Source organism: Fundulus heteroclitus, chromosome 10 (genome assembly GCF_011125445.2).
Source record: "Fundulus heteroclitus isolate FHET01 chromosome 10, MU-UCD_Fhet_4.1, whole genome shotgun sequence".
NCBI classification, from domain to species: Eukaryota; Metazoa; Chordata; class Actinopteri; order Cyprinodontiformes; family Fundulidae; genus Fundulus; species Fundulus heteroclitus.
Window position 1 is genome coordinate 14,484,360 of NC_046370.1, and position 72,089 is coordinate 14,556,448.

General features: G+C 39.4%; 2 long non-coding RNA genes across 2 annotated transcripts; both read right to left on the reverse strand.

The window, feature by feature from the left end:
- Positions 1-28,545: 28,545 nt before the first annotated feature.
- On the reverse strand, positions 28,546-29,289 carry LOC118564305. Its single transcript, XR_004931748.1, has 2 exons — positions 28,708-29,289; positions 28,546-28,633 (listed from the first exon to the last, which is right to left on the reverse strand). It is a non-coding gene; the product is annotated as an uncharacterized LOC118564305 (long non-coding RNA).
- Positions 29,290-33,455: 4,166 nt separating this feature from the next.
- LOC118564306 lies at positions 33,456-33,969 on the reverse strand. The gene is made up of 2 exons (XR_004931749.1): positions 33,618-33,969; positions 33,456-33,543 (listed from the first exon to the last, which is right to left on the reverse strand). It is a non-coding gene; the product is annotated as an uncharacterized LOC118564306 (long non-coding RNA).
- Between the last annotated feature and the right edge of the window lie 38,120 nt (positions 33,970-72,089).

Genomic DNA, 72,089 nt, shown 5'->3' on the forward strand with positions numbered 1-72,089 from the left:
CAGTGAGCTGACAGGAAGAGGGGGGGGGGCAGGCGGCAAAGCGCTGCGGGTCGGAGTCGATCCCGGGCGGACCGCGTTGAGGACTAAAGGCATCCTAATATGGTTCGCGCTAACGGTTAGCGGCTAACCGCTCGTTAGCGGCTAACCGCTTGCCAAATCCGGTCGGGAGAAGGGCGAAAACATGGTTTCCACCAACAAAAGCCTTCAGAGGCGTTCTCTGATGTTCTTTTAATGAAACAATATCAGATAGATTGGACAACACAGAAGAAATAGCAGCATCAATGTTAACGCTTGCTTCCTCGATGCGAGCTGCCATTGCTGTCTAAATAAAAACAGTCTCACGGTCGCTTCTCCGCTACATCACATTCAGGAAACACCCGCCCTGCGTCCTGATTGGCCAGACCATAAATTTGGTTGGGGAAATCACTTTCAATGAGCGATGTCCCAGATGTATGTGAGTGGAGCTAGGCGGAGCGAGACATGCATCTGGCTGTTGTCAGGTTAGAGAGGCACAGCATCCACGTTGCTTGAAGTCTATTGTGACAATTCCACGGTCAGTGATGACTTGCGGTGCAATTTCATCTGCTGATGTTGGCGCACTGTATTTTGTGAAGTCCACAGTCAACACAGCCATCCTGCAGGAGATTCTAGAGCACTTCATGCTTCTCTCTGCTGACAAGCTGCTGATTTAATTTTCCAGCAGGACCTTCCCACACTGCCAATGGTACCAAAGCTTGTTCAGTGATCATGGTGTTGCTGTTCTTGATTGGCCAGCAAATACTCTTGACCTGAACCCCATAGAAAATCTCTGTGGTTCTCAAGAGGACGATGAGAGAAATCAGACCCAACAATGCAGATGACCTGCAGGTCTCTATTAAAGCAACCTGGGCTTCCATCACTCCTTAGCGCTGCCACAGTTTGATTGCCTCTATGCTGCATTGATGCAGTAATGGAACCCAGCCAAATATTGAATCCATGTAAATTAACATTCAGAACCTTGAGATTTATGTTTAAAATATCCTTTCTATTATTCTTATGTAATATTCTAATTATGTGAGGTAGCCTACACAATGTTGGGTATTGATTATCTCGAAGAGCGCATCATGGAAATTGCAAGAAAGAAAGGTTTGAAATATTTCACTTGGTGTAATTAATCCATATAGTACATGAGTTTCTTGAAATGTGACAAAAAATATTTTTTGAGATGGACCTGTAGTTTTAAAAAAGTGGTTAAACTTTTTTTTTCGCTTTCATTATTCAGTTTGTTGTTGTTTTTTGTGCATATTTTAAATATCTGCCACTTTATTTTTCTCTAAACAATGTGCAACTTATTTCCTTGAAATATCTAATTTGACATCCATACCAGTCTTCCTTTTCCTTATTTATGCTGTATAAATTGGGCTGGAGCTGTTCTTTTCACAACTCTTCTCTACTAACCAAGATTCTCTCAGGCGCACATAATTTATCTCTAATTATATTGTGACAAGGAAAACATGTGTTTAAAAGTAAACAGAATCCCAGCTTTGACAAATGAGTGCACTTCAGAGTTTTCAAAAGTGAGATGTGGAGCGAACTTTACCACTGATTCTGAATCAGAACAGACCCAGTGCTGTCTAATTAGCTCATTATGTCATTAATGCTAAAATATGCAACATTAAAACGTGAACCTTCATTGCGACAGAAAAACTCACCAAGAGTAGAAATATGTCATATTAAAGACTATACATTTTGTCCCTTTTTATGGAACATTGCGGATCAAACCCGTTGTTTATAGGTTATATAGCACAGATGGCATGGATTGGTGCAGGCCAGAAAGTTGAATAGCTATCTTGTTTCTCCTTTTATAAATTAATCTAAATTCCTGGTAACTAGTGTGATTTAATGCTTAAGCATAAGATATGTAAATCTTCCTCATCGGGTGATTTCTCAAGGCTTCAACAAGTTATGTGCCCCAAGAACCTTTTGGGGTCTGGTAATTTGCAGCTTAACTTATTCATAACAGGCAGCAGAAATACACAATCTAAAGCAATAAAAACAGAGTAATGCCTAATGTAAATATCATTCAGTACTAATAGCAAACAGGTAAAACAGCGGCAGCTGTTCAAATGCACGTACATGTACACACACATGCACATGTACGGTCTGGCCCAGCTATGTAAACAAGACACTGGAAAACAACGCAGAGAGCAGCGGTGTGACGTCATACCATAGTCCACTTGAAATATTACCTTTAGTTATTCATTTGATAATGATTTAGTTCTTTCTATCTAAAATATTAAAATTTAGCTTATTGCTCTTTTAATGAAACCCTGAGGTTTGGGGAACAATATTAATATTAAGAGTAATATTAACGCTTTTAAATATGTAACTGTCCAGTGAAGATCTGTAATCTGTGGACATTATTATTATTATTATTATTTAGCATGAACAGGCCTCCAAATTATAATGCTGAGTTTTTTTTTGATGAATTCTCTAAGCTGCTATGTGTTGTCTGCATCAATTTTTAATTTGCATTCCTGTTTTTGGGTGATTTTAACATTGATATTGATAATGTTGATGACAGATATATTCTAGAGCTCTTGGGTAAGGTCTTATACCTGAAATTAAATCACTTTTGAAAATAAAAAGGTTTGTAATGCTGAGTTTCATCCAAAAAATCTGGTTTAGCTTTGTGAAAGTGCAACATCACAGAACACATTCATTGCTTTATTCCCAAAGGATGAACAGATCAATCTAAGTGAATGGTTTGCCAGCATAGTGCAATGCAGTTATACATTCATGAGTTCAATAATGGTTGTTCGAATATGACAAGTTGCTTAAGTATAATGGCTCTGGAGAGCAAGTATATACGGGTTTTAATGAGGAAATATTTAGAACTTTGTTTGCTGTATCTACAAACAAAGGGGATGAGACAATATAAAACCAAGTGAGTCAAATGTGGAAAGAAGAGCAGCTGCATCACAACATCCAACTTTAGGAGGAAAATTGTCCATTTTTGTTTGTACCTATTCTCTTTGTCTGCAAGCTGAGCTTATTTGACAGCTTTGATGGTGAGGCAAAAACTGGCAAATGGAAAACATTAACTTGAAGATAAGGAACAAAGATTAAGAAAATGAAAGAAACAAACACAAATGGGTGTGAGTGCAGCTGGCATGGAAAAACTGACTGTTAATATGCTATAAAATGGCAGATCGAACTGCGGCTCTACCTCCAAGGCAATAATCACCATGCAGACAAAGACACGGCTCCTTCTCACAGCATAAACTGTGTCGAAGAGAACTTATCATCTCAGTTGAGATTCCCTCTCATTTGGACATGTGTTGGACCCGGTGGTCAACATTTCACTGGACAAAGCCGGAAACCACTTTTACCTGTTGCCGTTGGATTCACAATGGAGGTCCTGCGCATCAACCTCTAATTGGGTTGATGCACATAACCGAGCAGAAACGAAGTCCCCCCCACCCCCTTTCTGTTGGTAGACAAGGTGAGATCTTTCCGGCTTTGGCCAAGCAGGTCACAAAGAAGACTCCTGCGACGCATCCCCCCACAGATCTCCACCCCTGAAGAAGGCGACACGTGAATCTACAGTCCAGAAGATCCACAAGGGAAGTAATCATTTAAATTCTTATATAGAAATTGATACTTGCCTGGACAGAAGTTACTTAGAAGTAGGTTTTATTGTCAATGTTTTTTTGGATTGTCTTTTGAATGTTTACATGCTGTGATAAGCTGCTGTGTTTTCTTTAATTTGGTTGCTGAAAGACCACTGCACCGGCAGTTGGTTATTATTGTGGATTTTATCAGTATGAGCCACACTATCGGCTCCAGGGTTATTATTATTATTAAGCTCCAATTTCTTTTCCTTCTCTCCCTTCTCTCTATTTTCGCTGCTTCTTTGAATTTCACAAAGATTTTGTTTGAAGCTCATTCGTTGGGTCAGCTAGTAGCCATTTTCTCGAGTTAGCCACCCCTCTGTAGTACCAGGTGTTTGTGGCACTTAACGGCAGCTAATGGTTACCTCAGTGCATTGAAGCTGACTGTAGCTAAACAGGGCCAGGCCTGTGTTTTGAAGAACATTACTCCAAGTATTAGCCAGATCCATCTCAATGCTGTTTCACAACTTGTGCTGCTATTTTAATTGTGGATATTCAATGCTTAATTAAGTGAAGCTTATTTAAGTTAATACATTACCTAACTTAACTTATAAGACTACTATATTCAAGTTTCATCACTTTGCTGTTTTGCTTTGTTGCTTATTTTCTTCTTTTATGCTGTGTTGTTTTGATTATATAGAGTGTTCAAGTAGTATTAGTATTAAACAGAATAATTGCTGTAACAAGGAGTTATTGGTTTAATAAGTTTTAAATGGTTTAATCGTCTGCGATAGATTGTTGACCTGTCCATGGTGTACCCCATCTCTCGCCTATTGACAGCTGGAGATAAGCACCAGCACCACTCGTGAACCCATACGGGATAGACGTGGTAGAAAATGGATGGATGGATGGATGGATGGATGGATGGATGGTTCAATCGTGGTCGTCTGTGTTTGTTTTAATCAGTGATTAAATCATCTGTAAGAGTTTACGAATCATCCCACAAATATACACAAGAGACAGTTTTCCTTTGCTTGTTTTTAATGATTTGTTCCAATCGCAATTATAAATTAAGGTTATTAACATTTACTGGTAGCTGATCCTACTTGGCTTCACAACTGGTTAAACATCCATCTTTCATGGTAAATAAGGTTACTAATTGTTAATTAATAAACCCAATTGTTGGTTATAATCATTAAAGGTTGGTAGCCTTTAATCATAACCATTTGGAAAAATGTTTTGTTGTTGCTTGCCTTTGACTAGAATTGCATATTATTAATCATAATATCCAATCATTATTATTATTATTAAATATATTAATAATCGAATAGGTTAAATTGCACAACACTGTATTAAAACTGAAGGAGCTCTTTAAGTGAAGAAACAAATCTATAACAAATAAAACTGCCTATTGTCTTTCAGCTGATGGAAACTCCTTATGACAATGAAAATGAAATGTGCAAAATAAAACTTATGATCAAGCAGTAGGGCCAAGAAATTACACGAATCTCAACATTTTAATTATGTACAATAATTATCATGAGGCATTCCATTTTCACCTCAATATCATCAAGAGAGAACCCAAAGTCAACAGGAAATCACTTAAACTATGAATGAAAACCAGGAAATAAGGTTCGAAACAATGCTAGAAATAATAACAAAACGACTTAACAGTACCTCTTATCTAAAAACATTTCAGATAGTAGTGTAGATCTGTTGACGTGTCTTGTATTTATAAAAGCATTTTGAGAATGGAGTTAAAAGAACCACTTACAGGTTGTCAGAAGTGTCTCTAACACATCACTTGTGAGCTGCCTGTAGCTCACAGAGGGGGAACAACAAAATAAGAGGTCAATATAATAAAGCTAATATGATTTATCACTTGGTGATACTGGTCCAAATTTCGATCCAATGATAATCATTGAATTCCCCTCCCACCCATACGGTCAAACAATTATTTTTGAGCTAGCTGTCAATCCCACATTTATCTGTACTGGTTGGATGTCTGGAGCAGAGGGCGGAGCAGCCTGAACAAGAATGTAGCTGATAGGAAATGTTGCTGCTGGAAAGTTTAGTCATGCTGAATGACTAAACATAGATAGAATGGGTATTACAATGCTGTCCTTCATTGCTCTGTGAGATTAGGATTTTCATTATAGGGAGAGAACAACATTACTGTGTGGTGCTAAATGTCTGTTGGATCTAGGATTCCTTGGTAATAAAGATTAATAGCCGAGATTTCAGCACTTTCCCGTAGTTGGAAAGATGGCGTAAAGCCATTCAGTGGCAAAACAGTTGGAACATGGATATTGTGATCTGTTGTCCAAGCTGGGGGAGAAGGTCTCAAACAGATTCTGTGACCTTGAAAAATGGGAACCCTATGGGACATTTCTAGGTAATCCCTTCCTGGATGTGGACATCAGTGAGTTGTCAGAACCTTTCTGCACTGATACTGCAGTAATGGAGGTCATGAACCTCGATGAACTCCCAACAGCATTCACATTTGCTGGGGTTTAGTAGAGCCAGACAGTTATAAAAGTCCTCACAAGGTTGCTCTGTAAACATCTGCTTTGATTGGGTTGGAGTATACGTGTGAATCTGCCTTTTCTGGTATGAATGTCATGAAATCAAAGTACAGAAATAGACTGAGATATGAGCATTTAAACGACTCCAGGATGAACCTTAGGAATCAAGAATCAAGATGCTTTGTCGTCATTATGTGTTACTATAATTACATTTTTGGTAAGACAGACACTGGCTCAGAAGGCACATAGTTACACTTAACATGCAAACACAATAAGACATTATGATCCTTTTTTAAAAGTTGATTGCAATGGCCAACCACATCACTCTCTGGGGGGACTTTGGGACTACATGGATTAAGCCATAGACCTGCATGCAGGAGTGTATCCCCTGTCTTCTCCCTAACAGAAACTATTCAACACATTTAACTGCAAACAAGTTACAATGTGTAAAAGTGTGGAAACATTTTAATATGAATTAGGAAAAGGTAAAATCATCCAGGAATACAGCATGCATATGTGTATAAATGTTCTTTGATTATATTACATTTTAAGTTGTGGTAAATTAAAAATTATCCAGGAATGGAACATATGCAGTATTTGTAAGTACATTTTGCTTTTTAAGTGAATTTGTATACATGAATGTTCCCTTTTAATGTTTAACATTGTAAATTTTTTATTTAAAGGTGATTACTCTCCATCATTTATATTGTGGTAACATTCTTCAATTTGCTATATCTAGAAAAAGCATAATACCTTGTTCTAAAGGAGAATTAGTTTTGTGATTAGTTGAGGCAGCACTTGCTCCACACATGCATGTTCACACATTATGCAGTGTATCAAACATAACCTAAATTGATTTAAGTTGCAAAGGAGACATGAATGGGTTTATGAGAACAGAACCTAGATGTTAAAAGGAGCTATAAGTAAGATATTTACTGTAAAATCAACCTAAATCATTCTCATTTGTCACTTGAGATGGAAGCAACATTCCCTATAAACAATGGGTCCTCTCCCTCAACAAAGCCTTAGTCACATTGTTCTCCTTTCAAACCTAGAGGTATGGACCCAAAATACTTCAGTTCCGGACCGTGTAGCTCGTGTTTACTTCCTGGTTTTTCAGCCAATCATATGAGATTTCCCAGGGTTTACTAAACACAGCGCAGCATTTGGTATTTTATCTTGGCAAAAAAGCAGCAGCCTGGTAACATGTCAGCCAGTAAGAGAAGTGGACCAGAAATAGAACATCATATTCCTGTCCTGTGTAAGTAAAAATTTACAACAGCTACACACGGTTAAAAAAAACGGCACATCCGATTGTTGTGATTGGCAAGCTGTTGTACTGATTTGAGCCAGAAGTGTTAGTATTGGTTATAGCTCCTTTAAACTCAGATTTTGCTATATCAGCTAAAGGGATGGACCTAAACATTTACCAGTTAATTATCTGACTGAAATGGGTTTTATTATGTTGAAGTAATTAGCAGTTGATAAAAATGATAAGAAGGTCATAAAATAAACTCTTTCAATAAATCATGAAACTCCAAAGATTCTCACAGATAAATGTATTTTTTTTTTATTTTCATTTTTATGTTCTTTTAGATCTCACTCTTCTGTTTTTAATTTTTTATGTTTATAAACGTTACATTTGACCCAGCATTTCTGTTTAACTGACACCTTCCATAAAGGGGCTGAGTTACTGATGGCAATAAATGTGTCTGTGTTTTTTTTTTTTTTTCTGTAGATAATATACTTTACACTGTTTTTTTGGGTTGAACCCTATTGGTCTTGTTTGCAAAGCAATTGAAGGAGCTTTTGCTGCAACTAGCTATATGTACTTTTCATCCCTATCCTTCCACTGCAGGTAATTATGGTGCAGCAGCACCACGGTCAGTAAAAGGCTTGCAGACCACTCCGGGGAAAGCTGCATGATCCATTAGTGGAGCCCAGGGCTCGACGGCCCATTCCTCATCCCCATTTGTCTTTCCCCTTAAACCCGTCTGCTGCCCCAGCCCACTCAGCTTCACACATCTCCTCCTTCCTCTGTGCCATCAAAGAAACAGATTTAAGCAAAGGCAGAAATACACATTTCTTGCAAATTCATCTTTGGGGCTGTTTTACATTCCCAAATTGCACTGCACCCTGATTGCAGAAAGTGAGCTTACCACCTCAGACATTCACCTGAGGAAAGATTTAAGAGAAGAGTTGTGTGCTGCACCGGCTTCAATAACATAAAATGTATTATTTCTGGAATGCCGCCGCCAACTAATGTTACTGCCTACTCAATTGTATATTTTATTGACTATTTTTTGTTTTTTTCATCTTTACTTGTATTGTCTTTCAGTTATCATAATATGAACATGGAGGAATATACTTTCAGGTACTGATTAAGGGCCTGGGGTCTCATTTATAAAGCTCGTGTACACACAAATTGGGACCTGAAAAGTGCGTACACAACTTTCCATGCAAAAGTTGGGATTTGTAAAAAAAAAATAAAAAAATGTGCAAAATGTGCGGTCCTCCCGGCAACTCTGACCCAGACGTACGCTCATTTTGGAGACAGGGGAAACTGGCGACGAAGATGGTAAAGTGGTGAATTTTAGCCACACTGATTGATTATTCCTTTCAGACGTTAAATTTCACTCCATATTAGACTTTATTCATAGATCAACTTTATCATCAGCATTCACAACTGCAGTGTTATTCACGCTTATGCTGGTGACATATTACTAAACACAAGAACCTTTTGTAAAATCCAATAAGCCATCTTATATAAAAGGCAGCATAACATTCTTTCGTGGTTTTCAACCATCACATTCATCTCCCCGATGGTCACCATGATGACGTGTTACACAGATTAACAGATTATTGTGACAAGGTGTGAGGCAAATACTTGAATTATTGTGAACAGTCAAATACACTTGTGCGTAATGCTGTGCGGTGGATGCATTGGCGCTGCTTCAAGACCTTGTAGATGAGAGAATTAGAAGGAAATGCGGTTTCAGGGATAAACTATTTCCTGGCAAAGGAGGATGATTACCCAAAATGCCGCTTTAGACTCTGAGGATTGCATTTTGTTATAACTTTTACAGGGCTACAACTCCCTCCCTTCTGAAAGGCAGCTCTCCAGCCCCCAGAGCGCGTACCGCTCACACCCATGCAGTGCAGAGTTGGTCGGCTTCCTAAAATGCTTTTGTGTGTTTTTATTTTATAAAATCATTGCAGGGGAAACGCGATTCCTCCTGGTCTCGCTCCCTTCTCTACATGTTGATCTTAACGCACAGTCTCAGAGGACTATGTCTGTCTTCTGACATTTATAACAGCAATCAGGTTTAATTTTTTTTTAACGGGTTCTTTGAATGTGGACAACATATGTGATTTTACCTCTGATTTACACATTTAATAAACGTCTCTCTGTGAAATTTTGCCAAAGTTACTTTGCTTTTTATCTGTGGTTGCTTCGTCACCATGATGAAAAGCGGACCCATTTTTGATACGCATTAACATTCATGAGGTCCTTTGCATTGACCATTGCTGGTCGATTCTGTGTGTGTAGAGGACAGAACCTGAGGCAGAACCTAAAACGCAAAAGTTGGGGTACAGCTGTGATCAATAAATGGAAATTGCATGCTGGTTTGCATGCATATGGTTTTATACATCCAAATATTTTTGGGTGTGCGCCCTTTTCTTTTCCTTGGCACGCGTACACTTTTAGTATGGATTCCACGCATCCATCCATCCATTTTCTAACACATCTATCCCATGTGGAGATGAGAGGTGCTAGTGTTGATGTATCCAAATACATGATGAACAGATCTATACGACTATCTGAGATTTTTTTAGATAAGAGGTACTGTTATTTAGCTTTGTTGTCATTATTTTCAGCATTGTTTCGAACCTTATTTCCTGATTTTCATTTATAGTTTAAGTGATTTCCTGTCTCCAGCTGTCAATTGCTGACAGGCGGGGTACACGCTGGACAGGTCGGCAGTCTATCGCAGAGCAATACAGAGACAAACAGGACAAAAAGGACAGACAACCATTCTTGCACACACTCACATCTAAGGAGAATTCAGAGAGGCCAATTAACCTAACAGTCATGTTTTTTTGGACTGTGGGAGGAGTAACCGGAGAGAACCCACACATGCACAGGGAGAACATGCAAACTCCATTCAGAAAGACCCAGGGCAAGGGCAGGACTTGAACCCAGAGTTTTCTTGTTGCTTGGCCACAGCAATACCCACTGTAACATTGTGCAGCCGGATTCAACGCAAAGTTTTATAAATGAGACCCCTGGTCCTTGTCTTCAACAACCCTGCCTGTAAGTTTACTATTTTTGTTAAATAAAACACTATTCACTCCAGTATGCGACTCCCAAGCTCTGCGTTTCGATCTTGCTATAACCTGTACAAACCTGACATCCCTCTTGCAAAAAATTATGGATGCGCATCCATAATCTGTTGTTCTCAGGTGGCGGTTAATATTCAGTTTTGTTTGTTTATAAGCATGCCAAAATACTTAAGTCCAGTCTTTGATTTGATTTAATTTCAAAAAGATTGCTTCCCACTTTATTATTCTGTACATAACAGTCATTTTCCCCACTAATATTATTATTATATTGTCATGAGGTATTGGTACAATGACAGACAATGGAGATAGAGTCTGTGTGCATGTGAACTTATTTGAGCTGTCAGAAATAACAACAGAATAATAATATTAGTGGGGAAAATGACGTCTTCCCTGTTCAGAATAATAAGTTCAAGTTCAAAATAAGTTCACATGCACACAGACTCTCTCTCCATTGTCTGTCATTGTACCAATGCCTCCTTTCTGGCCGCGGACATTTTAGCGTGCAAGTTTGCTCCCGACTTTCAAATGTGAGCTAAATGTAGATGCAAAAACTACACTCGCAATCAGTTTCAGGTTTGACAAATTGTGTATATGCTAATTTGTTATGTTTGATGTTTGCTAAGTCGTGTTTTTTTACAATCTAAATAAAAAGACTTAAGTGAAAAATTTCAAAACAAAAATCATACTAACAGACTGACCCCATTGCTTCAAGACCAATCATGAAAACTAACTGGAGCAAGGATAAAACTTTTGAAACATTCAGTCTATCTTTCTGAAAGCAATAGGACTAACAAAATCATGTAATAATATTCTCCCTGGCTAAGTTGTTAATTCATTACCAGAGCAAATATACACCAGGGAGAATGAAACCCTGCAAGGCTGCAGGTTCTTATCTCATCAGGGAGTGTAATCAGGTGTGAATTTTGCTCTGATTTACAGTCTTTCTTGAAGGTAAATAGCAACAGGATCCCTTTGCATTCCTCTTGGATCTCATTTGCCTTCTCTGCTGTCCCTGCTGTCAGGGAACAGTTAAGCTGCTGAATCAGTTGGCTATGAATCCTTTTAGAATTTGTAATTGTTTTCATTGGAAAATAAGTTTTCAACATGTCCTCTGTATAAATGTTCTACCTATAACACCACTGACTGATGGAAAAGGACTGTTGCTGGATATGTAGATGATATATATTGCTCAACAAAATCAAAGAAACATTTTTTATTTAGAGTACAATATCATCAGTTATCCCTCTGGAATATAAATCTGGTCAGTTCAGTAGTAGAGAGGGTTGTTATTCAGTGCTGTATTTGGAGTCAGGGACAGGGCGGTCCATGATACACATGCAGGTGTCTCAAATTCCACGGAAATTGGGATGTATCAAGGTAATGAGTGTGGTGGCACACATACAAGTCAAGTTTATTTGTGTAGCACATTTCAGCAGCAAGGCGGTTCAAAGTCCTGTACATTATAAAAACATCATAAACTCTTTAAAACAGTCACTGGTTGTGACACCAGTAACAAACATATTGTATCAAGTGAAAACATTAATATACATCAAATATGTTGGTTAGTGGTCCTGTTATTATGGGCCGAAAGCAACTCTAAACAGCTGGGGTTTTGGTCTTGATTTAAAGGAATTCAGTGTTTTGGCTGATTAGCAGTTTTCTGGAAGTTTGTTCCAGAGTATAGGAACTAAATGCTGCTTCTCCAATGTATGGTTCTGGGTATGCAGAGTATACCAGTCTAATGAACGTGTAATGAACAATGGTAGTGGAACCCAATATTCCAACTGGACAATGAGTTACGTTTTAAAAAGGTTTATTGAAGAATAATGAATGCTGGCAGACGATGCTGACTGGCAGGAATGGGTAGGAGAACAGCATGTAAAGGTAGTGACGTGAACCAAGCCAGGACAGGAAAAGCAGGCAGGATCAGACAGACCAGGAACTCGCGGGCGGTAACAGACCAGAACCAGTGATAAAGGTAGGAGCTGACCAGAACAGGCAATGCAGACTGAGGAACCACCAGAACAGGCAGAGCAAGCTGCTTGAACTCAGAGGGAAACAAGGTAGACTTGTGCAACACACAGACACTGGCAGCATACATCAATGAGGGCTAAACACAAACAGAGCAACAACTGACTGAGCACACAGGAATTGGTGGAGGGACAATGGCTGTGCACATGAGGCAAGATGAGACGTTCTGGCAGGAAGTAGATGAATGAGGTGGGTATAAGTAGGCCGGGGAACAGGTGTGCAGAGTTGGCAGTAATTAGTGCAGCAGGTGAAGCTGATCAGGTGAAAAGTGGTGGCTGGTAGGAGACTGAGCTGATTGGATGATGACTGGTGGCAGAGGGGAGTGGAACCTAATTAGTCCAGAAAAATCCATACAAAACCCCCAAAAACAAACCTAAATCGTGACAGGAAGGTTGACACAGCAATAACAGATTTTCATTGTATTTTGGTGCTAAGCCATTCAGTGACTTATAAACTACCTGAAGTATTTAACGTCTATTCTCTGAGCTACATGGAGCCAGTGTAAGGACCTCAGAACTGGGGTAATGTACTCTATCTTCCTGGCTTTCGTGAGAACATGAGCACCAGCATTATGGATCAGCCTCAATTGTCTGAGTGATTTTTTGAGCAGACCTGTGAAGACATCGTTGGAGTAATCAACACGACAAAAGATAAAACCAGGGATGAGTCTCTCTAGATTTCATTGGGACATCAGTCCTTTAATCCTGGACTTGTTTTTCAAGTAGTAGAAGGCTGACTTTGTAACTGTCTTTATGTGTCCTTGAAGGTTCAGATCTGAGTCCATCACTACACCAAGATTTCGGGCCTGATCACTAGTTTGTAGTTGTAATAACTGAAACTGCGTGCTGACTCTAGTTCGTTCCTCCTTAGGTCCAAAGACAATCACTTCAGTTTTGTTTATGTTCAGCTGGCAAGGGTTTTGGCACTGTTTTGGCATAGATTTGTTCTAAGCATCCATTCAGTGCATGGATGGGTTCAGAGTCACCTGGTGATGTCGTAATGTACGTAATGATGATCTGTGTATGATCTGCGTAGTTATGGTAACTAATATTGTTTCTTGTTATAACCACAGCTAGTGGGAGCGTATAGATATTGAATAGAAGGAGTCCCAGGACTGAACCTTGGGGTACACCACATGTGAGTTTTGTTCACTCTGATAAGAAGTTACCTATGGACACAAAGAAGTCCCTGTTCTTTAGGTATAATTTTAACCAACTGAGTACTGTACCTGAGATTAGTCTGTAACTCCGCAGATGTGATTTGTCCAGATTGCTCTTTTTTAATCACTGGTTTAATAACTGTGGTTTTTAAAGCCTGGGGGAAAACACCTGATGAGAGGGATGAAATTACAATTTGGATCATGTCAGATGCAATGACAGGCTGGACCTTTTTAAGGAAGGTTGTAGGTAGGATATCAAGACAGCAGGAGGATGAAATAAACTGATTTATAATTTATTTTGAGCTTTTACAGTTAAGTAGTTGAAATGTAGTAATTTTCTCGGCATTTATGTTTGGACATAACATTGGTACTGAATTTGGTGTGGATGCGCAGATTAACCCTTTAATATTTTGAATTTCCTGTGCAAAGAAGTTGGCAAATTCATTGCAGGCCCTGACAGTGTGGAGCTCCGGTGGTACAATACCAGGAGGGTTTATGAGTCTTTCAACTATGGTAAATAAAACGCGAGCATTGCTGATGTTTTTGTTTATGATTTCCGAAAATAACTATTCCCTTGCATGTTTTAGTGATGAGTGATAGCGTTGCAGCCTCTCTATGTAGATTTTCTAATAAACGTGAAGTCGAGTTTTACTTCATTTACGTTCAGCCCTACGACAAAGTTTTCTTTCACATCTCACTAATGGGTGTATTTCTCCATGGAGACAATTTTCACTTTAATGGAAGCAATGAAATATATAATGTCTGAAATCTTAGAAGGGAAATTATCTACTAACTCAACTATCGTGTTATAGCATTGAAATGAGGTGGAGGAGTAGATTTGATTAAAGGCTTCAGCTGTGTTGTCTTTAAAATAATGTTTTGTTACAATATCTGTTTTGCTAAGTGAGTTGGATGAGATTCTACTTTCAAAGATAACAGAGAAATGATCCGACAGGGCGACATCTATTACAGAGACATTGGAAATATTTACACCCTTGCTGACAAGTCCAGAGTGTGTTGCTTATTTGGTATGTTGAGTCAAACCAAAGTTGTCAAGTATATCACACAGCTTTTATGCGTCTCTGTCTTTTGGCTTGTCAACATGGATGTTGAACACTCCAACAATTATTAAACAGTCATAATCAATGCATATAACACATAAAAGCTCATTAAAATCATCAAATTTTTTTCATATTTTGGGGTTTTGTAAATAGTTAATGTCAGAGTTTGTTTATGGCCTTTCATCTCAATTCCCATATATTCAAAGAAGTCGAATTTTCCAAGGAAAACTCTCTTACTGAATCATGAAATATTGTAGCAACCCCTCCGCCCTTCTTATGTGTTAGAGGGCGCTGATTCAATTAGTACAGGTGATTCGTTATTGTCATACAACCATGTTTCAGTTAGGAACATAACATCAATATTTTGTTCAGTGATGAAGTCATGAACCAGAGGTCCATTCGCTGATAATGACTTTACATTTAGCAGAGCCAGTCTTAGTTATTTGGTGGTAGACAGTTTTTCAGTTTGAGGTTGCTTTAGACAGGGGATTATTCTAAGTATTGAATATAGGCTATTGGATTTAATTTAATGCAGAGTGGAACAGTGGGTAGCACTGTTGCCTTGCAGCAAGGTTCTGGGTTCAAATCAGAACATTGTCTGATTTGAACATATATCTCAGGACACCACCTGCCATATCTTTAGGAGCATGGCCCAAACATTGACAGGCACATGGATACCATACAAAATACAGTGTACCATTTATAAGTTGCTTAAATGACATTTCAGCAAATTGGACTAGCTTGTCTGCAATAGACCGGCAACCTGTCCGGGGTGTACCCCGCCTTTCGCCCATTGACAGCTGGAGATAGGCACCAGCACCCCTCGCCACCCCACAAGGGATAGACGTGTTAGAAAATAGATGGATGGACTAGCTTGTCACATCAGTTTTTTAGTTTCACTTTGTCACTGGCCTCAAATGAGGGTTAGTAATGTTAATTTTCATCAAATGATATGGCTCCTTTTTTCCTAACACATTAGTCATTCCAAATCAGCATGATTTCTTTCCATTTGAGATCTGAAGCGTCTGTTTTTGAAGCGTTCCTTTAATTCTTCATGCTATTTGTTCACAAATTTAGAAAAAAAAGGCAAAGAAAAATGTCATATGACTAATTTCACCAATGTCAAACAATATACATAAACCAGAATGAGCTGGACTTCAACTCTTTTTCCTTTTGAGATTTATAGAATAGTTTAGAATACACCTGAGCTCATGCGAGACTGCATTTTTGTGAATTTATGTGAGGCTGACTGGAATTTATGTGAGGCCGTGTGTTTTCCTAGATATGTGACCATGGAAGGTTTAATCTTTTCCTGCAGGTCTCACAATTTCTCCGTTTCTTGTTTCACTTGCCAACCTCTGCTGTAGAAATCACTTCAGCTGACCTTAATCTAAAAGCATGACATGAGGATTAATATCTTGCCTTATGGGAAATATGCACAGCATTTTGTCAGCCAGATGAAACAACATGTGAGAAGCTTTTTAATCATCAGGGGTGACAGAGGACAGAGAATACTTTCCTCAGTTCCCCAGAGCACAAAAAGGTCCGACTTGCATTTACATGTGTTATACATGTTGCATTTCTCATCAACGTAATTATTTCTTATGGCACCACCATTCATAGTTGATAAAACTTCTTAAATTGATAGCTAACATAGTACCATAAACTACACACATAAATTAAACCCAAAAATATTTTTTTTATTGATCTTTAGCAATGATGTCACAATAGATTAACACTAAATAATTAAATACCATAGCTGATACTTGATAGTTAATATATATTTTTTGTTATTAATTCCCTGTTTGTGATTGGACAACAAAGTATCTCTGCACTTGACTTTTTTAAGACAGACCTGAAGGAGGAGACATACTTTTAATATGTCCATGTCCACCAGTGGTTGGGCTCTTGCCAAAAAACAAAGCACACAGACCTGGAGCTGTAGTAACAGTTAAAAGCAGATATTTGTCCATATGAAAATACACACTTTAATTTTTTTTCACAGATTGATATTAAGACAAATTAGACTTTTTTGTTTGAGGTTTGTTAGGAGTACCAAAAGTTCTGTTTGGTTGATTATTTCTTTGTTGCAACAATGCTTCTCAGCAATAGATTCTGTAAATCCAGAAAGCCAGTTCACTTCTAAAATGGTGCCATATTTGTCAAGAAAACAGCAGAGGTGGGTATGTGGATTGCATAGGACTTTTGGTCCTTGACTGTTGTCATTAATTTTATTAGATGACTAACATTTAAAGAAACTAGACTTATTGGCCATTTCACAACTTGGTAGCAATGTCACTATAGTATAATACAAAATAAACTATTATGTATAATTAATAATTGCTAATCTCAGTTGTTTTTTGTCAATAAACAAGGTGGGACTTAGAGTGTGGTAGAAACATACGCAACCACAGCATTCTTAGCCTGGCCAGCCAGATTGACTGACACGGGGCATAAGTCAGTCTGGCTTGCCAGGCTGTAATATTTTGGCAGATCCACCTCATGCTGGTCACCAGCTTTGTCACGCTGCTATGGGATGGCAACTTATTTTTTGATAATGTATCACAAGTAAGTCAATTGGACGTGTGTTGGTCACTCTGGCATGAACAGTAAAACCAGGGTAGAGCCAGAAGTATTTAATGGGGTTGATGGTAATATTGCAGTCAGGCCAATCCATCCTCCTCACTCCCAAACTCTTGGTCCTTCACATTAACTACACGGGATTGCATCTAGTGATGCCAACCCTTATTTTCAAGTAAATAAAATTACCATCACACTCACCACCATAAGCTGTTTGGACCTGGACATTTCGACAATTTTTTTGAACGTCTTCTTTGTGCAGACTATTTTCAGTACAGTGGAATGGGAAATTGATGCAAAAATGTATTTAAGGTTTAAATGCCAAACTTAAAGAAGCTGGGGTGTTTGGCTCCCCCAAGTATCTAATCAGGCTCCCAGTCCACCAAACACTTATAATGGCGTTGTTTGGTCCAAACACATTATTTACAATACATATTGATGCACAGTGTTCTCTCCTCCACGCATCTCACAAAAATAAACAAACAACCAGTACAATGGTGTGGTAGACCGACGTATTAAAGTAAGTGTGTGAAAACAATACTTTTTATATAAACAAACAAGGAGGATTAGGTTGGTGTGAGATATTTCTCAGTGATGGCTCTGCAGAGTTGTGAGTGTACACTCAGATCGAGATCATGTCCATATCGGAACAATTGAAATCTTTATGTGGGATGTATGGTACAGCGTGATGTTTCAAGAGACCATTGCAGACATTCTTTTTGATTTGAGATGTGCTGCAGTGGTAGAGGGTTGACCTATTCCGGTAGGTGCGTGTTGATTGGAGTTGCATCCCCTTAGCAATTGAGTTTGTTATCTGCCGTGCTTAGAAGATGAGTGAAAGATTAGGGCCATGAATGGGGTTAGGGTTAGGAGCTGTGGCACCTAGAGAGCCCCCTAGTATCTCTAATCGGGCTCAGTCCATTAAACACTGATAATAGTGGTTAGTGTGATGTGTTTGGAGGCTTAGGTTCTAAGACGGAAGACTGGCACACTCTGAGGAAGGATCTGGAGTAGCCTCTGAACATAGGAGCTTTAAACCGGTTATGAAGCATTAATCTTTCAAGTGGCAGATCAGAGAGATTTTTCTCACAGATGATGTCCACATAGCTATTTATTAATTCTGATAATTTTTTTCCGGTCTCCTACCCGCATCTGTCGTTTTTTGCGTTCGCAAAATCCATGGAATCAAAATGATCTCGCTAGGCGGACTTTCCCACTGACGTCATAGCGGGAGTCACAAACCTGGAAGCCGGACCCCGCTATACTGTCTGAGTACTAAATGGATAACGTTGTTTTGCTTTCACGGCTTTTTTACAAGATGCCTCGTCGTTGTGTCGCTATGTACTGTTCCCATGAAGATGGAGGATTGCATGAGTGGCCAAAATACACACTTAGAGCCCGCTTGTGGCTCGTCATTTTAAAGACGACTGCCTCGGTGCTCCGGGGGAGGGGGACTTTGGCTCTTCACAATCGCTGCTCTTCCTCTTTAGATTTTAACGGTAGCTTGCATCCATTATTGTTGCACTACTGCCATCTATTGGATCCTAATATCTATTCCTCAAATTCTCTGATCCCAGTATTTTTTTAAACTTAAAAATCTTCTTTTTCCCCTAAATACTATTTAGCTTATAAACCTTATTCTCAAATTTAAATTCCTATTAAAACCTAATTCCGTTTTTAATAATCTTTGATTTACATATCTTCTACAATTAATAAAAACATGTTCTATTGTTTCTACATCATGACACCAACTACAAAAACCAGTAAGATGTTTCCCCATTTTAGAAAGAGTTCCATTTAAAAAAAAAAACTGACTGGTTCTTATTCTATGTATAATTATTTCCTCCCTCCTGTTTATTCCTCTAATCCTTACTACATAAACTGTATTTTGTATCCTATATAAGTGTCTTCCATTTATTTAATTATCCCACCTACCTTTCCATATCTTCTTGCTTTCTCTCCAAACTATACTTTTGCCTTAAGATTTGGATAACTTTACTGGCAAATCAATAAATTCTTTTTTAATAGCCTCCTTAGCCAACCTATCTGCTCTTTCATTACCCAAAAAACCTACATGAGCAGGAGTCCAAAATAATACATTTTTATTTTGTTCATATATTCTATGATGAACAGCCATAACCTCATATAATATATTTTGATGATTATTTGTACATCCATTTTGAATACTCAATGCAGATAATCACTACAAATTATTTTATTTATATTAGTATCCTCCACCCATTCTCAAGCTAATAATATAGCACATAATTCTACTGCATATATACTGAGATAATTAGATGTTCTTTTTGAAATAATTTTTGTCAGGAATCACCACTGCTATACTAGTTGCTTCACTCTTTGTCTTTTCATTTTCATGTATCTATGTCTACATGTGTGTTGTCTCTTACTTTCCTGTATCTTTTTATTTGTGTGTAAATGCACCCCAGCAATCAAAAAAAAATGTTATGAGAAATTTTACTCACTGCTGCTTTTTGTTTCAGACTATGTAGACGACTGTTTGGAGTTGCTGCTAGCAGAGCTGGAGAAAATAAAAACTAAGCAGGTTGATGCAGCATAAGAACCCCCATCACTGACAAGTTAATTTGTGAAACCAACAAAAGATGATGCCATCAATCTCTCATTCAGTCGATTTTCAAAAAGACCATGAAATCATTTTATTAGTAATTGCTTATATTACATAATAACCACAACAATTTTGTTTACACGCATGTTTTAGATTTTATTCTTTCAGCTTGGGTATTTTTTTAACTGCCAACAGGTGACCTCTAAAGGTAAAGTCATCATGTCCTGGGGGTGGGAATTGGGCCCTTATACAGCTGACAGCACAGGAGGGTATCACAGCCCTGGTATCTATGCCTAAATAGTCCCAACACCATCTCACAAATTGTCTATAGGCTAAATGCCTATGCTGTTGCTTGTATTGGGACCAAGCAACCTGCAATGCTCAAGCATTTAGACACACCGCTTTCATGCCAGAATGGTCTGTGTCAGGGATTTCTCCATCCATATCCTCTCTGGCTTCTTCCATTTTAGCAACAACCAAGCCGATTTTCTGGCAACAGATGCACTCTCTCGCAGAATCCATTATTGGCAGTGAGAACAGGAACACCTAAGAAATAAGATAGATTAATTGTATATTTGTATATGAATTACACACCATAACTTAACTGATTTGCTAAGTTCACTATTAATGCATTTATGGTAAGTTGGAAATGGATTTACATTAAGGAAATCTTTAGGCCTCAATATAACTGTGTATATTTTTGATATATTATTATTATTTACTTTTGTTATGCTAGTATGTAGGTAGGCTAAATATTATTATATGTACCGATACTGTTTATAAATTGTTGTCAAGTGATTCTTTATTATAAGTAGCACGTCATCATTGGGCCTAACTAGGCCATGGCATAAATTCATTTTTAACTGTGAATACATGCTCATTCATTGTAGTGATACATTTTGTCCTCATCTCTTTATTTAAGATAAGATAAGATAGACGGCTCAGTAAAAGTGACAAAAGTTGGAAAAAGACCGATTATCTTGGCGTTTAAAATAACACAAAACAGCGCAAGAAGACCTCGTTTATTTTTATTTTATAATTTTGTAAACAGCTGCCGATTAAACTGAAGGTTACAACCTTGACACGATTATATGCGTTGTTTTACCGAAAAAGCAATTATACGAGCCGTGAAAACGGCAGCAATGCGCGCTCCCGACAAAGGGAGGGGGGAAAACAGATTTTCTCAGGGGAACTGAATTTCGCACAACACCGGCATTTTATCCATTAAATATCTATGGTGCCTAAAATAAAATGATGTCAACATACAAATAAATATTTGAACTGCGTAGTTAAAAGAAAAAACGTGTCCTACCATTCATCTAATCTTCCGACGTCCAATCTCCACTCCTTGTCCGACTCGGAAGGCTGTTTTTCGTCCGCTGCCTTCTCTTCATCTGAAACGTCTGGGTCGAACATGTGAGGCTCGAGAAACAAATATTCTTCCTCCGACACATCAGAATCGTCACCTGGTAGGAATCGCTCGGTTGAAGTCGAAATTTTACTTTCAGACTTCTTGTCGTCGAAGTGCAGTAATCCGCCATGTTGAGATGAACGCTCACGACATGACGTCACCACTTCCGGGTTGGAGGGCGCATGAAAAGTGATCAGAATCTTTAACGATTTTCTCTTAAATGTGAATTTTTAAAAAAAAAAATTCGGTGGTATATTTATTTTTTCATATTTTGCTATATATATACACGGAAGGTTAAGTCAAACTGACGGACGCTTCATAACCGGTTTAAATAAGGTTTTGGTGGCCGGTTTAATGTCTACTGGCTATGTGCAGATTATATGGAATCATGAGAATTGTGATTTTATCAGACCGGCATATGTATCTTTAGGGTGAAAGCTTGTTTTAAATAAGAAAAAATACTTGAATATCCTATTTGTGTGCCTTTATATGTGGTGGTATCCAAAAATGAATGACATTGGGTTTTAAATGAATTTTAATTTGATGGAGGAATTATGTGTGTTTTGAATTTGAAAATAAAAATTCCTAAATTCCGTCCACGTATCTGAAATAATAAAGCATTTATTGTGGCATTTATTCAGGACTACATCTAAGGTCAAAGTTAGTGGTGAAGGAGGAGAGGAACCAAGAGAGAGAGAGGAATCGGAGGCAACAGAGGAGAGAATTGCATCGGGTCTGGAAGAAGAAAACGAGCGGGAATTAGAAAATGAATGTCTCTCTCTCTCTCTCTCTCTCTCTCTCTCTCTCTCTCTCTCTCTCTCTCTCTCAATAAAACAACATATGCCAAGTCATGAATAAGAAGAGCCACGAATCACTGCCACATGTACTTCTTCTAAACTTAGACACACCCCTAATGGGTGTTAAGGGTTATGAAGTGAAAGGTGAAAATTAAATAGTTCAAAGCGGTTATTGCAGCAGCTCTGAGACTGTCCCAGTCTCAAATAATGTTAAAGGCTTAATTCTTTTATATTGAAGAAAATAAATATAAGTTACTTTTGTTACTAATTTTGTAGTCACTTGCATCAACAGATCATTGTTAAAATGTAAACATCTGGTTACATAAAGGTAGTAACTTTGGCCATCAGGGACTTAATTTATTTGGACTTGGATGGTTCACATCAATTTCCTTTAAATGTGAAAGCCTCACATTAGGGATAGGGGGGTCATGGAAGTAACACCAACAAGCAATGCATAAGTCAATTCCTGATCCCCAAAACAGAAAGCAAACAAAAAAGACCAAAGTTATAAGAATATTCTGATCTTAATGTCTTCTTTAAATCTTGTTATAGATGGTGTGTAAAGATAGGAGGACACCTGAGAAATTTTGTAAGCTTTTCATAGATATATAGGATTCACATCCAAACTCTGGCTTGGCCAAAACATTAATATTAGCTGGTTAAAATAAAATCTAAACCTAATTTTGCAGAGGGTCTGGATAATTTTGGGCTAAACTGTGGGTAAACAATTTAGAGCTGTTAATGAAAACAGTTAAAACCATATAATATTTCCAGTGAACCTCACAGTAATGTACTAAATATAAAATACAAATATCTATTATTATAACATGTTTTGTGGGTGTCAATATGTCATTTCAAAAAGTTTTTTTCTCTTACAAACCAATATATTATTTCTTGCAATTTCTAAAATTCCTGTACAGAATATCTGAAACAATTTTTCCCATATAGATTTTCTCTTCTATTTTACACCTAAACTCTATATTTGGACCAAGGAACAAGTATTTTCTCCCTTACCATTTAAGGAAATGTCAGTCACCATTAGCATACTCATTTACAGAGTTCTTCAGCTGTCCCTGGCTTCTGCCTCGCCAACCCTCGCTCTCTGTGCACCCTGCCACCCCTTTCAAGACGGCCTATCATAATGATTATGAAAAATGACTCCTAAAAAAACTTGATGTGACACATTATCTCCGTATTAAGGAGTTTGAGCGAATAATAAGTTTGGCTTATTAATAAAGGTATGAAAGGGTGAGAGACTGGCAAGTGAAGCCAAATATCACTGTCAATCTCACAATGAGTCACTTTTGACTTCAAAGAAGATTTCACTCATGCCTTACTTCAGTATTTATAGAGACACCCATAGAGTCCCATAGGGATCATCATGTGGGGCAGGCAGAGATTTTTGCTCAGGAATTTAGTCAATGTGCTTTGAAACCTCAAGACCTGCTGCACATAATGAACCCATTTACTCTCAGTTTGGATCAATGTGTAGGAGCGGGTGCTACGGCTAGTGCCTGACACAGGACTTACATTCTCTAACATTTTTGACACCTATATGTGGGTTAAGCTGCATATGAATACTCGAAGACCACAAACCTAAATACAACTCTGTATGTGTACACACTTGCTAGCTCATTTAAGTTAAATGAGGTGCAGTACTTTGATAAAGACCGACCGCTTCACCAGAGATATACCATTCTCTAAAAGAGGGCTTTGATGAAAATAAATATTTAATCTCCTTGTATAGTTGAGAAGAAAATTGTGTCTTGAGAAACTGAATTTGAATTGCTCCAACTGAAGCTGTATTCATGTAATTAAATGTTGGTTTGTAAATGAATTTCACAAAATATAAACTGAATTTAACGGTTTAAATGGTTGTCCTTGAAAAATCCACAGAGTAATTAAAATCAGCATGTTAACTTGCTGGATGTCATTCACCACATCAAATAAGCAGTGGATAAACTCTTGGGTTTACATTAAATCTTTTACATGTATAGGAAGCATCATGTAAACAAATGATGGACTAACTGTAACAGTTATAGAAGCTAGCTGTAATTGTTTGATAAAGAGGGGAAATTTGACCAGCGTGCTGCCAGTTTGGCTTCCACAAACAATATAAGAGTTTTTAAGCAATAGATTCCAAAGCAGAAGTTTTATGACAGAAGCACTGTTGTATCATTTATCAAATGTGTAGAAAATTTGTCACAGTTTTCTTTGTTATTGTCTTGTTTCATTTCCATGGTTTTAAAGTATACAGTGGACATTGATGGTCTTGATGTGACGCTGTTGCTGCACAATTTGGCAAAGAAAATATGAAGACTAGTCAAGTGACGCCTGGAACTAAACAGTTTGTTTCTTTATAACTTACCATGGTCAGTCAACATTACTCTATTTAAAAACGTCTTTAATAAGGTAACTATTTGTCTGACATTAAAGGGTAGCCTAGTACTGTATGTTTTTGGACCATGAGTTAACGTGTCTATGTGTGCATTTGTCCACATAAAAGGTGCACCGGATTATAAGCCGCACTAAATATTCTTCCCAAGTGTGTAATATACCAAGTGTGTAATATCACTGCGCCCCTTCACGTACACAGCAGTTGAACCGGTGGGGCCAGCATCTCCCCCATGCCTCTTCTCCATCCTGCTCTCGTCCCTGGCTCGGATGGGTCCGCCTCCATCTGGCCCACTCCAACTACGGCCTCGCTGCTCCCGGTCCCGGGGTTTGCTTCAGCTTCCATCTGCCACATCCCCATCATTGCTTGTTCTCGTTGCGGTGCCGGAGGACGGCGCTTCCCTGATGATGCCTCCGCTGGTTCCTCCCAACCACATCTCGCTGGCCGGACGCTGAAGAAGGATTTTTAGTGCAATGACTTGGGATTTGTGCAAACGGCTATGTGCAGCAGAAAACCAACATTATCTATCACTGAACACACTCTTCCCATGGTGAAACATGGTGGTCATGCTATGGATATACTGAACTTCAGTCAAGACGTGAAGCTTGTCCAACTTGTTGGAAAGATAGATGGATGTAATTACAGGACTTCAATAATAGGAAATCTGTTATTCTGCATTCAGACCAGACTTGTCTGACGCACGTTGGGAGGACTTACTCTTTTTTTCCCTCAAATGCAGAAAAATATTTACCATGGTAAAAGTTTTGATAATTTGCCCAAAATCCCATCTTCCCTGCTAATCTTCCTCCAGGCAAGGTCCTTTTTATCCATCGGTGTGAATGCATATAGTCATAATAAATGGAGGTTGTCCGCATTGGCAATCAGCCATTACTATAAAAGAATGATGTCGATTTACCACAATATTGGTCAGTCTCCTACATTTTAAACATGCCTAAATTACTTTTTTTATTGTTTGTAGAATTCTTTATTTGGATTTACCGTAACAGCACTTTGTTGTAGCAGAGATGTACTTCATGGATCCAACTGAATTGGACGTTGTTGTTAAATACTCAGGCAGCCAAAGGGGGCAAATTAGCTTTCAAAAGTCTTTCAGAGGAGGGAATGAGGACATAGGGGAAATGTTTTAGATCTCAGTGGAGCAGACTCATGGGAAAAACCACAGAAGGATAGCACCAAAGTCAGAAAATCAGAGCACGGAGGAGACAATGCAGCTCACTCAATGAGAGTCTGGGGCAAAGATAAGAGAAGAATTAGCAGTTAATTTGTGGAGAAATTAATCCGTTTTCAGCATGAATCACTGCCGAACTCTCTGGCATTGTTCAAGGCAGTGAGGACTCCTATCTCATGTCCCCAGATATTTGCAGGTCACTGCAGAGGAGAGGATTTCAATTTGGTCACTGATGTTGGATCAGGAGCAGAAAGGCACAAAAGAATTCTTTGTTCCAGCAAGGAGCTCATTGGAAATGGCGTATATTATCTTGGGAGAGTTTCGCAGCAGTCAACGTATGCCACCTCAGCATGTGTCTTATGAGCTGCTTGTCATGGAGGAAGGCTGAAGGCCACATCGCAGTCAAACTGAACAAACCGTAATTGGAGCTGCCTCTATTTGATACTGAGCATTTAATCTCAGATCATTAATGCGGTGCCATTTAAAAAGCCTCGGCTTCCCCGGAATATTGAGAAGGTGACATTTAAAAAGCCTCTGGTTCTCCGTCAGCACCAAATATTTTGCCAGTTGCTCAAATTAACTCACTGATGATTTGCCTTTGGAAACAAGCTGTACAACAAAACAATGCAGCAAATTTCTGGAATTATTCACTTGGCAAGGTTAAGCAAAGGCACAATTGACTGCTCTTGTGCGTCTTTTGCTAATGACTTTAAAATAATAGAGCAGTATCCAAGGAGGTGAATGTAAATGTCCTTGTGGAATGGCACCACAATCTGATTGGCATTCTCAGTACACTGAGCTCAGACCTCTCACCCACATTAAACAGTGTATTCAGTCACAGCAAAGACATTATGGAATCAATCTCCAACCACCTGAGAAAGAATGAATATGAAAATGGCCATTTCATTGGGGGGATATGCTCTTAGATGAACGGCTGACCTCTTTATCTCAAAGTCAAAACTCAGTGCAGCTTCTGTTCTTACATGCACACCCAAAAAGCTACAGTCTAATTTTAAAAAGCCTTATCAAAATGACATGAACTTTTAAAGTTTGACTATTGTGAACTTGGTTGGTTCCTGTCACAATTTCTCTGAGTTTGCCATCTTGTTTTTAATTAAGGAGGTGAGTTCTGCAACTGCACTTGTCATCATGCAAAGACCAGATTATAAATTGATGCGGCTTATGGTTTGGGGGTGTGGCAATAAGAACAAGCATCCATTTAAGCACATTTGTGTCGAGGCTCTACACTGGGGTTCTCGAACACCAGTTTCCAAGAACCACTGTCCTTGCACATTTGTATCAAATAAATGGCTCATCACTATGCCTCTGCAGAATTTGAGGAGACGATTCAGCTATGGGATTTAGGTTTGCTGGAAAAAGTATGCAGTTACAAATTGCAGTACAGTTTTTATCCAAACTGGAGTTAGAAACCCCTGCTCTACACAATGAGTACCAAATGAACAATTACAATCACTTAAGAAAAACAGTGTTGCAACTATTTAAGTTGAACAATGTTCAACATATATGTCTAAAATGTCTAAAATTTGCAACTTGTCTTGTGTTGGCTTGAACATTTGCCAGAACAGATTTTTTCTTTTTTTTGCACAAGTTAATCACCATAACAATTTGTGTTTAATGGTTGCAAAATAAAAATAAAATAAAAATCATCCACAGCTTTCCCTAAATTGCAGCCCCTCTGACCAGTGTCATGTAGAATTATGAAAAGTGGTAGAACTTTCCATAACAGCCGGAAAACTCTCCTGGAGGTGAACCTGAAATACAACAGGAAGTCAGCTATTTTAGATCAAATACACCATTTAGAATTTTTGTTTTTCATTATTGATTTCAAAAATGGCTTTGCAGCTGAGCAGACAGAGGAGTAGTCATGCACGTAAGAACTTGCATCTTGTTCCCATTATGGTCAATTCCTTTAATGGGGTGCAACTATATCAAAGTTTGAAATATGTCAAAAGTTGAAGTAATGTCAATCAATGTTGGTTTCGTATATATCAACAACAAAAAAAGGAAAAAAAATAAATAAATAAAAAAAATAATTTATTTATATATATATATATATATATATATATATATATATATATATATATATATATATATATATATATATATATATACACACATATATATAGCCCATGCTTACTTCACCACTACTGGTAAAGCAGCAATTATTGGTTTTAATGAATATCATTTCCAACAGTAAGTATTTTAAAGTGAGGTCATTCTAATACAAAAACTGGGGGATTTGATTTTCCGTCAAATGCAGCATCTTGCATGCTTAACACAATCAGAAAAAAGTAAAAACTAAAGACCACAATGTCTTAAATGTTCCTTAATTTTTTTAGTCATCTACAGTTCTGTCCCATGTCCCACCCCCCAATAAAGGGTTCCTCAATCCATCTCCATAGCAGAATCTGTACATCCTTCAGCAGGAGCTCATTTTAGTTGTTCCATATGGGATCTCCTTTTCGTGGAGTACGATTTTCTTACAAACAAATATGACAGAACGGGGACCATGCACTAAAAATATATCTTTGCTTATGGGCCGGACTCCATTTTCACTGGAGCAACACCCACAATAAGGAAGATGTCATGCTTTGACATAATTTCCAATCCACGTGCAAAAGCACAAGCAGGGCACAGATGAAAATGGAAAATACTTAATTTATAAACAAATATTGCACTAAAGTGGGGCAGGATTTAGGATTGAGGATGCTCAGTGTCATCTGGAGAGGAGAAGAGTGATTAGTGGAAGCGTAATGCTGCAGGGTAATTCTCTGATTAATCAAAGCAACAAAGTGGCTTACTGTCATGTTAGAATAGAACGACTCAGAATCAGGGCAACCGCGGAGACAAAACAGTTTAGTTGAATCTGGTTTATTGATCTGGTTATTGTTTAGAGTGCAGGGTCTCAGGTGTTGGTGGTGTCCGGTTTGATAGTCTTCTGGTCTGCTTGGAGAGGTGAGAGAAAACTGTGAGAAACAGCCTGTGGCTGCTGAGGATGTGGAGGTTGCTAAACTCACTGAGTCGGAGGCTTGCCAAGGACCAGGAGGGGTGATGTCCTGGGTCCGGGTGAAAATCCTGAGATGCTCTCTTGTGCAGATGGCTTGAGGGTGGACAGGCAGGTGAGCTCTAGGAGGAGGGCTTGCACTGGCAGACGATCAGGGAACGTTCAGTTGCCCTAGGGTTCCAGGCTTGAGGTATCTGTGGCGTAGGCGAAAGGTTCACGCTGGAAGCGAGAAAGAACTGACGCCCTCCTCCTGGCCTCTGCTCCTTAAGAAGGGCTCCAATTAGTTGTGATGAGAAGCACCTGCCCGTCACACCCTGCAGAGAAGAGAGAGAGAGAAAACCCGGCCCTGCACCCAGGCCTGGAGTGTGACAGCACCCCCCCTTTAACGGACGCCCCCTGGCGGCCGTCCAGTGGAGGAGGCCTCGAAGGCTGAGATGAGGTCTGGGTCTAAAATTAATGAACGAGGCACCCAGGATCGTTCCTCAGGACCGTACCCTGCCCAATCCACCAGATACTGGAAGCCACGACCACGGCGTCTGGAAGCCACTATCCGACGAACCGTGAAGGCGGGGTGACCATCCACAATCCGGGTGGGTGGAGGGGGTCTGGCAGGCGGGCACAACGGGCTAGCGGTGACGGGTTTAATTTGAGACACATGAAATGTGGGGTGTACACGAAGGTGAGGTGGAAGTTTGAGCCGAACAGCTGTAGGACTGACAATGCGAAGGATCTTAAAGGGACCAAGAAACCTAGGGCCCAGTTTCTTGGACACTGCCTTTAGTGGAAAGTCTTTAGAAGATAACCACACTTCTTGTCCCGGGGAGTAGGTGGGTGCCGGGAGTCGTTTGCGGTCCGCAAACCTCTTGTTGCGAACGGAGGTGCGCTCAAGGGCGGCCTTGGTCCGATCCCAGACTTTGCGGCACTGCTGAAGGTACGACCTGACGGATGGAATGATAGAGTCGGGGAAGGAGGAGGGAAGGAGTGAGGGCTGATAGCCCAGGGATGCCTCAAAAGGGGACAAACCAGTAGCTGCAGAAATGTGCGAGTTATGTGCATACTCCACCCATGCAAGGAGCTGGCTCCAGGAGGTGGGGCTGTGGGAGCAGACACAGCGGAGGGTATTCTCCAACTCCTGATTGAGCCTTTCGCACTGGCCATTAGACTGGGGATGGAATCCGGATGTAAGTGAGACCTTAGCCCCCAGGCATTGACAGAAGTTACGCCAGACTTGGGAAGTAAATTGCGGGCCGCGGTCGGAGACAATTTCTACTGGCAGGCCATGGATTCTGAACACATGGTTGAACAACAGTCTGGCGGTCTGGTGAGCGGATGGAAGTTTGGTCAGAGGTATCAGATGGCATGCCTTAGAGAACCTATCAATGATGGTGAGGATGACTGTCTTGTGATTGGATGGAGGTAGACCGGTGACAAAATCCAAGGCTATGTGTGACCAGGGACGGCTAGGTGTGGGTAGAGGCTGCAGAAGGCCCGTAGGCGGTCTGCTGGAACCTTTGTTGCGGGCACAAACAGGACATGCAGAAACAAACTCATAAACGTCCTTGTTTAGGGATGGCCACCAAAAATATCGTCTAATTAGGGCGATTGTGCGAGAGGAGCCAGGGTGACCAGAGAACCTGGAGGAATGCCCCCAGCGAATTACCTGGGAACGGACAGCTGATGGAACATAGAGTCGATGGGGAGGACCGCCTCCAGGGTCAGGTTCGTTCTCCAGCGCCCGTTGAATCTGCCTCTCCAATTCCCAGGTGACAGCCCCAATGATGCAGGGTTTTGGGATGATGGTCTCTGGGTCAGTGGAGTCAGGAGTGGCCGGGAACTGTCGGGACAGTGCGTCTGGTTTAACGTTCTTTGAGCCTGGGCGGTAGGTAATGGTAAAATTAAAACGTGAAAAAAACAGTGCCCAACGGCTCTGACGAGAGTTAAGGCGTTTAGCAGACTGGATGTAGGAAAGGTTTTTATGATCTGTCCAGATAATAATTGGCAACTCCGTCCCCTCCAGCCAGTGGCGCCACTCCTCTAGAGCCAGTTTTATGGCCAGCAGCTCACGATCTCCCACGTCGTAGTTTCTCTCGGCTGGAGAGAAACGCCTAGAAAAGAAAGCGCAGGGATGGAGTTTGCCATCAGAGGCAGACATCTGGGAGAGGATGGCTCCAACTCCTGTATCAGAAGCATCAACCTCCATAGTGAACTGGGCCGACGGATCTGGGTATGTCAGGATGGGGGCTTGTGTGAACCTCTCCTTGAGGAAACGAAAAGCCTGATCGGCTGCAGGGGTCCAAGTGAAGGTTGTCTTGGTGGAAGTGAGGGCCGAAAGGGGTGAGGCAATGACACTAAAGTCCTTGATAAACACTCTATAAAAATTGGCGAAACCAAGGAAACGTTGGAGGTCTCTTCGGGTCTTGGGTGTGGGCCAGTCCTCCACAGCCTTGACTTTGGCTGGATCGGTCTTCACCTGTCCACCCTCAAAGATGAAGCCAAGGAAACTTATGGACTCACGGTGGAACTCACATTTCTCTGCCTTAACAAATAAACGGTTCTCTAGGAGCCGCTGGAGGACCTGGCGTACGTGCTGCTGATGTTGTTTGGGGTCTTTGGAGAAAATGAGGATGTCGTCTAAATAAACAAACACAAAATGATTAATGAAGTCTCTGAGTACATCGTTTATGAGGGCTTGGAAGACGGCTGGGGCATTTGTTAAACCGAAAGGCATGACCAGGTACTCGAAGTGGCCGATCGGTGTCTTGAAAGCCGTTTTCCATTCATCCCCCTCCCTTATACGGACCAAATGGTAAGCGTTACGGAGGTCCAACTTGGTGAAGATGGTGGCCCCGCGTACAGTTTCAAAGGCTGAAGCCAGAAGGGGTAAGGAGTATTTGTTTTTAATGGTTATCTGATTAAGGCCTCTGTAATCTATGCAAGGACGAAGTGTTTTATCCTTTTTTTGAACAAAGAAAAAACCTGCCCCAACCGGAGAGGACGATGGGCGAATAATGCCCGCTTTCAATGACTCAGCTATATATTTCTCCATGGCTCCCTGTTCCGACTGAGACAGTTTATAAAGACGGGCTGACGGCAGGGGGGCCCCTGGAAGGAGATCTATGGAACAGTCATAGGGACGATGAGGTGGAAGGCTTAGAGCTAAGTCTTTGCTAAAAACACGTCGGAGATGAAGATACTCGGGTGGAACTAAGGACAGATCGGGAGGAACCTCAGGGGAGACAGGACCAATCGAAGAACGGGGAAGGGCTGACTGGAGACACAATGCCAGACAACTGGAGCTCCATGTTTCTATTCGTGACTCCCTCCAATTAATGTGAGGGTTGTGGGCCACCAACCATGAGTAACCCAAAACAACAGGAGAGTGTTTAGTGGGAAAAACAAAAAAAGAAAGGTTCTCGTGATGATTACCGGAAGAGATAAATTTAAGTGGAAGTGTCTGATGGGTAATGGTGGCTAGGGGACTGCCATCCAAAGCAACAACTGAGACTGGGGATGGTAACAAACGAACAGGTATGTGGAGTCTATTAACTAAGACTGGATCAATAAGGCTTTGCTCAGAGCCTGAATCAATAAGAGCTGAGACCGGATGTTGAGAGTCTTGAAGACAGATAACGGATTGTAAAAGTAATCGGGGAGCGGGGGTCTCAGAACATGCGCCCGCCAGTATCCCCTGGACTACTGGCGGGCCGGATCTTTTGGGCGAATGGGGCAGTCAAAACGAAAATGCCCGGAGGCGCCACAGTAGAGGCACTGTTTAGCCCTCATACGCCTATCTCTTTCTTCCGGGGATAGGTGAGCTCTACCTAGTTGCATGGGTTCTTCCAATGGTTGGCTCTCTGAGAGGGCTGGACGGAAACTGGGAGGCGTGACTAAGGCGGGAGAGGTGAGGCGTCGCGCCGGAAGAGGGTCCTGCCCCCGTCTCTCACGGGCTCTTTCACGGAGCCGGTCATCCACCCGAACAGCTAGAGCGATAAGCTCCTCTAGGTCTCGGGGTTTGTCACGAGTGGCTAGTTCATCTTTTAATTTTTCGGTGAGTCCGTTAAGGAATGCCGCTTTAAGAGCCAGGACGTCCCAACCTGCCTGAGTAGCCAGGGTTCGAAACTCGACCGTGAAGTCAGCTACCGAGCGACCTCCCTGTTTCAGGGACCACAGTCTCTTAGCAGCTTCCTCCTCGCTTAACGAGGAGGAGAAAGTTCTTTTAAACTGTGCTAAGAAGTCGGCATAACTAAGACTGAGAATACTTGTTTCGTCGATAAATGACTCCGCCCAACTCAGGGCTCTATCTCTGAGGAGACCGACAATATAAGAAATCTTTCCAGCGTCATCTGGAAAGGACTGAGGGGAGCGACAGAAAACTAAGGAGCACTGCAATAAGAAACCCCTGGATTTATTCAGCTCACCAAAGAAGGGTTCTGGAGTAGGAGCGGACACCCCGACACCAGGGATCGGAGCCGGCGCGATATCAGCGGGAGGTTGGACAACTGGGGGAGAAGAAGAGGTAGGTTGATTCCTGCTTAACTGTCCTCTTAGGTCCTGAATCTCGTGAGTTAGTGAGCTCACGGCTTGAACAAGCTGCGTCTGCTGTTGGCTCATGGTTTGTAATAGAGCCTCATGCTGTCCTAGCAATAACCCCTGATGGGAAACTGCGCTCCGCAGTTGCGCCCCTGAGTCAGACTGGTCAGTTCTTTCTGTCATGTTAGAATAGAACGACTCAGAATCAGGGCAACCGCGGAGACAAAACAGTTTAGTTGAATCTGGTTTATTGATCTGGTTATTGTTTAGAGTGCAGGGTCTCAGGTGTTGGTGGTGTCCGGTTTGATAGTCTTCTGGTCTGCTTGGAGAGGTGAGAGAAAACTGTGAGAAACAGCCTGTGGCTGCTGAGGATGTGGAGGTTGCTAAACTCACTGAGTCGGAGGCTTGCCAAGGACCAGGAGGGGTGATGTCCTGGGTCCGGGTGAAAATCCTGAGATGCTCTCTTGTGCAGATGGCTTGAGGGTGGACAGGCAGGTGAGCTCTAGGAGGAGGGCTTGCACTGGCAGACGATCAGGGAACGTTCAGTTGCCCTAGGGTTCCAGGCTTGAGGTATCTGTGGCGTAGGCGAAAGGTTCACGCTGGAAGCGAGAAAGAACTGACGCCCTCCTCCTGGCCTCTGCTCCTTAAGAAGGGCTCCAATTAGTTGTGATGAGAAGCACCTGCCCGTCACACCCTGCAGAGAAGAGAGAGAGAGAAAACCCGGCCCTGCACCCAGGCCTGGAGTGTGACACTTACTGTTCGAGGGAAGGAAACAAGCTCTGAGGTGTGGTATTCAGTGTCTAGTTTCCATTGGATTTGATCTGTGTTTCAAAAGGCAAGTATTAAGGCGGATCCGGGCAGGTGAGTCTCCAGAACGTTGGAGAGCGGGCAAGTGGAGGAAAGCCGGGGACAATGGAGCTGTGGTGGAAGAACGTGGATGAGGAAGTCTCTGGAGGCTCAAATTTAGAGTGGAGTTAGCAGAGGTATGCTGTGTGCTGCTGCTCAGCTACATCCTCCAGCAGAGAACCTCAGCAGAAGGGAGACGCCTGCACCAGCACATACACAAAGACACTCTCAACACACCAGTGTCCGTATTCCCAAAACATCCCAAGACTAAAATTAGGTCTTAGTGACATTATTTTAGAAAACTTCTTATAATTTCTCGAATTCTAAGCTTTTTCCTAGAATTTTACCTTGGTAAGATAAAAGTAATTCCCAAATTATTGAAAAGCTGGTTCACATGGCAAGATTTTAAAACAGTTGGCTGATTTTCAAAGCCCGAGAGACACCAAACACACCTAAAAAAAAAAAAAAAGTACAACAAGAAATTGTAGATCAAACATCTTTGCTCATACAGTGTCCGGTCAGACGGCAAGCACAACACACTACGCACAAACAGATTTCACTCAGGAACATTCATATGTGAGACAGGAAAACTTGCAAGGCTTTTCAAGGTTAAACAATGACTTCAGGGTAAATAAACTTGGATGATGAGGAAGAACAATGGTGATAGTTAGTGGACTATTTTTAACAGAGAAAAAACCAAAGGTACAAAAACAAAAGGTGTTGGTTAAAAGAGAGGAGACTGCACGAACAGGGTTGGGATGGAGGGATCTCTAAATTTGCTACACTATGATATAGAGGTGAGTTATGTTTGTTTGTTTTTTTATCTTGGGGTTCCCTCACCTCTCTTTCTGATTGGCTAAACATCACAGTCAACGGGCTACATACTTGTATGTCCTCGGGGAACGCCACACACGCTGGGATATCGGGCCTAGACCATCCAACATGTTGGCAATGTCACACATTAAACTGCGTGGTGGCAAGAAGTCTTTACATCGAACTGTTTTATATGTGACACCGAGCTTGATGCACTGAGCTTCGATTTCCAGGCGGAACTTTGAAATCCTGTCTTCCGATTGGCAAAGTCAACTGTAACGGCCACTAGAATCAGATTTTCCCCTCAGAAAGTTGGATATATTTTCTTAAGGCCGATTGTCAGATCCAATATGGCAATTCCTCGCACCAACAACAGTAAGCTGTGATAAAACATGTTTATTTTACAAGACACAACGGTTAGCATGCATCTAAAATTAATGTTACATGTAGCGGCTGCAACTCTGAACTGAACAAATTAAAAGTGTTGTTTGCATGTGGAAACTACAGCTTCAAATTATGTTTTATAAAAGGTACTACAAACAAAACAACAGCTTTCCTGGCCATTGCCATATTGGAATCCTGACCTTTGGTTTTTATTTTGGAAAACTAAAATTTCCGACTGGAACGCTATTAACTCGGGTTTACCCCATTCCCAGCTCCTATTTTTGATTATACGAGGCAAATGGAATGCAAGATTAAGCAGGGAAGATGGTGGAAAGCGAGTGGGCTGTTTGGCTGATCCACCACACAACAGTGGCAGAAATGAGCACATAATCTTCTTTAACAAGCATACAATTATTAATATGGACATAAGACAAACTATCATTCCCTTAGGGAAGTCTCTTTTAAAGGTTGATTTGCATGGTAATAATGATCGTTTTAGTCGAGCTGTGATTTATGAACTGTTGTTACTATTTTATATTTATTATTTTATTATAATTTTTATAAAAGATTTCTTTTATCTGTGATTGAATATGTGGTGCTGTGCAGCTGATCCTTGTAGCTGCGGCAAATTTCTCTTAAGGGAGACTAATAAAGACATTTTGACTTTGAGAAATGAATTAGTTTCAGCAGCTGGAGGGGTCAAAGATGCCCCTATAGTCAAATAATTTTATTGTGGACAAATAATAGGAAAAATAATATTAATCAAGAATTAAAAGTGGGAAAATGTATAAACAATATAGTAAAGAGGAATTTCAGTAATATATACAGACTCTAAAAAGCTCTCAATAATGAAAAAAATATTCATAAATACACACTCTACCCAAGATAAAGTACAATGATAAACACTCTAAATACATAGAGGGAATATGTAAAAGGTGAGAAAGTATTTGCTGTACGATGTCAGTATCCATAGCCTAGATGGTCATCAAGAAGTTTGCTTGTGTGATGCCATGTAGCTTTTGATTGCTGGCCATGGCGCATCAAATAGATGATGTAGTAAAATGACCAATATAGAGAGTAAGCATAAAAATAAGCAAATCAAATCAAACACAAATGTCAAACAACATTTTTTATTTAATTATGCTAAATTTCATCATCATACCACACATTTCTTAATCTAGCCTAATCGGTTACTTTCTCTCCATTGATTACTAGAAGCACAACTGTGTGCCTTTTTTTTGCTTGTTTTCTTTTTTTCGTTCCTTGTATTAACCAGTCACAACTCTTAGAAGACAGCGTCACACATAGCAACAACACCTCCTCACTAAGATGAAAATCTGCTGTCTCTTTAGTCAGAGTTACTCTCTCTATTTGAATCACTCTTAAGCTAAGAACCCTTGAAAGGAATTTTTAGGCTAAATTAGGAGTTCTCTGAGAGGACTCTGAGAATCTTTGTAAATACAGGCACAGGATGACAACAGATGTGAATAGCACCTCCTGCTAATGCAAACATGTTGCCCGCTATTTATGAAATAGGAAAGCCCCCCCCCCCCCCCCAAACCCTGTATGGCCAATCAGTAAGTGATTTTGTGTCTTCAGTCACAGATTTAAACACATTTTGTGCTCTGTGAGCAGCAGGTGTACATAGAACCACCTCAATAGTGTAACATGTCAAGTGTTATTTAGGAAAACTTGCAACGATGTGATAAACTAAGGTAGAAACAACATAACTCTGAAACACAGGGGAGTAATATTTAAACAGCAGAGAAAAAAAACTTATACACCCCAAAAAATATGTTTTTAATGCATTTATCATTTTAAATCTGTGTAAGTACAAGTATGATTAATAAGGAAGAGCAACTGAATAAAATAACATTTTAGATGCAGCTCTATTTTTTGAACAGGTTAGAGGGCACCACATATGGTCCTCGAGGGCTACCTGGTGCCCGCGGGCACCATGTTGGTGACCCCTGGTATAGAGTAAGTTAATCAGATTCAACTTTTTTTACGTTACTTTTTTTAAATGAGAAATATGAAGGTCATTGTTCAATTTGTGACCTGTCCAGGCTATTACCAGCCTCTTGCCCTGTGACCGCTGTAGACAGGCACCAACGCCCCTGTCCTGCAAGGACAAGTAGGTTTGATGGATGGATAGATCTTAAACATTGAGCTCTTGTGGGACTGTTGGTTCTTTACATAGTTTTACAATTATCCCTGTTAAAGGTATTCTCTTTTTTATGTTTAAAGTTTTGTACAAGAGTGGTGATGTTACTAATAATTATTTGGAGCCAGACGTTTATTTGAAATTTTATCTTATGGGAAAGGTTTACTTTTGATGGTAAAGCTTTGCCATATTTTTGCTTGTTTCCTTGCACCGTAGATATATATACTACCATAAAGCTCTTTGCATTCAGACTTGGGTTTCCGCCCTGGTTATTCAAGCAATCCATCAGTTTCCACTATTCTGGTTACCTGCCATTTTTATGTATTAAAGAAAAACACCTTCCTGAAATGATTTCCTACCTTGGTATTGCTTTCTCCTGCTTTTGGGAATATCTCATTTAAATTTTCACCTTGCGACTGAGTTGCTTAGAGGTGGCCGCTGGTTGATGATTGATGGGACAAGGTTTTAGGAGTCAGAATATTAATAAAGCCTTGAAATTTGCATCACCTGGCCTTTCCAAATGATGGCTATGAATAAGCCATGCCCCTAACAAGCTGATTAAGGTTTGAAGCCATGGAAAAAAATGAATTGGACAGATTAGTTCATCTTCTGCTCTCCGGACAGAAATGATGGCCAACGACGCAAAGCTTTCCATGTTGATAGTAAACATGGAAAGAGAGTCCCATAACTTTGAATAAAATTGCCTCAGTTTCATGGTATCAATATATGAAGGAAATAGTTAAACACATTAATAACATGAACTAATTGTTAAAAAAAATAATTCTACTGCTGCTACATAATGAGAACCTACAAGGTTAAAAGAGATTATTTTATAGAATTATATATAAAAAACTTTATATATAATGGGAACCTAGAGCAACATAGGTATAAGAAGTTGATATAAACTTGGAAATTAGTTCCAAGTTAATATATTAAAAAATCAAGGTTAAAAACCTATTTGCTTAGAGTTGCCTTAAAATGTTAATGTTGAAGTTTGTAGTCCAACTTGTCTTATAATGTAACTGACCTCCTGCTACTATTCCAATGCAATGTGCTTGCCTCTAATGTTTTCCCTCTGCTTTTGTTTCCTGTTTTTTCTTTTTTCTTTTAGTTTTGTATATGTAAAGCACTTTGAATCATCTTATTACTGAAAAGTGCTTTATAAATAAACTTGCTTTGCCTTGCCCTTTGGACTTGTTTTCCGATAGGGTTTGGTTGCCCCGGGACCCAAGGTTTTCCAGACACTTTAATGCAGACTCTATTCTTCACCAAAACCAAATTGCTAACCTCTCCTGCAAGCTAAATTCTCGCAGTATTTGTGCGTTCACAAACACATGAAAATCTATCTTGTACCACTCCTGCTTCAACTGTTTGTGACCTAGTGAAAACAGTTTGGGCCAACCATGTTGCAGTATTATGGTTGAGGGTGGGACATACTGCAATCCACATGGAAACTTAAGAGGATGGGTGTTTAGCTGCTGCTAATACATCTGCTTTGTCAGAATCCATGATTTCTTTTTTCAGCAAGAAGTGCCTTGTCCAGTGTAACTTGAGGTTTCTCATGATGGCTGTAGCTTAAAGTTTTCATTTGATACTGTGATTGGCTAAAACCAACATTCGGTAGCTGGGCACTAGGTGTCGCTTTGCCTAATCATTTTAGAAAATTCTGCAAAACGTCCCTCCTTTTCCTGAATGGATTCAATGGGAGCAGACCCAGATTCATAATGTGCAGAATGTAAAGTGCTATACATTACCAATTTGGCTTTCCAGGTTATAAAAAATGCACCAAGAAAAAAATAAAAAAAAACATGCAGATTCACGAATAAGATCCCTGCCCATTTCTGACCAAATCTGAGATTTGCATTGGATTATTGTTATCGCAGGACCTCGGAGTTCAGCAAAATATAGTAGGTAATTTGTGTGGGAATTTTTAATTTTCAAATTACTAACATGGCTGATTTGCATTGGATTAACAACACAGATAATCCCTGCAATTGTTACAAATCATATTTGGTCCCTTGGTAAAACTAATCACATCAGAATAGGATTTATGTATATAAATACTAGTGTTGGGACTAATGGCATTAGAAAATAATTGTGTTAGAAAAGGTGGCATTTTTTTCTGTAATGGAGTAATCTAATTAATTACTTTTCTCATATCCTTATGTTACTTTCAATATAATGTGATGCGTTACTTCTACACAATCAATTAAATGGGAAATAGCCTGTATTTTATACCATTTTAACAAGTCCAAGGACCGCAAAGCACTTTACACTGCATGTAGTCATTCACCCATTCATTCACACCTTCACACACTGATGGTGGTAAACTACACAGTGGCTGCAGCTGACCTTGGGCCAACTGACAGAAGCGGGGCCGCCGTACAATCCCTCTGACCACCGGCTTCTTTAAAAACAGCAACTTTTCTGAAAAGCACGCTCTCTGCTGTAAGAGAGTTTTTTTCTTGTGCAGTTAAAAAGCAGAGGGTGGTAAAGAGGGTTAGATAGAGGCATACCTAATGCTGATTGGCTGAGGAGAATTAAGTTTTTGTGGGTGTTCACCTTGCACTGACAAAACAGTAGACCCTAACCTAACAGCAAGAGAAACACACCACAACGCAGGAGAGCAATGCAAATACAAAGACAGCATGTGGAAGCTGAATGTTTAGGCGCTATTTTATGTGTAGTCAAGTCAAAAATGTGCAGGATCGACGGATAAATAAGTGAATGGAGTCTTAGAAGTTAGTATGGAGTGTTGTTTGGATTTTAAATAAATGGTCAAAAGTAAACCCTAGCTTATACTTTTTTTTGTTAAGATATATTTCCAACTGGGTGCCTTACTTTACTTCTTTAGAGGTATGCCGTTATTGTTTACAGACATAATTACTAAAATTATGACCTGTTGTCTGGAATGATGTGACACCTATTTAATTTTTACGACAATATTTATTTTAGCTTGTTATATTGCTTGAAAAACATGTTATTGCTATACCCTTTTTAAAGGCATGTTAATGTGCAGTAATTTTCAAGTTGTAAAGCATTGAATTAGTGTTATTTAATATTTTGCTATTATTATTATTATTATTATTATTATTATTATTATTATTACTATATTATTATTAATAATATAATAATAATATAATAATAATCATAATATAATTGATAGGTGTCTTGACTCTTGACTCACTTGTCCGACCACACACACTACAATGGTAAAGATTAATGTACAATGTTTTCAGATATTAAGTCCATTTAAATATTTATTATGCGTTTTATATTTCATGAGTGAACTGAGCAGTATTAATAGGTCCAATAACAGTAAAGTCATCCAAATTTTTTTACATTTTAGATTGTAAAAAGTAGATACATAGTTACTATGCCTAGTTACTTTGGTGCAGTAACTGAGTTAGTAACTAAGTTACTAACTCAGTTACCTTTTGGGAGAAGTAGCTGGTAACTACAACCAGTTACTTTTCTAAGTAACTTGACCAACACTGATAAATACACAAAAATACAAGACCCCTGCTCTTCTACTGAATAGAACAAATTCAGTGAAGGAGATGCAGGAGACTCCCCCCACTGGATCCTTAAGGTATTGGTGGTGGAAAAATTACAAGCATACAAAGTGTAATATATACAAAGTGTAATGTAATATATATATATATATATATATATATATATATATATATATAAGCTGCTTTATGGCTTTATGATTGAAAAGAGTGTCTGAAATAGATGATTTTTTGTACGGTAACCTTCTTTCAGCCAGCTCTCTGGCAGTGTGCAGGAGATACAGCCAGAAAATAAACCAATTTCTCTGTCTCTATATAGAAGAACTTTGAACTGTAGTTACAGTAAGACTGAAAATGTTAGAATTTCTAATTAAACGTTTTAAAAGTCTAGTAGACCCTGATACTAGTGAGCAAACCCATATTCAATCTGTATAGATTTTGAGTATACACATGGCCATAACTTGGTAGGAGTTTGAGTTTATTGCTTGCTTTATCCTGGATAAATGTTGATAGCAAGACATAAAGACTGGTGACAAAAGTAAAGAAAATTGAATTTGGTTGATGAGCTTAATTACAGACGCAACTGCAACTTCCAAACACTTTAATGAAGCCATGAAAAAATGGGCCATTAAAATGAAGTCTTTGTTTCTCCCATCAATCCTTGTTTAACATCATTGCCGAATGAGTGGAGCTCTCCACTTTGGGTTCCCCTCATTACGACACTGAAGAAGAACAAACGACACAGAACCCATGAATTAATTAACCAGCACCTGCTGCCAAAGACACAGAACGTCATCAGGATTCAGTATAATTTATCGTTATGCATGAAGGAGAAAATACAGGGGAGAAACATTCATACACACAAGCCACATGGCTATTTAAAAAAGTCACTGAGCTGTTAGAAGAAAAAAAAAAAACCTTTTGATAAGGTTTAATTAGCATGCATTTACACCGTTTTTCATGTTGGAAAGGTGATGAATTGTATTATTAAAGGGTTCACAATGCAAATCAATGGGGCAGAAAGAGAGGAGGTAATTAAACAATGCCATGGCTGCCTTCATAATCATCCAACTTTCATAGGAGGCAGGACAACCCCACTGTGCCCAAACTCTTGCTGAGTGTTTTAATGGATGAATCGGAACCCAAACGCTGCTCCGTGAAACAGAAACTATAGTGTTTTTTACTATTTATACTAATTCAAAGAAAAAAATACAGATCAAGGTCATTTTAATAATTTTAATACAAAACGTCGCTCTTGGTGCAAGTAGCTTTTCTACACTTAACTACAAGGACGTTTTTTTATTGATATTGAAAATTCTTAGCAGTTCCTCTAGATTCCCTCTGCAGCAAGTAGAAAGGTCAGTTATTTCTGTAAAACAAAATAGTGTTCTCATTTTATGCAGTACCCCACTTTCTATTCTCAATCCTGCATGATGAGGGAATATTGCAGTTCTTTAGTGCCCTGCTGGGTTCATGTTTCCTGCCTTATTCTAGATCTCCCTTTCAAATCAGGCTTGCATATCCCCGTTCTCCTCGGATTTTGGACATGTTAGAGCTAAGAAAAGCTGCAAATGCTGATGTGACAGACCTCATTTGCAGTCCTCTGTCCCTGTACTCTGACTCCCTTAGGTTTTCTGCTAGTTGAGCAGACTAAGATAAAGCTTCCTTTTTTTGTTTCTCTTTCAGCCCTTTGCCTCAGCTCCTCCTGGGATTGCTGGTTGCAGAGGTGCAGATGTGTGGTAATTGAGTTTATGCTAGGCCGTTTGAGGTGGAGCTGCCACTACGCCCCTTAGTCAAACCTATTCCCCTAATTTTCTGTCTCCATGGAGATATGGCCTCAGGAATTGTGAAAAACTGGGGACCATATGGTTAAGTTTCACCCTTATTTGAAATTATGTATGACACCGGCTTTGCTCTCAGTGGGATGTTTTCGCTTACATTCACATTCAGTTATAATAGCCCACTGTGGCAACAAGATTAACCACAAGCTTAAGTGCAGACATTCCCACTTCTACTAGCTCTATAGATTACACTGTACCATGAAGAATAATTCCTATATCTTATATCATAGGGATTAGGGCTGGACGATATAGAAAAAAAAGCTTATCAATAAAATAGAAAATCATATTGGTCGATATCGCTAATCATCAAAAAATTCAAAACATATATTTAAGTGCAGCCCTGGCCATTTTTTGCTGTTGTTTAATGACCTATTTATAGATAAAGAACACACAAACACTGAATTTTTTACCACGCTACAGGTTCTTAAAAAGAAAATGTGCTCTCTGAACTCTTTGAAGGGGGCAGAGCTGGCTGATGGATCATTTCTGGGTCTGCGTTTGTGATTGGTATGAAGGATGTAGTGACTGTGGTATTAACCTACATGATAGGCTAGAGTGCAAAAAGAAGGAAAACCATTCTGTTGAACTTTTTATTGACCCTTTCGTTTATCAATTGATATACTGTATGTTGTTATTGAATTACCGTCTGGCCCTAAAGGGATACACCTAAAGGGGTTTTCTAAGTGATGTTAAAAATTCACATGACTGGGTTTGTTCTTATGTTTTGTCTAACTTTCTGGATTGAAAATCCTCTCTCCTGGAGATTTGAGTTGATGTAGGAGCTCAAGAATTGATAAAGAATACAAAACAAGGTGCCAGTACCGAGGGGAGGGATCGCAAGCCTAGATCCATCGAAGGCGGCTCCAACGACAACCTCAGTTAAACTTCTGACGTTCTCGTCCAAATCGAACAGACCTCATGTGTCCATCATACTTACTGAGGCAGGCAGAACAACAGTCCTGGAATTGATCAGAATAGGAGGCAGAGACATACTTCACCAGATGATGCAGGAAGAGACATACTTGACCAGACAATGCACACAGAGACAGATTTGACAAGATGATGCATGCAGAGACAGATACTGCTGATGATTCCCCAGTGAGAGCAAAGCAAGACACATAAATCTCAGGAACAACTTGAAACAGGATCAAGGACTGGTAAGGCATACTAATGAGGGCAGGCGAGAACAGGTCCACGGGATCAGCAGGCTGAGCAACAAAATCACTGGGAGGAACCATAGGCAGGGAGCAAGAAGGGAAGAGATGTTCTGGCAGAGAATGATTGAGGGAAATGTAGGCAGTGAGTCAGGTGGAATGACTTGAGAATAATTAGTCAGGGACTGGTAGAGCTGATTATGGTGAGAGTGGTGACTATGAGACGGCTGAGATAAGCATGAGATGGAGAATTAACAATTAGTCCAAAAAGACACAAAACAAAAGCCTGAATCGTCACAGAGGGAGGTTTTTGACCTGTTTCATAAAACAGTAGATACATCCCACTTTTGGCTGCCTGGCTTTTAATGCACTAAGCAATATATTCAACTATTCTGAAATGAAAAGAAATTTCTATGTAATGGATAACAATTTTAGACGATAGAGTGAATCATGACAAATAATAACAAAAGAAGTTAAACATATTTTTTTTTGTATTTTCAATCCCTTGCTTCTTGTTTATTTCCCAGAACACAGCTTTGGAGTCAGATATTGCAGGCAGCCGGAGGCCAATCCTTTTACAGAAAAATATAGAGATTACTCACAGGCATACACAAATTGAGGCAATTACCATTGTAAGAAGCTCACAGAAGGTCACTTAAACTGCTGGTAAAATACCGGCTTGTGTAGAGAACCGGCATCTTAATTACTTACAACATTACATGTTTCGGTTGAAACCCTTTTTCAGCGCAAAGAATAAAAGGTTTCATGTTGGCTCTAAATATAGACAAGATGACACAGTACATCTGGTATCCTCACTGCAATTTTGACAAGTTTGCTAATGTTTCTCTTTATCATCTGGTTGTCTCCCAAACACACAAAACAAACAGCTAATTAGCTATAAAGGGCTTAAACTGTTTTAAGAAAGACACATACTCAGCATTAAATCTATGCTATAAAATGAACCTAGTTCTGGTGTATTCTTCAAAAGGAAAACATTATTTTTCCAAAACGTAAAATCTACAGAAGCAAACCTCAGAAAACTGTGCAAATTTGATTTAATGTACTCCAGGGAAATTGAACTGGGCTGTTGATGGAAGTGCCACAGAATAGACGGCCACAGTTTCTTGGCTGAGTGAAAATTTTGAGGGCAAAGCAGATGGGTGGCTAGAAATCAAACAACTGCTGTAATCAATTCAGCATGAGAGTTATCATGAGCCTGTGTGAACGGGAGAGAGTGAAGCTCAAAGACAGCAGCAGAAAGCAATCATACTCACCACTTGTTTCACACAGCACAGTTGTTTCTGTTATTTACAAAGTAAAACAAATTCAAGGGAATACCTTTTTAAGTCCTAGTCAAGAAGTTATTAATCCCCTCTTCAGAGATTGCTCTTCTTCAAGTTACTTCTGAAATTTGAAAAGGCCTGAAATGCAACTCTTTCCTTATTCAGTTGGAGTTTATAAAAAAAAACAAAAAAACAAAAAAACAAAACACTGAATAGTTTTGTGATGTTTCCTCTAACTGGAAAACTAGCTTTTTCACACTCATTGTAATGAGCAAAGAGGAGTAAAACAAGGAAGAGAACATATGATTCAGTTACAATGCTTGGGAATTCACGTTGTACTCAGTACCTTCAATGAGATGTGATCAGAGGTAAACTAGCTGGACTGAGCAAGAGAGAAACACATAACAAAATATTTCCTCAGATTGGATGGTAAGATTTGGCCCGGGTCATGCTGTTGTAATGTGTGTTTGTGGGCCAAGCCCAAGAGGCTTTTTCTACTTTGTCTGATTCTGATAGCCAAATTTATGTTAAAGTGAAGGCTGCCGTTTTGAAAGCATATGAATCGGTGCCTGAAGCTTATCGGCAAAGGTTTCGATTTTGTAAGAAGACTTCTGCGCTAAGTCATTTGGAGTTTGAGAGGGATCTAAAAATTTACTTTTTGCTCTGGTACGCCACCCCAGGTATCACAACATTTAAAACGGTTGTGTAAGCTCATTATTTTGGTACAGTTTAAGCTGAGACTGCAGCTGCGGCCGCTGAATTGGCGGGCAACTGTTTTGATGCACAAGTCGTTTTCCGGCAAATGCGGGTTCCTGTGATGGACGTGGTGAATCTTTTAGCCACCTCTGTGTTGTGTGTAATGAGGTTAAGTCACCTGGAATTCAGGGCAAATTGTGTAATTATTGTCACAAATATGGCCATTGGAAGACAGATTGCCATTTGTTGAAGTCTAGGACTGCATCACTACACGGTAGCCCAAAAGGAGCTGGCTTAGCCACCATGTGTCTAACAGCATAAAAAAGGAGGTTATCATGAGGCTTTTGGAGTCCTATGTGCCTTTTATCAGAGAGAATTATGTGTCTCTGATAGGTAAGATAGTAATAAGAAGGTACTTGTGAAAATACTCAGACACTGGTGCATTTGATTCATTTATACAGGCTGATAAAAATTGCCCTTGTCTGAAGAATCTGAGACCAGCAGTTGTGGGGTCTATGGGTATAAAGGCCTGATTTTTAAAGATTTCAAATAATGACAGCTAAATTGCGGTAAACTGTGAGAGCAAAAAGTGGCCATGTTGCACCTGATCATCAAAGATTGCGTCCCTAGTGAATAAGAAGTACAACACAGATTTGGTCTGCCCCATTCAAATGAGTAAACCGTGTCTACTGCTGGCAGTTTTGGGATCTGCTGTCAAAGACAGACAAATCTTTCACATTATCACTCCATGCACCCAAGACGCACAAAACCTTGTTTAATAAATGGAGAATTAGTGCTGTTAAACTTTGTCTTACTTCACTTCGACCAAGCAAGCATGGTCATCCACACTCAACTAGCAGGGACAGAGGCCATTACAGCTGACCTAAGACCAAGTCAGATCTAGAGGGTTGACAAGAGTAAGCCTGCTAGAGTAAGGTAAGGATGACATCAGCAGAAGGATCCAACTGTATTCACTAACACTTTCAACTTGTCCCTACTACTATCACCAAATCTATTAAAAGACTCATTCTCCCTCACATACATTTTTTTATATGCATATGTGTGTTTTATTCACTAACACAGCAGAGCTGCTGAGCTGTTTTCTTTTGTGCGAAACAATGACAATAAATTCTCTGCTATTCTATTCTATTTTAAGATGAATCGTGAAGGAAAATCACAAAAATTCTCAAACCTCACATATACAATACATTATTAACCAAATAATTTTTTTAAACTCCCATTTCCATTGCTTGAGAAATGGATATTTATTCTCCTCGCTTAGCAATAGCTGACTACTGGAGAATGCACTTTCTGATTAAATAAACTTTGAGAGAACATAGGTATTCCCTACCTAACAATTCCAGGCTGCAACATCATTTTTAAACATTTATGTTCCTGACATATGGTATTGTTGTTTTCCACTCTCTTTGAACAAATACAGTAGTCAGTAAACATCCTAAGGCTAGAGCTAACGTGACTAGAAACCCATATAAAACAACTGTGCACTCTCAGCTTAATTCCCATGTTTGATCTTCACAAATCCTTTGGTGTTATTGGTGATTTCTAAGTCTATGAAAGTTAAAGACCATTTAAAAGTAGACTTTTGTAATCAATCAAATCCTGCAGATACTTTCCCCTTCTAATAATGAAACAGTGTCATCCCCAGCGTCAGGGTCAGCCCCCTCACTTAACTTAATCTAGACCATACTGAAAGTTGTTATCAGCAGTTTTTAAAGTGATGGTAATGGTTGGTTCATAGTTGAACACTTTTAATAAGATTTAAGAGGGCTAATGGTAAGAAGGAGGTACTTGGTGAAAATGTGTCCTAAGCTTAAGCACTCTTCTGCAGAGAGAGAACAAAGTCACAGCCTAGAGTCCAGAGATTAATGCTGATACGTGCCAGATGGTGTTAGAGCTTTAATGTTTCTCAAACCTGGTCCACAGGTGCTGCTTACTTATGTATTGTAGTCCATCAGACCTGATTCAAACCACAATCAAATTTCTGAAATAAAAGATCGTCATAATGTACATAACATTCAATTACCATTCTTAGCTTTATCAGCGTATTGTTCTGACCTAATAAGATTGAGAGAAGCCCTCAATGGTCAAATATATTAATGAAAAATAAGCTGTATGCATGGCATTGTCCTCAAATCTTACAACACAGCTTTGGGCACCATCCACACCACACTGCCATAACTCATAGGCTCACAAAACACATGTGTAGCCATGGTAGGAGCTGTTTGAGTGTTTTAAATATGATAATTAAGATATTTCTATGAAGCAGGAAAAGATGGGGTGAAATAGGATGTTGCCTTTGGAAGGATGTTTTTTGAAATATATTGCGGGCCAATGTGGATATATTTTGCGGTAATTTCAGAAATCTTTCACTATTACATGTTTGTGAATGGATTGATACGAACAATTTCAAACTTGGCATTAATCATATGATATGTGAAATTTAGGGTCTAAATAATAATAATAAAAAAGGTATGATATGAACCTTTTTATAAATTAGACCAAAAATGATATGCCCACAACCTCCCATGAAATGTCACAGTTTTCAGTAATAAGTAGTGTCATCTGCATGTCGTATCATCTGTCACAGTGTGTGTGTGTGACAAAATCCCAAAAAGTAGTGATTTTTCTCATTTTCTTTTTACTATTCCTTAAAAGGACTAAGCACACAATATTTTAAATAAACAACTAAAGTAGTTAGACTTTTTTTATTGGAAAGGGATGTATTAAGTTGTATATATGCAATATTTAAATAATGTGTTTTTCACATTTGCCGTGAAACCCACCCAGTTTTTTAATTGCTAAAGGCCACAATTCTCTGCAATATGATCAGGATTTGGGTCACTCTTTCTTTAAAAATACATGCTGTATATAGCCAAGTGTAACACTTGGCTTTGAAACAGAAAGTTCTGAATTGATGTGGTCTTATCTGCTATGAAATTAAAGAGACAGTGATTTTAAAGACCAGTACTTTGTGTTGTACCTAACATTCTAAATGGTAATTATGTTATATGATTTGAATTTGACAGTAATAAATGTCCCGTAATTAGAAGTAAACTACAGAAGTATTCCCAGACAAAATTCCACTAGGAACTGCACATGCCCAAGGGGCCACTTTTTGGACAGGCTCAGTCTAGACAGTTAAAACAAAAAAACAAAACAAACAAACAAAAAACCCTTTAACACACATGGATTGTGTGAATGGAGAAGGTTGTTAATGAAAAATGTACCTCTTACTGCTCTTCTTGGTTCTGTCGACCCGGAGTAAATGACAACCGTCCATGTTTATGTGTGTATCTGGAGTTAGCGTGGCTAGCTATGTCTTAGTCAGCATGATCAAACTGCTTTCACACACCATTGGAAACACAGAACATGTGTAAAAGCAACACGTTGAGATTACTGGAAAAATAATACCAATTGTTGGATGGATCTCACAGTGGGGTGGCTTGTGCACTAGTGATAAATATTTTTACATATTCGTATAAGGCCTGCAGAGGAAAATTTAGTCCTCTGAGGAAGAGAAAATTCATGCTGAGGTGGAAGGTTGCCTGTTAAATTACAAAGACATGTTCATTCATTTACACTTTAAATTTGTGTTCACTATACATTTTAGAAGTAAAAAAGGTTAGATGGTTATTTTTGCAGTAATTAAATATTCAGGATAAGAACATTGACAGAGGAGAGGTGAGCAGCAGTCAATATACATTTGAACCTCTCAAGTGGGGAGAGCTGAACTCCAGTTTGTTTTTTAAATATTTTCAGATGAGGAAGTTGAAGTAAAGGGAATGAGTCCTCACATGGAAGATGCAGTCTTCAAATTCAAAACTGAACTTAGTAATTGAGATAGCTGCAATTCACAAAAAACAAACAAAAAAGATCTCCATCCAATTCACAAAACAAATAGATACAATTTATATGCAAAATATGTAGTCAATTCAATCTGATCACACAGACAGATTCCAAGTCAGTTTGTTGATCATTGCTTAAGCAAATTGAACCTCAAAATGATTTGCGTAAAGACTTAAGGTAGGTAATACTTGAGGACGGGGCGATACAATGGCAGTAACTGGGGTCCCCCGGTTACATTGCAAGATACAGTGCTGTAGCCATGAAGGACAATATGGCTTGTTTTCTTAAACACTGGATTCTTGATGAGGAGATCAGCAGCAGAGGAAGAGAAGGAGAGTAAGGTAAGTCAAGAGTGTGAAAAACAACACAAAATAACCTGTCCAGAAGTTAAAGAATAGTCAGCATCTGGCTGTTCTCTGCTTCCATACTGGACAGTTCACACTGAAAACCAGGACCAAGAAAAACTGAATTTGACCATGATGTGCTTAAAGAGACATTTTAAGCACATCTCTCTCAGAGCTCAAGACTTCTTAAAACACATCTGTTTGTTGAAGCCTTTGGCACATCCTGACAGGTTGACTCTATTTTTAATATTTTTTAAATGTTTAACTATTTAAATGTTTTACTATTTTTAACTATCATGCCTGTCCATTTCAATTTGTTCTGTTATTTATTTATTTTTTATTTTTCAGTTCTTTTCAGTTGTATTTGTACAGCACTGTTGACCATTGTTCTTGTAAAGTGCTTTATAAATAAATATGTTATGGTATGGCTTTTTTTTCCTAAAATACTTAAACACTTATCCCATTTATCAATTAAAAAAAAAAGCATACTTGTACATGTTTTTGCAGTAAAAGGTTATAATTTAACTGATCTGTCTTTGTTTATTCATCCAGGCCACATTTTTCTTTGCGTGTGTAGCTGTTTCCTTTGTTCAGTTTCACTGTTCGTTTTCCTCACCACTTATTTTATATCTCTCACCAACAGCTTTTTTCATTTCATATGGTTTGTTTGTTCCATACGCACAGGCTACAAAATTGTATTCAACTATTGTTACTGATGGTATACATTTTCTTATGCAATGTCCCTACATAACAAGATAATTATGTCAGGGCAGTGTGTCACATTTGAATCCATTTGGAGGCAGTTCACATTATTTAAATTGGAAGATGAAAACCTCTACACAGAATACAATGTGTCAAGACAAAATTAAAGTAATCAAAATTAAAGTAAATATAGAACATATTAATTGAAGTGGTATTCTTCAAACAAGTGTTTAACAAAATTTTGCTCTGAATGAAAGTCTGTTACTTACAGTTTGGTGACCAATATGCATTCATGTAATATGTGTCAGCATGGGACTTTTTTATTGGTAGAAGAGATGGTAAGGGCTCATTAAATCAGCCTTCACCTTTTCAGGGAGAAGACAGGGCTGCTCGTTAAGGTGGGTCTTGTACCTGTGGAGCCTGGACAGCTCTAAAGCAGACGAGAAAATAAGGGAACAATGGTTGCAGAGACAGCGTTTGAAATTATGGCAGAGGAGCAAGTGTGCAGCATAGAAGAAGGGGAGATGCTTTATATATTGGAAAACATGAACAAAATACATGAATGCCATGTTATCATCTAACATAGTAGTACTGTAGGAGTTACTATAAACCAAAAAGTAAAGGAGCAATAAGCAAGAAATGGGGATTTGAAAGTGGCACCTCCTCTAAGCTTCACCTCCTCCTACCCCTCCCATCAATGTTCCATTCAAAGCCACAAACAAACAAAAAAACAACTTGAATGCATATCTGACAGCAGAACGCAGGAGGGCAGAGGAGATCTGATTTCAACACATTTTGGACATCAACCAAACTACCTAATGTTTCATTGACCTGTAAGTAAACATGTTCTTCTCCTCTTCTGTATTCTTCTCTTGCTAACACAATATTTTTGCGAAGGGGTGTGCTGAATATTTTCGACAATGGTGTGTGGTGTGTGCTGATGGGGAGGAGGAGCAACAGAGGGGGGCATAGGCAGGACAAGACATGAAGGCATCTGATTGGTTCTTTCCATTTGGACTGAATGGAAGGGGTTACTCAGAGTTTTTACAGGCCTGAAGCTCTCACAGAGGTCTGATTTTTTTCATTCCCTTTTCTTTTTTTCTTTTTTATTTAACATGTCCTGTTTGGCTGTGTAGCATTAAGAATTGCTGTCTTAATGCCAAAGAGCGCCCAACAGATTTACTTTCACAAGTGGAGCATTACTGCTTTTGCTGTAGTGCTCCGCTTGATTTGCAAAAACTTTATTGGATATTATTTTGGGACTATTTTAAGTTCAATCGACAAAGAACTGGAAAGGTGAAAGAGAAAGAAAGGAAAAGAAAAACATGAGGCAAAACACTAGAGGGGAGAAAATAAAAAAGAGAACAAGTAACATCCTCGGTGTCTGCTTCTACACCTGCAAAAAAGAGAAATAAAAAGAACAGCTAAACTAACCAAAACGTATCACAGGTATGGACAACCCACACCTTTGATAACATCACTGAAAAATACACAGTATTGTTTAATACAAGATGTATTTAGTGACATCTAAAGCTAACTATTAGGTTTACCTCTAAAGAAGTATATTTGTAAACACCCGGATGTAAATGTAACAAAACATCTAGACACAACATTAATACAGTGCAAGTTAAAAGTGTGAAATACAAATACAAACTGTATAAATCCCACCAATAAAATAAATGAAATAGAAATAATATATTTCTAAACTGCATAAATACAAAAACATTTCTCTCTCTCTCTCTCTCTCTCTCTCTCTCTCTCTCTCTCTCTCTCTCTCTCTCTCTCTCTCTCTCTCTCTCTCTCTCTCTCTCTCTCTCTCTCTCAAACAAGATCAATCTAGTGTGAGAAACAAGTGACTTGCTCCATGAAAACAAGCCCAAAAGCTAAACCAACAAGCAAACCACTACACAGTAATATAAAGGTTGCTTCTAAGCTCAGTTGTTGTGTTGTTGCATGTTGATCTCAGGTGTGTTTAAAACTGGGAGCACCGAAGGGGGTGCACGGCACAGCCCATCCCTCCTCCGGAAGGAAGCTGGTGCCAGCGCCCCCCCTTCAAACAACTACCCAGAACCCTCAATGTCTAAATGCGAGAGGGGGTGAAGGGAGCCGTCCGAGGTGAGGCTCACACAACATAAGCCCCCCCCAGACGTCTTCCCCCCACCCCCCCATATCGTGGCCTACATGAATGTGCGTTGTGAAAATGTTTGAAGTGAAAGTGTCTAAAATGAATGATAAAATTGGGGAGAGGGACGTCACCAGAAAGTGGCAACCTCCAGTAACGCCCCCTCCCCAAGGACCTACATGTGTGGCGGCGTGATGGAGCAGGCAGAGGGAGGAGTCCGGGGATGGGGAGCAAAGGACTGGGGAGCCAACCCAGGGAGCAAGCTCCCCTACTGACTCCAATAGGCACCCCCGCTCCCCGAAAGCTCCACCTGGAGAAAGGGGCCCCTCCAGCGGCACCACCATAGCCCGGGGGCCGGGGAGAGGCTGCAGGGCCCGCCAGCCAACCACCCACAAGGACCAACACCTCCACCTCCCCCAGCCCACCCACCAAGCCTACTGACTTTAACCCCCCCCCCCCCCAATTTTTTTTTTTATAATAATAATAATAATTATATATATATATATATATATATATATATATATATATATATATATATATATATATATATATAAATAAATTAATAAGATGGGGGCCCTGGCCAGCCAGCCCGCACGAACCATCCCAAACCCCACCCCCCAGGCGAAACCCACACCGGTAGACTACACGGACCAGGACCGGGACAGGGGGCCTTTCTAAATTTCTTTGGAAACATAAACCACCCTTTATCAGCTTAAAGACGCTACAGAAAACTAAAGACAGAGGTGGACTAGATCTGCCTAACTTCCATAAGTACTACTTGGCAAATAGACTACAATATATCACTAAATGGATAAAGCATAATCCTTTAGACGAGCCCTGGATAGATGTAGAACAGAAAATGTGCAATAATATCATGATTTCAGATTTGCCGTTTATTAGCTCAAATATAAAACGGCATACATGCTTTAAAAATATCAATATCAGCTCTACTCTGACAGCATGGTGGGAGTTTCTTAAAATTATCCTGTTTTCCAACCATAGAGGGGGAGCAGAGTAGAGCTTCTGCTTTTTCATATTCAAACAGTTAGCTGAGGTAGTCGCACAACTCATTAGGACAGGGATATCCAACTCCAGTCCTCAAGGGGCCGGTGCCCTGCAAGGTTTAAAGGGTGACTGAAAAAGCTGATTTACCTCCTTAGTCTGTTATCTAGCTCTGCAGAGGCCTGCTAAGAAACCACTCACTTCATACAACTGTGTTGAATCACGGAACAAATAAAACATGCAGGACATTGGCCCTTGAGGGCTGACTTTGAATACCACAGCATTTAGATTACTCCTGCTGGCCTCTTTGGAGAATTTCTGTGCTCTGAAATGAGACCCTATGGCAGACTCAGACCTCACGGGTGGGAATTTATTTCTCTGCAAGCTGACCTGTAAAGTTGAAAAGAGTTACTGGACGGACAGATTCCTGTGTTTCATTTATAGACTTGTGTGAAGCCCAGTCTTGGATGAATGTAAATTGATGCATGCAACTGTGCTCCGGTCTGCTGGCCAACAGACCAATCATCATAAAAAAAAGGAGAGGATAGGATAGACAGCACAGTGTCAATGTTGGTAGCACTGTTGACTTGCAGCAGGAAGTTCCTGGGTTAAAATCCCAGCCTGGATGGATTCTTTCGGCATGGACTTTGCATGCTCTTCCTGTGCATGCGTGTGTTCACTCTGGGTACTCCAGCTTTCTGTCACACTCTCAGGTCTAGGTGCAGCTTTGGGTTTCTCTCTCTCCGCCACTGCAGGGCGTGACGAGCAGGTGCTCCACATCACCACTAATTGAAGCCCTACATAAGGAGCTGAATCCAGCAGGAGGGCGTCAGTTCGTTTTCGCTTCCAGCGTGCTACTTGACCAACCTAGATATCTTAACCTTGTTAAAATACTAGCCTGGGCCTAACTCCGTGTACCTGTTTTTTCTCCCCTCCTAGAAACCTGGACTCCAGCCAAAGAAACTCCAAGCCAGACCTTCAAGAATCAGAGAAAACCTTCAGATCACTTTTCTGGTTTAGTTCTCCTGCCTGTGCTCACGTGCTGGTCCACCGTCCAGCAACACCATACTGGAGAGAACTCACCCGACCTGCACCTACAGCCTGGACATCACCCCAGACAAAACCCAGCCTCGACCTCTATGAGTCCTCCCATTATTCTCATCGGCACCTTCCTTTGCTCACCAGTCTCCCCATCTTTCCCCAGCGGAACCCGGACGGTCCAATCAGCCAGAACCACCTCAGAACAAACTACGCCTGTTTTCAATAAACTCTCTTACCGTGCTGTCTGTCTCCGTGGTTGCCCTCATTCTGAGTCACACTTTGTAAAACATGACACTTTCTCCTATGGTAAAAAAATATTACTCTCTTCAAACTGCTCTTAGGTATGAATTGAGTGAGTGTGTATGATTGTTTGTCCTGTGGGTCTCTGTCCATGTGATGGACAAACAGCCTGCCCAAGGTGTACTCTGCCCCTTTCCATACGACTGCTTCAGATAGTCACCAGCCCCCTCTAAACAATACAGCAATACAGACAGTTGATGGATGGAGAAGATCATTTTTTAGTTCTATTTTTTTTGGTCCATATTTTTCTAGCAAACAATGTAATTTGTCAGTTCACCAGTGTGTATGAGATCGAAACTTCGAGCAGTACTCACTAGGAGTAGGATCAGCCTGCACTCTGGGTCCCTGAGCAAGACCCTTAACCCCCCGATTGCTCCCCAGGCACTGCACAGTGGCAGCCCACTGCTGCACAAGGGGATGGGTTAGGAGGACGCAGAAGTGAATTTCTCCATTGTGAGATCAATAAAGTTCAATTATCAGCATCAGCTGGAAAAGGTGAAAAGATGTTGGAAAGCTAGAAGACTTCCTCTTGCTGGTGAATGTCATACAGGCTCTCACAGTATGATGATTGACATTCTTCAAAAGGGCTTTCAGTTGCACTAAAGTTGACAAACACCAGTTAATAGCCCTAAGAAATGGTGTATCATACAAGCATAAACTAACAGATCCATGCTGGGTTGGTAGACTTTGTAGTCAAATAAGTAAAATGACTTGTATGTTACCTGCATTTTTTTTTATGTTTTTTTAAAGGAAAACTAAATCAATCAAGGTGGTGTACATAGGAGAGATGTTACTGCAGTATGAATAATGCAATAAAACTGCTTTATAGCAGCCTGGTTTGAAATATAAAACTTATTTACAAGTAATTTGAATTTATGATGATTTTTATTCATGTCTCTAAGGCCTAACAGAGGAGCTGTTGACGTGGCATATACTGCCTCCCCAAAAGATTGTATTGTGTGCTCCAGCTTTTATTTTCTGGCAATATACTATATGTTTGCCTAATTGATCCAATCAACAGGGAAAGCTTCCACAGGGGAAAATCTGCAGAGATCCTGAGAGTTTAGTTTTGATTTACTGAATCTTTTCCTGCAACTAAATTAAAATCAAACCAATTCTGCTAACATAGGTAGTCCCACTGGATGTACAGCAGCAGTAAGACGGCTTCTCCAAGGAGAAAATCATTGCATACTGTCACTCAACTGAGAAAAGTAAGCATTTATTACCATACAGGACCTGTGCAAAAGAATGCCTATACACAGAACTTTTTCACATTTTGTTGCACAATATCCACACAAATTGTATTTTATTAGAATTACATGTGATAATCAACATAAAATATCTCATATGATATTGGAAAGTGGCTTAATCATGCATTATACAAACTAGCTTTAAAAAAAGGTTGGCAAGGAGAAAAAATTGTTGAAAGAATTCCATCTGAATTCATGTTTATAGTTTATGGTGATTGTGGCAGCATAATCCTGAATGGGTGTTTTTTTCCATTAGGGACAAGTAAGCTTGGAGGATGTATTGAACTATTTACAGCATAGTCCTGAAAGAAAACTTGTTAGGGGCTGCTAAATATTGTATCCTACATATCTCTGTTAAAATGCCAGATTTCTGTGATTTAAAGTGAGTAAATAATTGGAAAATGGCTTGCACTTGTATAGCGCTTTAACTAGTCTTGACAACCTCTAAAGCGCTTCACACTACAATTTAGTCATTCACCCATTCACACACATATTCACACCCTGACGGTGGTGAGCTATGTCAGTTCCATATCTATCCAGTTGCCCTGGGGCAGGCTGACAGAGGCGAGACTGCCATACACCAGCACCACCGGGCCCTCTGACCACCGCCAGCAGGCAATACGGGTGAAGTGTCTTGCCCAAGGACACAATGACGGAGACAGTCAGAGCAGGGTATCGAACTAGACGAACTCCCTAACCTTTGTGCCACCGTCGACCCTATAAATAATTAAACATTTAAAAAATGTTTCCACATATCAAATGTTTCTTCTGATGCATTCACCTGAACAATTAAACTAATCTGTTAGAAGGAAAAGTTACAGCCATTTAAAAGCACATTTTGATTCAGATCCAACATTTAGTCTTTTCTGGTTGGAGTCTATCTGCATGGCACATCTTGACTTGGTAGTATTTGCCCACTCATGTTAGAGAAGTTCTCCAAATATTTACAATAATCAGACAATTTTTTGATATGTTTTTATTGTTGGACTCAAACTGATGATGAGAAGTAAAACAATTTTTCATCTTCAGATTGTCTAAATTGACAGATTGGTCAAAACACAGTGGCATTCAAACTACCCTTAATTTTGTCCATCTTGATTTAAAAAAAAAAAAAAAACACAGTTCCTATGTCTATGTCTTTGTGTATAACTAGAAAACGTCTGTCTGTGTTTTTAATCTGTGTGTTTGAACGCTTATTTCATTTCCCAGTAAAAGTAAAATGGATGGACAACGATGAGGAAGAGGGCTGTTGGCAACGCGAGATGGATGATGAACTTTTAGATGGAACACCATCAGTAGAAGATGTCCGCTGAGAGCTGAAAATGTTCTGCAAAAAAGAAAAATAAAAATCTTGCTGTGCTTTCAATCAACAAAGCAAGCTTTTCTTACACCCACTCTACACCTCATTACACAAATTGTACATACATTAGTTTGTAGTTTGCATGGCATTTAGGCCATATAGTGCCAAGTTAGCTGCACTGAAGTATAGAACATACAGTCAAGTTAAGAAATTAGGGCACCCTGTAAAAGTTTTAGAACATAAATGTACATTCGTAACATTTAACAGTACAGTGCAACCAACACCAGTTGAGCAGTCATACAAACTTTCACAGGTAATCTTATTGCATGACCATAGTTGTGGGTTTTATTTACAGATTTTCTCTACTGTAACATCCAGTAGACACTTCCATTTGTTAGATTTATGGGAGACTTACATTGCATGCAGATTTCCGCTGAAGGCACCCAAAATTAAATTATGTAGCAAACAAAAATTGTGAAAGAACTGTTTTAAGGTTCTTCAAAGTAAAAAGCAAATGGTGGCTAAAATATAAACTTGCTCATGATTTTACCTTTTTTACTTATTTCGTAGAAACTTACCATTTTGCTGCCTTCTTTGGGAATTTTTCATGTAAGATAAACCCACAAAATGAGGAAATGTGTTTAAAGCCTAACCAATACTGTGTTTTTTAAACCTTATTTTATGAAACACATGAGTCTAAGCTCTATTAAGTGCCAAATAATCATTTAATCACTTTGATGCATGTAAAACCATGAAAGATATATCCAAAACCAGGAGTAGACAGATTGGAAGGAATACAAATTTATTCATATTCGCATTTTATTGCACAGAAAGGTGAAGGTCTCTCTGGACATTCTAAAGTTATGCACCCACTGGGAGTCTGCAGGTAAGAAAATAGCAGCAGATACTCTGTGGCGCCTGTTAACCAACATCTGAAAAGCATGCATAATACAAATACCTGTTAATAAATGTGCCGTGCTTACATGTCCCAATTGAGACAATATATGCACGCACAGTAGTAGCAGTTAATGCTCCATAAAAGACATTGTTAATAACTGTGTTGCTTTTTTTCTTATCTTATTTTGTCTTGCTAGGATGTGGTCTTAATATTGTCAGCTCCCATTTCTCAGCAGCTGTCTAAGAGTAACAAGGAGAGACACTGGCCAGTGTCTCTCCTAAAAGCATATTATGTGACCACCGTATTTAGTGACTCTGTGGTTTATTCTGTGAAGCACTGTTGCTTTTTCATAGTTTGACTCGGCCTAAATTAGATGTTGCGTCAAAAGTTACGCCAGTTACTACCTGTTCTCCTCTGAGCAATGACAAAAATACACTTACATCTACATAATTGTCTCTAACTGAATATTTTCTCTTTTCTGACCAAAGTAGACATATGTTGAAGGTACAATCAACAATGACATTTGAATTATGAAGTATGGAATTAGGGTTTACCATTCAACTGACTAAATTTGGACAAAAGAAACAGTTTGTATAAATTCCTAATCATGATTCAGCACCGTTAGAAATAACCTCTGGGGTCCCACAGGGATCAGTGTTGGGACTCAAATAGTTCATTTCAAACATAAATTAAATATACAATGCATCTACTAGACAACTTTTAGAGGTGGTCAAGATAGAAATTAAAAAACTAAAACATTAGTTCTAAAAAAATATCAGTAAAATAATCAGTAAATTCAAATAACAAAGCTCAAAAGGGCATGTGATTTTTCAATGCATTATGGAATGCGGTCACCATTTCCCGGGGCAACTTGGCTTTTTTTTACATTGCTGATTCGGATGTGGTGCTGTGAGAGATAGAGACGCAACGTGCTTAAAAAACGAACCATACTAAATAAATAAGACTAGCTAGACCCTGTGTTCGTTGTCACGAAAAATCTCTAGGATCCGTGGGATTGATCCATATAAGCATGATAAATGGACAGAGGATTTTTATGACCTGCCACCGCCCACTCAGAAGCTGAGCTTGCACTCTATCTCGTCATTAGAGACAACATAGCTTCACCTCACAGGGATCTGCCTCAGCTCCAGCGTCTGTCGGTCAGACAAGCGTGTTTAAAATAATTTTTAAGCCTGGTATCCACTCTGCATTTATGTTGGAAATATGGGCCAGAATCTGTGGGAAGTCTCCTTAAGAGCTTTCATATGAACTGTCAGGGGTCAACTTTCTTGCACTTGGATCAGTTGCTACACATAGCAGTGATCTCAAAACACCAATGTTCCCACGTTTTCACTTGCACATTAATACGTTATAGCCGATGAAAAATATAAACTGTTGCGCTCCGGTCCAAGAGGTCATGTGATTTGAGTTTTGCTGCTCAGCCAATCAGATCAGCATATTGTCAGCTGTGCGAGTTCGAAGCTGCATGGCCAGGAGATCAGTGGAGACAGGTGCGCTGGGGTTGAGTCTTCCAGCTTCAATATTGGAAGTGGAATACTGGGAACATACAAATCTATTCTTTTTGAAATTGAATGCTGAAATCCTGGGACCTTAAACATTTAAAACTGTGTAATGTATGTTCAAAGCAAGAAATCATCAACTTACACAAAATATTTGAAAAAAATGGGAGTGGGGCTATACTCTAAGAGGAGAGGGAAATTTTAAAAGCAATTGAGCCAAACAACCAAAATCAGTTTTTGTGTATCAGTGTGTGGGTTGGATCCATGGAATGGATTAAGTGTTGGACTTAGAGCTAGGGTCGGCGATTTTTCCGGATGTTTACCAAAGTCCCTTTTTGAATAACTGCGCATGCTTATGACCAGCATTCCTGTCTCTTTCGCTCTTCAGGTGTATCGGATCTTAAAAAATCTCCCAAATCCACTGTGGTCTTCTTACTTTCTACTGAGGCCTTCCTCTTCTTCTCATAAACATGAACATGGTTTGCTTCATGTAAGTCTCAGCTGTGTTCAAAGTCTACGGTGAGAGCAGTGGAGCTACAATGGACAGCTAACCCAGGGGTGTCAAACATCCGGCCAGCATATTTTTTTTTTTCCTCCCAGTGTCCTGTCTGGCAATGTGGCAATAAGAATTGTTGTCTTAATGCCAAAAAGAGCTCATCAGATTTGACTTTCACAAGTGGAGCAGTACGGCTTTTACCATAGTGTTCCGCTTGATTTATGAACGTGAATAGTTTTATTATGATTCATGTGGGGAATATCTCAAATGATATGGACACTACAATGGGAAAGTAGGAAAGGAAAGGAAGAACAAGAAGAAAAAAGAAAAGGTGAAAGAAAGCGGAGATAAAAAGAGAATGATAAAACAATTATTGAAAAAATCATGTACTTTGTTTAAGTGAAAATATGCAGTTTCTATATTGTCCACAAGGGGCGATGTGTTTTAAATCAGCAGATGGTAGCACTGAGCTTCAGATGTGGAAAATTGATTTTAAATAATTTCTTAATTTTTATCTGTTGATGTATTTTGTCATGCAGTACAGTGTTTTTAAGTCCCAAAAAATGTGAATAAATGTTTTTCAACATTGTACAATCACTATGATCAGTTCTTATGCATAATGCACAAGTAAATGTTTAACTGAGTAAAAGTATGAAATAGCACATACTTTTCTTAAAAACGCTGAGGTTATTCATAATATATTGTATAAAAGTGAAATTCAGTTAATATATCATATATAAAACAACAAATCCACTTTTATTAGTTCTATTTAATCTTGCAATGAGTTTACTCGTGTGGCCCTCGAGATCAGATTAAGCTGTATGCGGCCCCTAAACCAAAATGAGTTTGAAACCCCTGAGCTAACCGCTAACATAGCTGGATACATAAACACTAGAAGTGTGCATGCGCACAGAGGGGGATGAAAGCAGGAACAAAACTCTGTCAAATCCATGCCCTTTGGACCGAGGGGAATGGATTGGTTAGAATTTTTACGGGCCTGCAGCTCCCACAGAGAACAACATTTAACATCCTTTTTGTGAATACATAATGCATTATCTACTTTCAGGATGGAATGACTTTTTTTACCCAGTATTACAAAAAGTGTTTCTGGACAGGATTACCATCTATAGCTTTAAACAAAGTGCACATATATACCAATTTTATTATATTTTTTTATAAAAATGAACTGATCGGAAGATATTCTATTCATGATGGGAGACTCACAGGGTATTAATTCTTATTGTGATGTACATAACGTGTAAATGGTTATGCAGTCACTGAGAGGATTGAGAAGTTTATTTACATTAATGTTAAAATACTTTAAGGGTTTAAATGGTGGGGGCAGAATTGAATGATTGTATTTTGTATGAAAGAGGCAGGAAATAGTATGTTTTTTTTTTATATTCTACCTGCTACGTTTAGAACAGTTTATGTAAATTGGAAATGTATATATATTAGCATGTCTATGTCCATTTTATTTATTTATTTATTTTGTTTGTTCAAAATAAATAAATAAAATAAATGCAAAACTCCAGATATCTCAGTAGTGTCTAAAATACTCAGAGAAGCCTGTTCATGTTCAAAATTATTTAACTCAACTTTCTTCATCATTCTGGTGCTTAATTTGAGTGCTCAGTATGACTGGAAAAGCGCTGTGTAAGTTCATTCTATTTAACATTTACCATTCAATTTAAGTTTCAGCAAATTATCCCCTCCTTCAATTTTCCTTTGCTATTAGTGTTTATGAGCATTTACACAGGTGTACCTAATTAAGTGGCTGTTAAGGGTATTCCAGCTTGGTCATTTGTATTTAACATCTTTAAATTAGGAATTAACTAATTAAACATACAGATGAGTACAAAATAAAAGGAGGAAGAAAAAAATACCGTGACTGTGCGGAAACTACACACTTAAAAACAGAGACCATAATTTATTACGTTTCCTTGAAATTAGGGATGAAGTTAATTTTTGGAAACTTACCGTTAATAAAAAGCGGACTTACTGAAGTTCAACAGAATCCAGCAAATCTTAACCACCAGATTTATTGCAAATTACCAGACTTGCTTGGCATTTTGTGGGGAGACTGATTTGATGCACTGGGGTCTTGTAATTAAGATACTTTGCTACTTGCACATTAAACTTTCCAAACCTCACTCAGGTTGGGATTATTACCATCTTCCGAAATGCCAGTTTAATTTACTGATATTCAAATTGTTCACTGCTCTTTCATGACCTCCAGTTTGAGCTCACAGTCTCATCAAATCTTTAAAGAAACAGGAAGCTGATTACACACACACACACACACACACACACACACACATATATATATATATATATATATATATATATATATATATATATATATATATATATGTATAAAATATATGAATAACACTGTATTTTGCTTTGAGTATATGCTTCATTTAACAATATCGTTTCATATTTGTTGGCCAATTCTTTTCACCAGGGAACACAAGGCATAGCCTATTTAGATCACACAAACACTGCAGAAATGCGAGATGAATCCTGAATATTAAATGATACGGACACTAGCTTGTTTATTCACAGTTTACTTTTTCCACTATAGGTGCAAAAGGTGTCCTGAAATGGACCCCTGGTTGTAGAGAAGGAAGACACGTTTTTTTGTATAGCAAATTTCAGTAACAACACAATTCAACGTGCTGTACATGAATAGAACATAAGAAGAGAAAATATTACAGAAGAATTTAAAACACATTGCAGTGGAATAAATATATAAGACAAGTTGGACTACAAACCTGAACATTAATATTCAAAGGCAACTCTAAACAAATATTTTAGTTCTGGGAGTTTTTTCCAGATAAGTGGAGCCTAAGAACTAAAAGAACAAAAATGCTAAAACTAAATATGCTGCAAACAACTGCTGGCTGTGAGAAGAAATAGAAATGTTTCATTCTTTTTTTGAGGTTTTTGAGCAATATTCAGGCCCTGTTCCCACTGCAGACGAATGAGGCCCAAATCCGATTTTTTTTGTGGGTCAAGTGACCAGGTCAGACATTTAAAGTCAAGTGGGAACGCTCAGATCTGGCCCAAATCTGATCTTTTGAAATCCTATTTGAGTCTTTTCCAAATGTGGTCCTGAATCCAATTCATATCAGATCTTTATGAATGCGACTCCAGTGGGAACCACCATGGCGGATTTGGTGCATCTTTGATGTCACTTTCAACTGACATTTGTCACAACTTGGTGCTGGCTAAAAGTGTATTGTTTACTTTAGGGCAGTAGACCAGATGATGTTACATGTTCCCAAGGGAATGTAAATTCACAGGTGATTGAGCTTTTGCTCTTGCAGCTCCAGAATTGTGAAGATGTTTGCCGCTGGATTTTAAGATGGCACCTTTATTTACCATTTAAATCTTGTTTGACTTTCAACGTAGTAGGTTATTAGCCAGCACTTGGCTTTTGATTTTCTCTTTGTCATAATTGTTTTAATCGTCACAAAACCCTTTCTTATCATCTTATTAAGTTAATTTATGTGCATCTTCTATCCCATTGCAGGTGATTGTCTTATGTTTGGTTTTATCATATATACCAATTTTCATCTCTGTCGTGTCCTTGGGCAAGCCACAACGTGGGCCTGGTGACAGCCAATGTATGGCAGCATCACCTCTGTAAGTCTGCCCCAGGCCAGCTGTGGTTACTAACATAGTTGATCACCATCAGGGTGTGAATGTGTGCGTGACTGATTGTAGCGTTAAGCGCTTTGGGGTCGTCGGACTAGTTAATGCGTCGTACTAGTACTTACCATGTAATTCAGTAAAATTATAATAATTTGTGGTTTTGATAGTTTTGTCTTGTTATATTATTTAAGACTGCACCCAAACACCTTTCCTACTTTTCTTGAACAGCCAGTTTCTGATTTTGGTGAGTTCAACAAGTCCTTATACTGGCTGTTTTTAATCAACAGAATTAGCCGGCTTTTTTTCTGCTTAGTTGAAGCAGCTTTCATGCTTTTGATTCTTTATCTTAGTCAACAGAAATACAGTATTTATTAGATTTATGGTGTCATGCATAACAGGGAGATAATAATTTATATGTAAAAAAATAACTTTTTTAATTCTATAAATGTAACTTCTTAAATCAGATTACATTTCAAGTAGATGCATTTTTATCGGTTAAATACCTTTAACTTTAAAGGAATTTCTGATGACAACTAATGCCAAGTCTACAGTCAAGTATAAGAGAGGTTATAGGTCAGCAGCATTTGGATTTGGATTATTTTCAGTATGTTATCAATCAGGAGGGTTTTACATTTCAATCTGCATCCGTAGTTCTTCCTATACCTGAGGGTGTTGTGGAAAGCCTTCAAGAAAAAACATATCCAGCACTTCATCAAAGGGGACCCAGCACACTTATTACAGAAGTGAGCAGTGAAAGATGACATCTTAAAGCCATGAGTTCTGGGGAACTGCTATCTCATCTGATTGACACGTCTCCACCAGTGTCATGCATTACTTAACTGCCTAGGGTCAGTGAATATACCATCTTTTGATGTGTGAGAGAGCTTGGTTTATCATCAGGTTATCCACCTTCAGGAGTTTATCTGCCGTAGAATTATACAATGCAGTGTTGTCAGGAAAGGAAAGGATACCAAATGCGGGATACAGAATGGTAAAGAGTTGCCTGCAAGCAGAAAGACATAGTTCAATAGGAATGTATTAGAGAGTCATTGCACAGAGTCGATACTGCTGGAGTGTTGAAAATAATAATGGAGCCTGGCTGTATTGTCAGAAGGACATACATTGTACCACATTATTTGTCCTTAGTTCACGTGGACACAAGTCATAAACTGACAAGGTAACTAAATTTTTGAAAAAAAAGTTAGCTTTCTAACAGTTAGTGGTTATGGGAGTTCAGACTTTACTATTGTGTGTGCAGATCATGCACGTGGAACCAACTACAAATAATAGATCTACTACTATATATATATATATATATATATATATATATATATATATATATATATATATATATATATATATATATATATATATATTGTGTATCGTGATATAGCCCAAAGATATCGGGATATTAGATTTTCTTCATACCGCCCACCCCTAGCAGGAAGGATCCAGCCCCAAATAATGACAGACAGTAAACTCAAATACTGAAGGAAGTTTGGAAAACTGCTGATTAGTTAATCAGAGGGCAATGTGGAGGATCTAATGCAGAAAGTAAGCAGGGAGACTGAGGGAATGAGACTCATTTACTCAGAGAGAGCTAAATTAAGACACAAAGAAACACTTAACCCAGGGGAAAAGACAAATAATGAGCCAAGGTGGGGAAAAAGCTAGAATACACAAGTAACAGATCAGAGGACATAAGTAAGAAAATATCCGTAAAGGAACTAACTACTTACCTAACATAATAAACTGGACAGTGATGATAAATAAAAGACATAAAATAAATCCAAAAAAACAAACACATATGGTTAATACCAAAATGAATGAGATCTTTAACAGCATATTGAAATAATATACTGCCTAGAGACCAGAAATACATAACCCTAGTAAATTTGTTTTGGAAAAAAGTTTGTTCTGACTCCCAAATACTCAACTTACTATTTTAAAACATTGATTGGATCTGAATTTTCTCTTCCCTGGAGTATCTGCAACACCCTCAGTGAAACACCCAAACCTCTAAGTAAAGAAACTGAGCATTAATGTTGAGCATTAATTGTTGAGTATTAATTGTATGTGATATATCTTGGTGCAGACCTTATACCCTTGATAGTGTAGGCTACAAAACAACTTAAGTACATTTACCACCTCTTCTCGCCTGTTCATTATAGTTGTAGTCACCAGCTTATTTGTCGGCCTAAATAAATAAATAAACTGAAGCAGATCAGAGAGCAACCCATTGGAACAAAAACTGAGACCGGTTTCTTTTTTTCTGTTTAATCTAAAAAATAAATAAATAAACCAATGCTTTTTTCTAACAAGGTCTAAAGAAGTAGAAAAAATGGGAGTTAGGGGTTAAGAAAATCTTACCTGCACTGGCTTTGCTTCAGTGAACCCTATCCAGGACCCTGGCTCCCTCATTTATCAAATTCTAGCTCCCACCGTCTGAGTTCATCAGGGCATGGTGCCTGTTTCAGGACCTTTTTTGATTTCTTTTTAGAACTCAACACCCCAGTAAAAAACGTCCACGGAAGAAAGACAAACAAAACATAGTCAAAATCAACGACAGTTAAGCAATATGTTATTAATTTGCATAACTGATATTTCCCCGTGTATCAAACATATTTAGGACTCAGCTTCTCAGTTACCATTGGATTCGTGTTTTATAACAAATTTTCTGGACAGAGACACATCAATTATAATCAGATGTTTACACATACTCATCACTGACAATGTAATATAATGTTTAAATCTGCAGATACCCAAATGAACATGGCAAATGCTATCCAGGGAAAAGGTTTTTACACCCAAGAAGTACCGTCTCTAAAGCATGGTGGTGACAGGTGGGGGTTTGCTTTATGTCCTGTAGTACTTCACAAGTTATTGCATAAAATTGGCAAAAAAAATATTTTTGATTAGAATTGTGTTTAGATATTTAACCATAATTATCCAAGAAGCTTGTTGATGGGTACAAAAAGTAGTGGGGGCATATGTATATATTTTAAGCTGCGTGTATAATGTTGAAACTGTCAATTCCTAGAAATTAACAATAAATCCAATTTTGTGAAAACAATTCTTGTTTCCAAAATCAAAAAGAGGTTTTTATTATCAAGACACCTCAAAATAAACATTTTAACAAATCCTTAAATGACTACTGTAAATCTAGAATAAATGTGTTGAAGCGGTTTTTGGCAGCTTGTAACTTCATTTTATTTTGGTAATTTTGGCGTGGTAAATGGAGAGAAGGTCCATCTAAGATAGGCTTCTTTTTCGATTTAGCTCCTGCTGTCAGTGGAGAAGATAAACCAGCAGGTTGCCGTCACCACACTTGTGCCTCTTAGGGAAAAATACATATTACCAATCCGACATTGGCATTTAGTTTTGTTTAATATTGAGTTTGGTGTCCTAGAAGTGAACCATAAATGTGTCCACACGGAATTGGACCTCGTTCTTTGCACTTTCTGAACCTTTTTTGTCTTCACTTGAGTGTAAACTTTTTCAATATGAGAAAAAAAAGTCCAACATGGACATAGAAGTGTCGGACAAAGAATAGATAGGTATTCAGGTGGCTTTGGACTGTTTGTGTATGAATCATTGTGTGGGTGTGTGGTAAATTGCAACATGAGTTTTTTTTTTTTTTTTATGTTGTTGCTCTGTTTAGAATGGGGGAGCCAGAAAAGCGGCTCTCATCAGGAGGTTGTATATTTGTGGCAGTGTAATGGGGTCAGAGTAGATGTGCAGGACAGACGGGGTCTGCTCCAAAGCCTCAGAAATGGATTGAACAAGGTGGTAAGCTCGAAGCAGGCAGCAGAGGGGTCTAAATAATGATTTTTTTTTCTGTGCTGCTTTGTGACTCCCCCACCATTCCATCCGCTACCAAAACTATACTTGGATATTAGAGGAGCGCTATAGGCCCTGCAGTGTTATAGCAGAGGCAGTGATAATGACACAGGGAGGGAGGGGAGGATAAGGAGTGGGAAGCTGAAGTGAAATGGGACAAGCTGAGATGTGGACTGACAAAATGATGTGATAAGCCAAGTTAACTTGCCAGAAACAGCAAGTTCTGATTTGTGCAATTATGGCAGAGAGCTCTGAATAGGCAATGACAGGTTGGACCGAGTTTGTGGAAGACAAGTGGGAGAAAAACCAGAGGAGAGGTTAGAAAGGGACCTGAGGTGGATACAAAAAGTAGCCTAGATTGCCCACGTAGTGACAAAATCTGCTCCCCTACAAATAGGTAACAAACATACATCATTATTAAAAAGATTAGATTCTAAAACAATGTTAACCAATCAAGTATAACCTGTAAGAAATTTGAACAGGCCAAAACTGGATGACACAGCTTAGGGGCTTGCTCATTGAAGTTGAAAAATAGAGGTTGGATCTGTGTTATATGACTCTGACATGGCAACATATTTGTTGGTAATAGGGCATGAATTAATTTCAACACAAGCTTTGAAGCATAATGACCAAATTAGGTTTTCAAAAATGAATACACTGAGGCATATTGTTTTAATTAAAATATTAATTAAAACAATAACAGCTGTTTTTGTTAGAGAATCTCTGAATTGCTCTTTGGAACTTGCTGCAGTGTAGGTGATTTGCTTTTGTTCTCATAAAAACTGATATCATGAATATCCAGGTACAGGCAGTAAAGGGAAAAAGAAGGTGTACCTGCATTCAATTTTAGGGTTTTACTCAGCATATAATAAAGAAAATCGTTTACATGTGATGTTCTAAATTGTGTTCCAAAAACAAAACCAAACAAATAGGTACACCTCATAATTATATAGTTTGTAAACGGTGATTGTAGTGGCATGTGCATGTTTGTAATTTATTGAGATATTTAACCTACAGTTTGTGCTTAACTATATGATGTCCTCATGTAAGCCAACATGTATGTAATTGTATTGTTTCACTTTTATAGATTGCTGAAGTGTTTAACTGGTTGATAGATACAAACTAACTACAAACATGAAAATTATTCAATAATTCTCAATGGGTGCGTGCAACACAGCTGGCATGTTTATGCTGACATACTCAGTTTGGATTCCAAATGTCTTTGTGCATTATGATAACCTTTACTTTGGTGTCATCTGTCCAAAGAGCATTCTTACAGACACATGTTCTTCAACCCTTCCAAAATAGCCACATTTGTTCACCATATTTCAAAAGTTTTTGTCATTTAGCATTTAACAGTTAGAACAATCAACTAGAGGTGGGCGATACCGGGAATTTTTAATCGATCCGATACCAAGTAAATACAAGGGGCAGTATCGCCGATATCGATCCGATACCGATACTTTTAACATTTGATTTTTATTTTATTACTACAATTAAATAATAATAATAATAATGTTATGTTCAGTGTTTTTTTCCTAATCCACCTCTTATATCTTTCAATCCTCATGTGATTTTGTCTGTATTGTGTGCACCTGCTTGTTGCTTTAATCCTATAATTTTCCCCGTTGTGGGATAAATAAAGGATTAGCTAATGTTATCTTATCTTAAATAACACTTTTTAATAGGATATATGTACTGGGTTCTTTCAAGGTCTTAATTACATTTTCTGTGTGGGCTCCAGTAACATATGATAGATAATATCTACTTTGAAAATTAACATGAACTGCTGCTCTGATCTACCTGGATGTCCTCCGGAGGACTGAAACGCCTCAGTCAGTGACGTCAGTCTGTGGGTCTGGTCTGTCGGGGCAATCAGAGAAGTTTCCTCTGTCGCTTTCACTCTTTCCTCTGTTTGTTGTGTTTCCACTAAATTTAACCAGCTTTTTACTAAACATATTTCTCTCTTCAAGTTTTTGCGCTCTGGCGGTCTCTCTCTCTCTTTCTCTCTCCGTGTCTGAACAGGAGCAGCGCGCCGCGCGCGGCGGTTGTTTGTGTATGTTGAGTTGAGAGAGCACAGTGGGCGGGACAGGCTGAGCCTGCGTGCTGATTGGCTGGCGCCGCTGAGCCATGTACGAGAGGGGAGGGGGAGCAGGCCAGCAGCCAGCAGAGTGCCGGTGTTGGCACAGAAGGGGAGACTGGTCTGGTGAATCTGCTGCAGTCAGTGCGCGCGGGAGAGAATAAAAAGGATTGATCCTGTTAAAAGAATATTGTTCAATATCAATACCCGCGTTGGTATCGATAGTATCGATCCTAGGATCGATCCGCCCACCTCTACAATCAACTTTTGGAATGTTTACTCCCTGGATGATCCACAGCAGTCTTAAATATCCAATCCACTTGGGAAAAATCTTAGTCACAGTGAAGTGATGGTTTGGAACGGACTGAATACCTCCTTGGCAAATGATGGACAGAAACAATTGCTTCTCAAGGGCCTTGGCTGATGTCTTTGATGCTTGGCATTGTGTGAACATAAAATGGAATCTGTTTTGGCTTATTTGTAATGAATCAAGAACCTGGCAGGGATCTGATCCATTTCAAAATGTCGTGAAATGTAAACCCCAATAATTAAAAGGGGTTGTAAGATCTGTTGAGTAGGACAAGATGTTGTTATCCCAATAGATACCTAAGGCACCGACGAGACACTGTGGCCATCAAGTGGGTGATGGCATCCCTTGGGTTCTCAAGTGGACGCCCTCCTTCTTGGGTGTTTCGCTGATAGGCCCACGACACCTCCAGAGGGTTCAGCAGTGAATCCCAGCGCCCCAGGTTCACTCCCATCAACCATCACACACTTGAGCCCCAGGCCAGGTCCTTCCTCTTGGTCCACAGCCACTGGCTCCCCTTTTCAGCGGCCTTGGAGAGGTCCTTGATTGCCTGCCTGTGGGCCTTTCCTCACACCCCCATCTCCCTGAGTAGCCTTGATGTTGAGCTGGCTATGAATCGCTCTGCAGCCTACTTCCACCGGGCGTACCTTCACGTTCCATCCTTGCTGTTGGGCTTCAGCTGGAAGATTGGTGTACCTCAGCTTCTTCCGCTCAAAGGCTTCCTCTACGGCACCCTCCCAGGGTACCGTGAGCTCAATGATGTACACCAGCTTGAGTGAGGAAGACCACAGAACGAGGTCTGGACGCAGGTTGGTTGATGCAATTTCCAGTGGAAAGCACAGCTTTTTGTCCAGGTCTGCCAGCATTTTCCAGTCCTGTGCTCTGCCCAGCTGCCCAATGTCAGCCCTACTGGTGATGGTGACGCTGGCTTGACCCTCTCAAACAAAAAGCATTGTCTGCCGGTGGGATGGAGGTGGGTGGAGCTCATTTGCACTCATCCACTGGCATTCCAGCACTGCTGCAAGACTTCTGAGCACCTGGTTGTGTTGCCAGGTGTAGCAACCTTGGGTAAGGCTGGTCTTGCATCCCACTAAGATGTGCTTTAGTGTTGCTGAGCTTGGGCACAAGGAGCATGTGGGGTCGTCGCCATACCATTGGCTTAGGTTTGCAGGTGACGGTAAAACATCATAAGCAGCTCTGATGGTAAAGCTTGCCCTGAATGCCTCCATCTCCCATAGATCTTTCAAGGAGAGCTTTCTATTCTCAACTCCTTCCCATGCCGTCCACTGCCCTTGCTTCACCTGTGCCAGCGCTTTTGTGCGCCTTGCTGCTTCCTCTTCCCGCCGTACCTCTTGGACCACCAGCTTGCGCTTCTGAGCTGGATTGGCCTTGCTCCAAGTTGGTCTGCTAGTGCCAAGGCCAAGACCACTCCTCCCCTCCTGA